Here is a 72,089-nt window from a genome sequence, read left to right as displayed (position 1 = left end):
TGTGCTTGTTAATTAGTCCTTGTGATTCGTTGTGTGAACTATTTGTCCTTGTCATGGTGACTTGTTGTTCTAACCATTTGTCCATGTTCATTAGTCCTTGTGACTCGTTGTGTAAACCATTTGTCCTTGTTCATTAGTCCATGAGACTTGTTGTTGAAACCATTTGCCCTTGTTCATTAGTTCTTGTGACTCGTTGTGTGAACCATTTGTCCTTGTTCATTAGTCCTTGTGACTCGTTGTGTAAAACATTTGTCCTTGTTCTTAGTCGTTGTGACTCGTTGTATGAACCATTTGTCCTTGTTCATTATTCCATGTGACTCGTTGTGTGAACTATTTGTCCTTGTCATTTTCACTTGTTGTGCTAACCATTTATCCTTGTTCATTAGTCATTGTGACTCGTTGTGTGAACCATTTATCTTTGTTCATTAATCCTTGTGAATCGTTGTGTGAACCATTTGTCCTTGTTCATAATCCCTTGTGACTCGTTGTGTGAACCAGTTGTCCTTGTTATTTAGTCCTTGTGACTCGTATTCTGAACCATTTGTGATCATTAATTAGTCCTTGTGACTCGTTGTGTGAACCATTTGTCCTTGTCATGGTGACATGTTGTTCTAACCATTTTTCCTTGTTCATTAGTCCTTGTGACTCGTTGCGTGAACCATTTGTCCTTGTTCATTAGTCCTTGTGACTCATTGTGTGAACCATTGTTCCATGTTCTTTAGTCCTTGTGACTCATTGTGTGAACCATTTGTGCTTGTTAATTAGTCCTTGTGATTCGTTATGTGATCTATTTGTCCTTGTCATGGTGACTTGTTGTTCTAACCATTTGTCCATGTTCATTAGTCCTTGTGACTCGTTGTTTAAACCATTTGTCCTTGTTCATTAGTCCATGAGGCTTGTTGTTGAAACCATTTGTCCTTGTTCATTAGTTCTTGTGAATCGTTGTGTGAACCATTTGTCCTTGTCAATGGAACTTCATGTGCTAACCATTTGTCCTTGTTCATTTGTCCTTAGGACTCTTTGTGTGAATCATTTGTCATTGTTCATTAGTCCTTATGAGTCATTGTGTGATCCATTTTTCCTTGTTTATTAGTCCTTGTGACTCGTTGTATGAACCATTTGTCCTTGTTCCGTAGTCCATGTGACTCGTTGTGTGAACCATTTGTCTTTGTCATTGTGACTTGTTCTGCTAACCATTTATCCTTGTTCATTAGTCATCGTGACTCGTTGTGTGTAACATTAGTCCTTGTTCATTAATCTTTGTGACTCGTTGTGTGAACCATTTGTCCTTGTTCATTATCCCTTGTGACTCGTTGTGTGAACCATTTGTCCTTGTTCTTTAGTCCTTGTGACTTGTAGTGTGAACCATTTGTGCTTGTTAATTAGTCCTTGTGACTCGTTGTGTGCACTACTACAGATACAGCCTATAACAACGGGTAAAAACCGTTGTAAAATAAAAAAGCGGACGTTGTTAAAGCGGCCGTTGTAGAAGGTATTTACAACGGTTTGCTTATTTAGTGAAACCGTTGTCTAAAGTATTCACCACGGTTAAAAGCCGTTGTTGTTGGGTGTTCTCCGTTGTGGAAAGTGTTTCAAAATTTTGGAGGGAATAATATAACAACGGTTGTCGTATGTATAACCGTTGTTGTAACTTTCCCTCCAAAATTATGAAGTCTTTTGACAACGGGTTTATGTTACATACCCGTTGTTGAAATTGTTAGTAACAACGGTTCTTTTTTTAATACCCGTTGTTGTAATTTTACCTCCAAAATTGTGAATACTTTTAACAACGGTTCTTTGATTAAAACCTGTTGTTGAATATTATGCGCGGGTATTTGTAAATGTCATTCACAACGGTGTTAGTTTTATTAACCGTTGTGAAAGGTATTCACAACGGTTTTTTTTTAGTAACCGTTTTTATTACGTACACCTAATGTTCTGAAAAATTAAATTTGTTTCATGCCATTCAAAAACCTCGCATATATCGCCAGAAGACCATATACAAAGACCAAAGATAAATCATAGCTGGGTTCATCGAACTCAATAGATTCAATTCAACCACATACAACAAAGACATCATATATATATATATATAATTACAAGGAGTTGAATTTACATGAACTAATTAATCATTCCCTAACTTCAACAAAAAAATTACTAATAAGCTGATCTAAACTGTGAGTATAGTATCATGCATTTCTATCTATATATATTCTAAGACGTAGTTGCCCCACATGTCTCTTACCTCGTCTATATCTATACTTGAGTATTGCTCAATCTGTTGTCCTTTGGTTGATTACATACTGCGGAAAAAACAAAGAGAATACATTATGGTATATATAGCGGCAAGCAAGACAACATTAGCAACATCATGGTATATATAAAAGACAATTGCAAGACAACATTAGCTCTAATTTAAAAAAAGTAATAAACACATGTTTAAATTATTACTAACCCTTTCTGGAATAACGAGATATCTTCGCCTAATAATCTCCAACATGAACCGACAAGCGTAGTATCCACATTGTATGCTATCCGGCTGGCGAGGGACCTATTATTACATAAAAAAAACAGACGAGAGAAGGCTCACATCAGAATCTTGAACTTTAGGTATTGTATTAGTATTAAACACAGATTTTGCACTTAATGTTAGTGTATTTGAGCACGTACCCCCTCGTTATCGTAAAAAAATCGGGGCCAACATCAGAATCGTTCGTGGGTGATCCTCCTCGTTTGCTCTTTTCTTCTTAAAGGCCCTTTTTTTAAAAAATAAAAAAGGAGGCAGAAACTAATTTTTTTAGGGGCAAAAATATGAACGAGCTTTTTTCTATAAATAAAAATTGAAAATGTTATTATAAATAAATCAGTATTATAAACTTACATTTTAATCAAGTGCTTAAAAGTCTCGCTTGGTTGATGATGTAAAGAGTCCAACCAGAAAACTTTTTTCTTTGTCGGCATGATGGCTGCTAGCACCCAATGAGTCCTACATCAAGAGACATCATCATTATTAACAAGTACATATATTAGTTATGAAAATGCAATTGTAGGGGGAAACGTAATATTAATTTGTTTATTACCCTTTTTCATTATAAACGCCAAAAATCAGCTTCTTGGTTGTCGCCAATTCTTTGAGCAATATAATCTACCCGTTGTTCGAACGAGAAATCCGCAATAAATAAAGATAAAACATAGGGGCACATGAATCCGTATTGATCAGATGGAATATTCTTCTCGGGGATCACTCTGGTTTGCAATATCCTACATTATTACGGTATTAATTCCGGTATTTAAAACACTATCTACCTAGTAGTCAGAATATTAGACTATGAAATTATTTATTAAGAAACTTACTTCATCCAAACAAATATGTGTGCTATATCAACTGGTCTAGTCCGGCCCATACGGCTAGCAGATCCCATGATATGCATGCTTGGCGCTCAGCCCCTAGAATATCCTCCTCGAGCGGAATAATTATCAGTTGCTCGGAGGCTATGCGATGGCCAGCCTCCTCATACAGTCTCATCATCGTCCCCGTTCTTACTTTTTGCATGTAATCCTTCCCTTTATATTTTGTGGAGTTTATACTCCTAACTTTCACGGCCGGGAAAGAATGAGTCTTTGATGTGGTGCTACTACCACCAGCCTACACATGTAGTATAGATAATTAAAATAATAAAAAATCCAAATGTAACATATCCTAGTTGGAGTAATAAAAATAAAAGCGTACTTAATTAAATACCTCGTCAACCTGCTCTTTCAATGATGAGGTAGTAGTAGCAGGTAAGACTGGGGACTTAGGCTTATCAGTCTTTTTTGTCCCCTACACAAAATTACCATGCTTTTTATAAATACAGACAAAATATAAATAAAGGGGCGAGGTTAATTTTAAAAAAATGGAGAAGTTAATTAAATACATACCTCATCAAGTTGTTGTGAAGTCGAGGTTGTTGGCATGTCTGTGGACTTAGGCTTATCCGCCAAAGCCGCCTTTTTTGTTCCCTACAAAAAAAAAATAACATATAAATTTAACATATAAAAACATTCAACAATTAAAAATGTAACACATATATATATATAAAGGTATTTCTTCTAACCCCAATCGCTTTCCATTTGCTCGGGCGGAGGCGGCGGAGTTATCTTCGCCAAGTAGATGTGAGTATTAGGCCATTGGATGAAACTTCCAAGCGCATCTCCCGGAATGGTAATGTCGTCACGAACTGGGACAGGCAGTGGAAAGTTTTCATGGCCTGGCAAGACTGTAGTTATCTCTACTATTGTATGATTCGGCAAAAGTTTTTCGCCATGAATAACTACGAGTTTCGCTGCTGCAGATTTGTTTTCTACGAGACCCGCCAACACGCACATGTGGCTTTTCGATTCTATTAGGGTCGCAAGAATAACGGCCTATTGTTTACGGACTTTGAAGAATATACACATACATATACATTATTATATATATCTTTGCAAAAACGCTTCAAAGATTCAAAAGATTTTGCAAAAACGCTTTCTGTCTCGGCCGATTTTTGCACAAACTTCAAAGCATTCATATAAATTTAACTAATTAAACACTTCATGCATACCTTATCGAAAACAGGGAGTGACTTGAAGGGGATGTATCTTTGTTTTCCATCAGCCGTCTTCTCATCAAGTTGCATCTCCTTTTCAGACCCATTATTAACCTAATAAAATTAACCAATTCAATGGCACCATGTCGAAGTTGGCGGTGAACACACCCCCGATCTTACCCAAAAAAAAAAAAAAACAAAAGAAAAATAAGGAAGTATATTAGGTACCTGATCGGCTTTAGTTGTTACAACAGGAAGCATTATTAGGTACCCGATCTTTCGAATCTCGTTGACCGATACTTCCTTCTCATGTATTGCCAAGGTAGTAGCGGCCTCTTCACCAATCTGTTGTACCTTATTATTAGCCCCTTTAGAAATGACATCCTCCATCATCTTCACTTCTTCTTCGGAAAGCTTACCTCCTGCATTCAGCTTTAGTAGTACGGATGCCATTAATCAAGTCGCTTGCCAAGAATGTAATGTGTCAACAATTTTTATCCCAACAATAACATGTGAATTGAACTTAAATGAAAATAATAGAATAAATGTTACCATGTCGGCGTTCTCGGACTTAGTCTTCCTTTTCTTCTTTATCTGGCAGTTTTCCCATAATATTTCGTTACTCCAACCTGTAACGGAACGCCCCTCAAACGACCTGGATGTTCGGGTCGGCCGATCGCTCTAGCAAGAACGTCATTACGACCACCGGGAGTGAATTTCCCTTCTTCTACCTCTTTCAATACGTTATCCTATAATATATTAAATAAACTTCAAATTATATTTGTGACTAAAATAATAAAGTTAGTAATGAACTCGTCTTAATAAAATAATGCTTACTATGTTGGCCAAAACTTCCACATCGTATTTGTCATGCGACGATAGGGATCCTTTAGGCGTGTGCCCATGTTTATAAGTTACATGCCGATCCACCTCTTTCACTCCCTTTGCCACCTACACATTAACATGGTAACATTTATACACGTAAATGTGTATCAATGCAAGTCCAAGTGTGATTAAAAAAATAAAGTCTCACAGGGCAATAATGCATGCTACTTACGAGGCCCTCTTCTATCTTTTTCAGAATCGCCTCGAGAACCATAGAATTTCCCCTTCTTGCATGAAATGTTAGCACGATTTTTTTTGCTAACGGCCTTCAAATAATTATATAAAAGCGCAAGTAGATGAGATAATAAAAAGATTATATAAAGGACTCATTAATTAAAAAAATGATAGGTAAATCGTTAAAAGGCGAGGATATTTAACCTGAAACTTCTCGGTAGTTCTCATCTTTTGAAAAGATCCCATTCTTCCGCTTGATGGTGGGACACTTGTTTTCCGGTGGGCTCTTACGCATCTCCCCGTTGCCTTGTCCACATACAACCAATCCCTAGCAACGCCACACACTTCCCGCCTGTGGACATCAGTTTGCCTTATGCATTAAATACTCATCATGACTTTCATCGGGTATAATAAAGCCTTCCTTTATACGAGCCAAGTATAACTCCGCCAATTTTGGATTCAAACTTTTAACATCCTCTAAATGGATAGGCACAAACTGTCTTGTGCAAGCACCAATCCAATTGGAGAAAAGACCCGCATTTGGACCAAGAGGGAAACCCTTCTCACTCCATGTTATTTCGAACAATTTTTGTTTAGCGGCTATATAATGCAAGGACTTTCTTGCACTTCGTAGCACCCCTCTCACCAGGCTTATTATCACCAGGCTCATTATTCTTTTGACTTCTTTTACGTTTTTCACCCATGATAATCCTAAAAACCAAATATGAATGATATAGCTGGATATGAACAACTTAACAACGTACATGCAGAGTATTATCTAAAACCCTAAACCCTAATAGGAATGAAAACTTAAAACAACAGATTGAGCTTCTAAAATCCTAAACCCCGATAAGAGGAGTAAAGTAGATGATGCGGGATGATAAAGATAACAAAGAAGACGAAAAACAAACAAATGCATGAAAAAAGAAACAAGATGATCGTCTTAAAACCCTAATGACGAAACACAAAATTAAAGTGAACATACTTGTTGATGATGATGATAAAGAGAACGAGCAGGATGATAAGGGAAGGCAACGGAATCGGGTTTCGGAAAGCTGGGCGACGAGAATGTAAAAAGCGAGGAAGAGAGAAGGATTAACACAGGATACCAACGGTTGGAGTAATAATGTTGTGTGTGTTAGTTTGTGTATGGCATCTTTGGATGGGTTTCTATATTAGTTTTTTATTAAGACAAACTATTAACAACGGGTGCTCAAAGAAGAACCGTTGTTATATGTTAATAACAACGGGTCAATAAAAGTCAACCGTTGTCAAATGTTTATTACAACGGGTAACATATACCCGTTGTAATATATTTTCACCAAATTTGCGCCAAAATGAAATACGTCAAAAAAATAATTGACAACGGGTAGAGGTATTACACCCGTTGTTGAAAGTATTAACAACGGGTAATTTAAATATAACCGTTGTTATTGTTGAACCTCTTTTTTTTTTAAAAAAATTATCGTAATTCCATTACGGTCCAAACTGTAACAATACATTATTCAAAGCAATTTCAACACCAAAGATCCACATCTAATAATAAGATCAAGAAAATAAGACAACTTACACCAAAGATGCATGCATATATCGTATGTGTCCCGATGAACTATCTCAGGATCGGGGGACGTTTCTTGGATGTCATAGTTTCTTCGTTAACCCAAATACCTTCACCATGGTCATCACGCATATAGATGCTTTCAGTGTCCTCATGATCAGTGTCAACATCGTCGAAATAAGATACAGTGGTAGACTGATCCATTCCCTCAAAAACGACATCCTGATCATCATCATCATTATCGGATGGACTACTCCTTCTTTTCCTTATAGACAGTACAACAGACCACTTCTTATCCATAGGATCGGTGACATAGAATACTTGTTTAGCTTGGGATGCCATTATGAAAGGATCATCCTTATTATTGCCAACCTTACCCAGATTGACCAACGTAAATCCCATCTTATCCTTTCGGACACAATGGATGTTGTTATCAACCCGGTTACATCGAAACAAAGGCAGTGTGAAATCAATGTAATCTAGTACCAATATTTCTTGAATAACACCATAATAAAGGCATTTTCCCCAAATAGGCTTTTTATCTTTTGAAGTAGCAAAGTGCATTGCCTCAAATTCAGAACTCACACCACTATTTTGCATTGTGCTCACCTCATCTTGCTCGCGGGTGTAAAAAGTATATCCATTAATGGCAAAACTGTTGTAAAAGGTGACCCTGGCATTTGGACCTAAACCAAGACGTAGTAACCTAGGTGAGATGTCATCACCAGTTTGATCGATACATCGTAAGACAATATTCCTAAACCACTGGGAAACGTCTTCGTATGCTCGTTCGCAATCCACTTCTCGGTCTTGTTTTGGTGATCGTATTTGAGCTCATCTTTGTGTTGTTGAATATAAGGTTGCACCTCATCTTCGTTGTTTAGCACATACATGTGTGCTAAATGCAACATTTCACGTGTCACAATTTTTTCAACCCGGCCCCTAATACCTTTTCCGGTCATCCAGTCACTATGACGATTCTTAGGAACGCCAATCAACTCCTCAGGGGAGAGATGAGCGTAACAATATGAAAGAGCTTCGTCTAAAATAGCGCGTTCAGCAATACAACCTTCCTGACGATACCGATTAGATGTATAGTCCTTGTAGACTTTCATCAATCTTTCGAAAGGATATTGGTATCTCAAGTACACGGGCCCAAGGTACAAAATCTCCCTAACCAAGTGAATGGTCGGATGAATCATGATAGTGAAGAAAGAGGGTGGAAAATACATTTCCAACTGACAAAGAGAGGTTACAACGAGGTCCCGCAATGAATCCGCGTCATCGGGATCGATGACTTTCTCGCATATGGACTGGAAGAAGAGAGAATCTAGTTATAGCATATCTTACCTTTTCAGGTAAAATGGAACGAATAGCCACGGGTAGTAATTGTTGCATCAAAGTGTGACAATCATGTGACTTTAACCCGGTGAGTTTTAGGTCTTGCATCGACACTAGGCTTTTGATGTTCGACGAATAACCATGTGGCACTTTAATTCCATTCAAGCATGCACAGAACTCTTTTCTCTCATTCCGTGAAAGGGTAAAAGCTGGTGGCGGTAAAAATGTACGATTACCTCTCTTCCGTGGTGCCAACTCTAGCCTAATACCCATCATTTTCATATCTTCCCTAGCTGCGGCGTTATCCTTTGTTTTACCAGGAACATTCAGAAGGGTATTGATAATATTATCACGGCCATTTTTCTCAATGTGCATGAAATCGAGGCAATGCTCGACCTCCAGTCGGCCAATATGGAAGTTTATCAAAAAATATGGATCTTTTCTTATACCCACGAGTAGACAATTTAGAGCCGCTCTTCTTCCCATAATCTATCTCAATATGCTTTACTTTCGATAAACTTCATGCCTACTCAAAATTCTAGGAGGTTGACGAAGATCTTGTCTTCCATTGAATGCTTTCTGCATCTTGCGATAACAATGGTCATGAGACAAGAACCTCCTATTTCCCATATACACATACTTACGAGAAGACTTCAAGTATTCGGACTCGATATCCTCCCCACACAATGGACAAGCCTCTTTCCCATGAACTTGTGCCGGAAAGGTCGCCATAAGCCGGATAGTCGGTTATTGTACACAATAACATCGCTCTCAAATTGAAAGTTTCGTTCTTATATGCATCAAATACTTCTATCCCACTATCCCACAACAATCGCAAATCATCTAGAAGAGGTTCCAAATATACATCTATATCATTTCCAGGTTGTTTAGGGCCGGAAATTAACAACGACAACATCAAATACTTTCTTTTCATGCACACATATGGAGGTAAGTTATAAATAGCCAACACTACGGCCAAGTACTATGTTGGCTACTCATGTTTCCGTGTGGGTTCATTCCATCATGGACAGCGCTAGACGTAAGTTTCTAGGTTCATTGCCGAACTCGGGATACTTAGCGTCGAACGATTTCCATTGCATACCATCTGTCGGGTGTCTTAGCTTTCCATCATTTATTCTTCTAGTTTCATGCCAAGTTAACATTTTTGCATCATCGGGATTCGCATAAATCCTTATGACTCTTGGTATCAATGGAAAATACCACAACACCTTAGCCGGGATCCCTTCCTTATCCTTATAACGCCACTCCAAACATTTAGGGCAATTGGTTAAGTTTTGATATAATTTCCGATACAATATGCAATCATTTGGACATGCATGTATTTTCTCATATTTCATACCCACTCCTCTTATTAGTTTTTTCGCCTCATATGTCTTAACGGGTAGAACATTACCATCAGGAAGAAACTCCTTTATTAAGGCTAAAAAACTAGTGAAACACGTGTCACTCACCCCATTTGCCCCCTTGATATTATACAACTTCACCACACCCGACATTTTTGTGAACTTACAACCAGGATAAAGAGGTGCTTGGACTCACACAACTTCTCATACATGTTGTTAAGGTCATCCCAATTACTAGTGTCATCACCTACATCTTCAAAAGCAATGGACTCATCATCATTCTCTTCATTATCTATAGACCCAACATTCAACTTCTCTACTTCCAACTCTTCCAACTCAAAAACTCGGCAAAACTCGGGATCATCGTTAGCCTTTCGTGTACATCAACATCATCTTCTTGAGTTATTCTCTTCCTCTAATGATTCCCCATGAAAAATCCAAAGTGTATAGGATCGACTAAATCTCCACTTTTCTAGGTGTATTTTAACGTCAGGAAAAGCCATATAGCTAATATTACCACATCTTTCACAAGGACATGCAATACTAGAAGAACCATTCAAATTGTTCGAAACGAATTCATAAAATTCAGCTAAACCATCCTTGTAGGTGCGGTCACTCATATTTGCATCAATCATCCAAGTTCGAGTCATTATTCTACATTCGTAATAATAGGCAACTAATTCAGAAAATACAATAATAGGCAAACAAATAAACGAAATTCAGGAAAGCAATTAAGCTAAATTATCAACAAATTAGATAATAACCCAAAAAATCCTATATCTAGTTATAATAAGCGTTGCTAAGAAACATATATATACCTGATTGATAAACACGCGCGATGAGGGAGAGAAGACGTGACAACAGTGACGGAGATGAAGACAGAGAGACGATCAGGGAGGAATGGAGGATGATATAGTAGCAGTATTAGCTTGTGTTTGTGTTTGTAGCGTATAGCAGAATAAAGCAATATGTTGTTCTTAAGATTTTCATAATATTAATAACAACGGTTATTGAGATTACAACCGTTGTTAAAAAGTATTAAAAACGGGTTCTAATATAACCGTTGTGATTACTTTTCACTAATTTGGCGCCAAACCATTAACAACGGTTAAAATTTAACCGTTGTTATTAGTTTTTTCATTAACAACGGTTGTTTAAGTATGACCCGTTGTTAAAACAAATAACAACGGCTAACAACACATAACCGTTGTAATTAAGTTTGGTAAAATTCGCGGAATAAATTCTACAACGTGTTTTGATGATTTTCGTGAATAAGCGTTGTTAAAGGGCCGTTGTGGTTGCCTGTATTTGTAGTAGTGGTGATCCATTTATCGTTGTCATGGTGACTTGTTGTTCTAACCATTTGTCCTTGTTCATTAGTCCTTGTGACTTGTTGTGCTAACCATTTATCCTTGTTCATTAGTCATTGTGACTCGTTGTGTGAACCATTTATCCTTGTTCATTAATCCTTGTGACTCGTTGTGTGAACCATTTGTCCTTGTTCATTATCCCTTGTGACTTGTTGTGCTAACCATTTATCCTTGTTCATTAGTCATTGTGACTCGTTGTGTGAACCATTTATCCTTGTTCATTAATCCTTGTGACTCGTTGTGTGAACCATTTGTCCTTGTTCATTATCCCTTGTGACTCGTTGTGTGAACCATTTGTCCTTGCTCTTTAGTCCTAATGACTCGTTGTGTGAACCATTTGTGCTTATTAATTAGTTCTTGTGACTCGTTGTGTGAACCATTTGTCCTTGTCATGGTGACTTGTTGTTCTAACCATTTGTCCTTGTTCATTAGTCCTTGTGACTCGTTGTGTGAACCATTTGTCCTTATTCATTAGTCCTTATGACGTGTTGTGTAAACCATTTGTCCTTGTTCATTAGTCCTGGTGACTCATTGTGTGAACCATTATTCCATGTTCTTTAGTCCTTGTGACTCATTGTGTGAACCATTTGTGCTTGTTAATTAGTCCTTGTGATTCGTTGTGTGAACTATTTGTCCTTGTCATGGTGACTTGTTGTTCTAACCATTTGTCCATGTTCATTAGTCCTTGTGACTCGTTGTGTAAACCATTTGTCCTTGTTCATTAGTCCATGACACTTGTTGTTGAAACCATTTATCCTTGTTCATTAGTTCTTGTGACTCGTTGTGTGAACCATTTTTCCTTGTTCATTAGTCCTTGTGACTCGTTGTGTAAAACATTTGTCCTTGTTCTTAGTCGTTGTGACTCGTTGTATGAACCATTTGTCCTTGTTCATTATTCCATGTGACTCGTTGTGTGAACTATTTGTCCTTGTCATTTTCACTTGTTGTGCTAACCATTTATCCTTGTTCATTAGTCATTGTGACTCGTTCTGTGAACCATTTATCTTTGTTCATTAATCCTTGTGAATCGTTGTGTGAACCATTTGTCCTTGTTCATAATCCCTTGTGACTCGTTGTGTGAACCAGTTGTCCTTGTTATTTAGTCCTTGTGACTCGTATTGTGAACCATTTGTGATCATTAATTAGTCCTTGTGACTCGTTGTGTGAACCATTTGTCCTTGTCATGGTGACATGTTGTTCTAACCATTTTTCCTTGTTCATTAGTCCTTGTGACTCGTTGCGTGAACCATTTGTCCTTGTTCATTAGTCCTTGTGACTCATTGTGTGAACCATTGTTCCATATTCTTTAGTCCTTGTGACTCATTGTGTGAACCATTTGTGCTTGTTAATTAGTCCTTGTGATTCGTTATGTGATCTATTTGTCCTTGTCATGGTGACTTGTTGTTCTAACCATTTGTCCATGTTCATTAGTCCTTGTGACTCGTTGTGTAAACCATTTGTCCTTGTTCATTAGTCCATGAGGCTTGTTGTTGAAACCATTTGTCCTTGTTCATTAGTTCTTGTGAATCGTTGTGTGAACCATTTGTCCTTGTCAATGGAACTTCATGTGCTAACCATTTGTCCTTGTTCATTTGTCCTTAGGACTCTTTGTGTGAATCATTTGTCATTGTTCATTAGTCCTTATGATTCGTTATGTGATCCATTTTTTATTGTTCATTAGTCCTTGTGACTCGTTGTATGAAGCATTTGTCCTTGTTCATTAGTCCATGTGACTCATTGTGTGAACCATTTGTCCTTGTCATTGTGACTTGTTCTGCTAACCATTTATCCTTGTTCATTAGTCATTGTGACTCGTTGTGTGAACCATTTGTCCTTGTTCATTAATCCTTGTGACTCGTTGTGTGAACCATTTGTCCTTGTTCGTTATCCCTTGTGACTTGTTGAGTGAACCATTTGTCCTTGTTCTTTAGTCCTTGTGACTCGTTGTGTTAACCATTTGTGCTTGTTAATTAGTCCTTGTGACTCGTTGTGTGATCCATTTATCCTTGTCATTGGGACTTGTTGTTCTAACCATTTGTCCTTGTTCATTAGTCCTTGTGACCCGTTGTGTGAACCATTTGTCCTTGTTCATTAGTCCTTGTGACTCGTTGTGTAAACCATTTGTCCTTGTTCATTAGTCCTTGTGACTCGTTGTGTGAACCATTTGTCCATGTTCTTTAGTCCTTATGACTCGTTGAATGAACCATTTGTGCTTGTTAATTAGTCCTTGTTATTCGTTGTGTGAACTATTTGTCCTTGTCATGGTGACTTGTTGTTCTAACCATTTGTTCATTTTCAATTGTCCTTGTGACTCGTTGTGTAAAACATTTGTCCTTGTTCTTAGTCCTTGTGACTCGTTGTATGAACCGTTTGTCCTTGTTCATTATTCCATGTGACTCGTTGCGTGAACCATTTGTCCTTGTCATTGTCACTTGTTGTGCTAACCATTTATCCTTGTTCATTAGTCATTGTGACTCATTGTGTGAACCATTTATCCTTGTTCATTAATCCTTGTGAATCGCTGTGTGAACCATTTGTCCTTGTTCATTATCCCTTGTGACTTGTTGTGTGAACCATTTGTCCTTGTTCTTTTGTCCTTGTGACTCGTATTGTGAACCATTTGTGCTAATTAATTAGTCCTTGTGACTCGTTGTGTGAACCATTTGTCCTTGTCATGGTGACTTGTTGTTGTAACCATTTGTCCTTGTTCATTAGTCCTTGTGACTCGTTGTGTGAACCATTTGTCCTTGTTCATTAGTCCTTATGACTTGTTGTGTAAACCATTTGTCCTTGTTCATTAGTCCTTGTGACTCATTGTGTGAACCATTGGTCCATGTTCTTTAGTCCTTGTGACTCGTTGTGTGAACTATTTGTGCTTGTTAATTAGTCCTTGTGATTCGTTGTGTGAACTATTTGTCCTTGTCATGGTGACTTGTTGTTCTAACCAATTGTCCATGTTCATTAGTCCTTCTGAGTCGTTGTGTAATCCATTGTCCTTGTTCATTAGTCCATGAGACTTGTTGTTGAAACCATTTGTCCTTGTTCATTAGTCCTTGTGACTCGTTGTGTGAACCATTTGTCCTTGTCAATGGAACTTCATGTGCTAACCATTTGTTCTTGTTCATTTGTCCTTGAGACTCTTTGTGTGAATCATTTGTCATTGTTCATTAGTCCTTATGATTCGTTGTGTGATCCATTTTTCGTTGTTTATTAATCCTTGTGACTCGTTGTATGAACGATTTGTCCTTGTTCATAAGTCCATGTGACTTGTTGTGTGAACCATTTGTCCTTGTCATTGTGACTTGTTCTGCTAACCATTTATCCTTGTTCATTAGTCATTGTGACTCGTTGTGTGAACCATTTGTCCTTGTTCATTAATCCTTGTGACTCGTTGTGTGAAGCATTTGTCCTTGTTCATTATCCCTTGTGACTCGTTGTGTGAACCATTTGTCCTTGTTCATTAGTCCTTCTGAGTCGTTGTGTAATCCATTGTCCTTGTTCATTAGTCCATGAGACTTGTTGTTGAAACCATTTGTCCTTGTTCATTAGTCCTTGTGACTCGTTGTGTGAACCATTTGTCCTTGTCAATGGAACTTCATGTGCTAACCATTTGTTCTTGTTCATTTGTCCTTGAGACTCTTTGTGTGAATCATTTGTCATTGTTCATTAGTCCTTATGATTCGTTGTGTGATCCATTTTTCGTTGTTTATTAATCCTTGTGACTCGTTGTATGAACGATTTGTCCTTGTTCATAAGTCCATGTGACTTGTTGTGTGAACCATTTGTCCTTGTCATTGTGACTTGTTCTGCTAACCATTTATCCTTGTTCATTAGTCATTGTGACTCGTTGTGTGAACCATTTGTCCTTGTCATGGTGACTTATTGTTCTAACCATTTGTCCTTGTTCATTAGTCCTTGTGACTGGTTGTGTAAACCATTTGTCCTTGTTCATTAGTTCTTATTGAAGAGAATTCAACCGAGGAGGCTTATTATAGAACCCGGTTTTGGACCTTGCACAAGATTGAGGTCTAACATGAATTACGTCTAAGAAGTCATGCCTTTTTCCATCTTGGGACGATTCCTTGGTGAGTTTAGGACATTTTATTGTGGATCTTGTATCCCAAAGATTTCCCTATCAAGAGTTGAAGAGCTAAACAAAACCGGGTGCAATAAGGACCACGGCTGGGGCATGCTTAGACTTTTGTGCATTATGTCGCTATCAACATTCCTCTTTTGATCAAACATAGTTCAAGGGCCCTTAGAAGAGTTTTTGCAGCCTTGCCAAAGTCTTCCAAGTGAGTCCAAGTGTGCATAAACAAGACTTGAGCAAGTAAACAAGGGATTGTTGTACTATTAGTCTACTTTCTATCTTTTATGCTTTATGTCCTTTTCTTTTCTGCTTTCTTGTAAGGCCTTGGCTGCCGTGTTTGGTCCTATTAGCAGCTCTATTTGTGGCCATAGGATGCAATCTTAGATGAAGGGAGGGGATTGTCTTGCTTGTCCTATAAAAGCAAGCACAACCCTTAGCAAAAATCAGATTATTTTTGAATGACAAAAACCCTAAGAAGCAGCCTGCTTTCTTTCTTATTTATCTTTGCTTTGTGCTTGATAAACTCCCTTGCTTAGTGCTAGGAGGTTGGATAAGTCCTTTGCTAAGTGCTTGGACGAGTCCTAGGCTTAATTCATTGCTTTGTGTTCGAATTAAGTCATATCTTGAGTCCTAAACAAGCTGAGTTTTCTTTGTTTGTCACTTGAATGTTTTTGTGTCAAATCTTGCTCCAAATCTGATAGTTTTACTTCAAATTGGTTATCAGAACTTTGGTTAACAAAACAAAGCCTTTATTTGTGAGTTCATTATACCCTAACCACATTAAAAACACAAAAAACAACCATGGGTGAAGAAAGGCTTGTTGGAATTGAAACACATGTTACTCAACTTTCTGAAAAATGTGATTTGTTGCTAGATTCTTTCAATGTTATCATGGCTAATATTCCAACACCACCACCAAGAGGAAGAGGACAACCACCTAGAGGCAGGAGTAGAGGCCGTGGCCTCATGGGAGGAGGAGGACGAGCTCATGGTGGCCGTGAGGAAGAGGAGTTTTCAGATTCAGAGGACTCCATGGCCGAGGCATTTCAAGGAGAGCACAACAAAGACTTAAAGGTAGAGATTCCTGATTTTCATGGTAGTTTAAACCCCGAGGATTTGTTAGATTGGTTTAGGAACATTGAAAGAGTCTTTGAGTTTAAAGGTTATTCCGATAGAAAAGCTTTTAATGTGGCGATCTTGAAACTTAAAGGCTATGCTTCCCTTTGGTATGAGAACTTAAAAAATCAGAGAAGAAGGGATGGTAAGGAACCTATTTAGTCTTGGTTAATACAGAAAAAGAAGCTTAATGAGAAGTTTATACCTAAAGAGTACACTCAAGACATTTTCATTAAGCTCACACTGTAACGCCCCGTAAAATTCGGACCGTTAATATATTCCGAAAATAATTAATTAATCAAGTAAAATTTGACAATAATGTATTTAAAGTAAAAATAATTCAAAGAAATATAATTTTATTATATTTTGAAGAAAAGTATTTATTTTGATAGTTTTGAAATGTTTAAAAATAGTTTAAACCGTGTAAAATCTTTTATTTCGAAATAAGGGCGTATCGGGGGGAAAATGACAATTCGTTTGAACGTTGGGTAAACGAATTTGGAAATGGGTCATGTGAATACTCAATTTTATTGTAATCTCGTGTTTAAAGACTTTGGACTTGACGGAATTTGCGTTTGACTTACGGATTTAATTATTATTGAAACAAGTCAAAACCGACTCGTTAAAAATTCCGACTAAAAATCCCGCACGTACTTTGTCCTCCTTTCTTCTTTCACGCGTGACAGCCCCTCCCCTTTCCTTTTATTTTTCTGAAATTTTTGGTGTTCATCCTCTTAAAACACCAAAACCCCATTTTCATACACATTCAAGCTCAAAATCGTCATAAAATCTTCGTTTCTTGTCCGTTTTTCGCATAATTTACCTTTCCGGAATCCCCTCGCCACGATCTACAACTTAGTATGTTCTAATTTCAATTTTCATTAAGTTCTTTTAAGACCAAATTTCGGTGATTTCGGTTTTGTGCTTAATTTTTGTGTTTTTTATTGTTAAATTAGGTGAAGGATTGGAAGACGAGTTCGGGGACTCGTATATTGTAGAGGATAGCGGTTAGTTGTGGTTAGGGTTTCGGTTTTGAGGATTAATTGCTCATTTTCTAGCTTAAGGTAACATATTTCGAGCTACTCGACGAATTATCGTCACATGTTTTTGATTTTTGTATGTTTGGTGAATTTTTGTTTGGGTAGTAATTTTTCACATGTTAAACTTAGTTGCATGCAAGCTTAATTTGTGCCTTTTGGTAGTTTAAATTATCAAAATTGAATTGGGGACGATTAATTAATTTTCAGACGGTCTTATAATGTATAAAAATGAAAAAAAAAGAGGAGAAATGGTCCGGCAGCGGGCCCGGCAGCAGCCGGCAGGCCGTGGCAGGCCCGTGGTAGGCCCACGGCTAGCCATGGTTGGCCCGGGTCGGTCCGTGCTTGTTTCGCGGGTTTTCGTGAAATCTTGGTCTTTCCGGGTTAATGAATATTAGAATAGTATAAGTAACAAAAGGATAGTAATTTGAATTGAAGCATACTAGTAACAAATATTATGTTAACGGAAAAATTGTGCTTATATTAATAGTTATCACATGTTAGGATAGTTTACAAAATGAAATTGTAATTAATAGGCTCAAAATGAATTTTATAGCTATAATTGTAATGCTTTGTTGATTGTGCCGAAAACTGAGCCTTAGTCCCTTTGACTGATGCGATGTCAGTTAATTGAGTGATTGGTCACCGCAATTTGACCCGTGCACACTGCCGCAGGCTGGGGTTGCGGGTAAAAATTCGGTTGAATGAATTAGATAATCGGCCTTTTTCTTGTTTTAGGCCATTTATTATATCTCTATTTCACATGTGTAATTAATTGAATTTAAATAGCTTCTTATTTAGTTAGTTGAATTTTAATAGCTTCTTATTTTGTAGAAATGGCCCTAGTTTCCCCTAAAGCCTTTTATATTGTTATAATTGCTAGGATTGGAAATTAGTATTGAATACTTATTGAGGAACTGTTGGGATTGTATGCTGTAAATAGACATTTATATAGCTTTTACATGATAGAATGTTAGAATTTATGTGGGTAAGTAGGACTTTTTGCCCTCTTAAGGTTAAGTGGGTGTCTTACTTGACTTATGTGGTGAGTTTTGGGTGGTGTGGGCTAAAATATTCAAGTGGGACTAGTTTGTGACTAGGTCCTAGGTGAGTATTTCGGCCTTCATCATAGATAGGTCTTTATAGTCTCTGACGAGTATATGTTCACCGCTTGATAGCCTTTGTGTTCCTGACTAGTGGATGTTTATCCAAGTTGGGGCATGACCTCAGGTACTAATTTTGATAGTATGGGGTCAGCTTAAGTACTAGCCGACCCTTCGGTGGTGTCCTTAGGGTACTCACTTCACGTTGTTTAAAAAAAGTTGTGAGTCTTGGGTGCGGTGGTGTGTATCCGCATGTCTAGGTCCTTGATTTTAGGCTAGGGTTGTGTTGTCTCTTGGCCATGTTTTCTTAATAGTAACCGCCGAGCCAAGATACCGGTTCGATTACCTTCCCTACCTCGTGGTATAGACTTGAGTTACAAAGTGACTATTGACCGTACTAAGAACTTATGCCTGTCTTTGATATATTGCCCTTTCTTGTATGGTGATTTTATGAAGTGTAATAGGTGAGATGTAAGCGGTTCTGATTGATAAAGTTTGGATTACTATTTGTTATCCGATTCACATGATAGTTTAGTTTGGTCAGTTTAGGGGTCATTTGTTAGAATACATGATAAGTAAATGGTTTATCAAATTGTTTACATGTTACATTACATGTTACATTAATTTTGACGATTCGTGGCTGGGAGGACTCGAAGTTACTCCCCACTGAATTGTGGCTTTCGTGTTTGTATAAAATGCGATTGACAGGTTGTTGATGCTTAGTTGGGGGTCACAGACGGCTAGTGAGCAAGGAACCTTGGACCTAGTTTTGGCTATTCTATTAGTAAACCTTTTATACTTTTGGTTTGTATATAATTTGAAGGGACATATGTCTCCCTTTCTATTTTTGGTTTGTATCTTTATATTTCCGCGTCTTAAGCTATGTATGTAAATTAGTTTATCAGTTGTTGCAGGTTTTTTGACACTCTTCTTGAGTTGGAATTTTTTGTGAATGGTTTAGTTAGAAAATTTTTGAAATTGCAGGTTTTTGGACTAGTTGAACCATTTACAAACATATCCTACCAGTTTTTCTGTAGAAATTACGCATTTAAGTAATTAGATAACGCTAAATATCAAGGGTGTCACAGTTGGTATCAGAGCTTGTTGCTCCCGACGCACGTTTGTGCACCCCACTTAAAATCACTTGACCTTTAAATAATAAACTTGAGAGATGGGTAGGATGGGTAGATTTAGGATTTTATGTGGTAGTCTCTTTGTGATTGCTCTTTGTTAGGTACTAACTTGTTTGTTGATTGTCATTTTATAATTGTTGTGTCCTTGGATCAATGACCGTGAGCTTAACAAAGTGGTGATCAAGACTGGGAGCCTATAGCTGAAGATTGAAGATTTGTTCAACTTTGAAGAATGCTTCTACTTCCTTGAAGATTTTTGTTATTCTTTGTGTACCTTGCCCCGTTCTTTACTTCTTAATGCCTATTCCTTCTTCTAAATCCTCTTTTCTTATTCCTTGTAAGTCACTCTTGTATTCTCTAACTTGTCCTTTATTCCTTGCTTATCCTCCCTTAACGCCTTTTGAAGGTACTCTTTCTTTTGAGGAATGTCGACCTTGGATGGAAATTTGACCTTTGAGGAGATTGATGGTGTTTAACCCTTTCCTGGATTTGAGGATATAGGATTGATTAAGTAGTCGAGTTTGTGATTGGCTTCCATAATTACTTTGGAGATGAGGGTTTGATAATGTATATGTTACCGTGTGAGAAATGTTAAATGTGGGATTATTAGTTGGTTTTAGTGAGTGATATTGATTACTACTTGAGGTATGGTATGAGAGTGAGAGTAAGCTACATTATTGGGAGGTCTTAGCACTTGTTTTGGTAACTAGAAAGGGTAATGGTATGGTTGACACCAATTGTTAGGCTAAGGAACATAATTTCAATTTATGGTTTTAGGAACTCTGAGGTGATAAAGTGTTGTTACAATTATGACCTTGTTCCTTGAGAATTTGATGGTAAGTAAGTTTAGGATATCAAATTTGAAAGAATACTCCTTGGGGATGTTGATGACCAGAATGGATTGGTGATGTGATTTGGTATTAGTTGGCTCTTAAGAGTTCTTGAGTTGAGAGAGATTTAGTATTGAGAAGAATTTGTTAATCCTATAGTTTTATAAACCTTGAGGTCGCATTGAGTACTTGAGATGATGGGACGGTGTTGTAGCTGAGTGTAGCTCCGCTTTTGGGAATCCTTAATAAGTAAAAGGATAGAGAAACTTGAGATCCTATTGATTTTTCATAATTTGAGGTTGGTATGTTACTACCTTGTTTTGAAATGAGAACCTTGTGGAATATTTGAGGAACCTTCTCTTGGAGTTTAGAGCATGGTATTGGGACTCTTGATTGAAGGTTTACTTTTTGAGGAACCCATAGTTGACACTAGTGGGATACAAATACAGCTTTGTTGGAAGTCTTGACCTTAGGCTTGTGGAAGTTGTTTCTGGATGTTTGAGGATTTGGAACGATGAGATCACACTTATAGTGAAATATCTTGTTCCAGGGAATATGATAGGAAGAGGTAACATAAGCGATTGAGGAAACCCTTGGGAGTGATGTGGTTATGAGTTTGGTAGTTAGGAAGTTTTCGGAGCCGTTTTGAGTGATGTTGTTATTTGAGATAAGAGTGTCTGGTGTTTCCTTGGTGTCTAATCTCCATTCTTCCTTGATCAAGAGCGTTACCGCTCATATCTCTCTTCCTTACATTATCATACTCCTCTCGTAAGTTTGATGTTGGTAATCTATGAAACTCTATCTTTGACATCCTTGTAATTTTGACTTCAATTCTTACCCCATGAAATTCATTATAGCTCTTTTTGATTAGTTAAATTTGAATCATCTTAATATACTTTGTTTTATATGCTATCTAAGTTATTTTCGTGTTGTACAACTTCTAAATTTTCAAGCCACCAGTTTCAATTCATTCATAAAAGTTTAAGTCACTTCTGCAAACCTAACCTATTTTTAAAGATTTGAAAATGAAATTTTGATTTATTTCCATAAGGTATTCTTTTTCTTACTTTTTCCGAGTTACTAAGCCATATTTAATCATAATTAGTAAAGATATTATTCTTATTATAGAATTTTAAACTAAAAGTTTGAAAATGCTTTCATGATTTTCAATGGTTTTAACATTAGTGAATGTTAAATCTCGTTGTTGGAGACGTCCCAATAATGGGTTTTCTCATTTATTGGTGTAGAAATATTTTTATATCTTGATATGAATATGGGTGTTCTTGTCTGATCAACAAGAGTATCACCGTTTCATTGAAAAGATACCTATATTTTCTTATAACTATAATTTCTCCTTCTAAGTTTCGAGGACGAAACTTTTTAAAAGGAGGGGTGATTGTAACGCCCGTAAATTTCGGACCGTTAATATATTTCGAAAATAATTAATTAATCAAGTAAAATTTGACAATAATGTATTTAAAGTAAAAATAATTCAAAGAAATATAATTTTATTATATTTTGAAGAAAAGTATTTATTTTGATAGTTTTGAAATGTTTAAAAATAGTTTAAACCGTGTAAAATCTTTTATTTCGAAATAAGGGCGTATCGGGGGGAAAATGACAATTCGTTTGAACGTTGGGTAAACGAATTTGGAAATGGGTCATGTGAATACTCAATTTTATTGTAATCTCGTGTTTAAAGACTTTGGACTTGACGGAATTTGCGTTTGACTTACGGATTTAATTATTATTGAAACAAGTCAAAACCGACTCGTTAAAAATTCCGACTAAAAATCCCGCACGTACTTTGTCCTCCTTTCTTCTTTCACGCGTGACAGCCCCTCCCCTTTCCTTTTATTTTTCTGAAATTTTTGGTGTTCATCCTCTTAAAACACCAAAACCCCATTTTCATACACATTCAAGCTCAAAATCGTCATAAAATCTTCGTTTCTTGTCCGTTTTTCGCATAATTTACCTTTCCGGAATCCCCTCGCCACGATCTACAACTTAGTATGTTCTAATTTCAATTTTCATTAAGTTCTTTTAAGACCAAATTTCGGTGATTTCGGTTTTGTGCTTAATTTTTGTGTTTTTTATTGTTAAATTAGGTGAAGGATTGGAAGACGAGTTCGGGGACTCGTATATTGTAGAGGATAGCGGTTAGTTGTGGTTAGGGTTTCGGTTTTGAGGATTAATTGCTCATTTTCTAGCTTAAGGTAACATATTTCGAGCTACTCGACGAATTATCGTCACATGTTTTTGATTTTTGTATGTTTGGTGAATTTTTGTTTGGGTAGTAATTTTTCACATGTTAAACTTAGTTGCATGCAAGCTTAATTTGTGCCTTTTGGTAGTTTAAATTATCAAAATTGAATTGGGGACGATTAATTAATTTTCAGACGGTCTTATAATGTATAAAAATGAAAAAAAAAAGAGGAGAAATGGTCCGGCAGCGGGCCAGCAGCAGCAGCCGGCAGGCCGTGGCAGGCCCGTGGTAGGCCCACGGCTAGCCATGGTTGGCCCGGGTCGGTCCGTGCTTGTTTCGCGGGTTTTCGTGAAATCTTGGTCTTTAGGGTTAATGAATATTAGAATAGTATAAGTAACAAAAGGATAGTAATTTGAATTGAAGCATACTAGTAACAAATATTATGTTAACGGAAAAATTGTGCTTATATTAATAGTTATCACATGTTAGGATAGTTTACAAAATGAAATTGTAATTAATAGGCTCAAAATGAATTTTATAGCTATAATTGTAATGCTTTGTTGATTGTCAAAAATCGAGCCTTAGTCCCTTTGATCGATGCGATGTCAGTTAATTGAGTGATTGGTCAGCCGCAATTTGACCCGTACCTGTCGCAGGGCTGGGGTTGCGGGTAAAAATTCGGTTGAATGAATTAGATAATCGGCCTTTTTCTTGTTTTAGGCCATTTATTATATCTCTATTTCACATGTGTAATTAATTGAATTTAAATAGCTTCTTATTTAGTTAGTTGAATTTTAATAGCTTCTTATTTTGTAGAAATGGCCCTAGTTTCCCCTAAAGCCTTTTATATTGTTATAATTGCTAGGATTGGAAATTAGTATTGAATACTTATTGAGGAACTGTTGGGATTGTATGCTGTAAATAGACATTTATATAGCTTTTACATGATAGAATGTTAGAATTTATGTGGGTAAGTAGGACTTTTTGCCCTCTTAAGGTTAAGTGGGTGTCTTACTTGACTTATGTGGTGAGTTTTGGGTGGTGTGGGCTAAAATATTCAAGCGGGACTATTTGTGACTAGGTCCTAGGTGAGTATTTCGGCCTTCATCATAGATAGGTCTTTATAGTCTCTGACGAGTATATGTTCACTGCTTGATAGCCTTTGTGTTCCTGACTAGTGGATGTTTATCCAAGTTGGGGCATGACCTCAGGTACTAATTTTGATAGTATGGGGTCAGCTTAAGTACTAGCCGACCCTTCGGTGGTGTCCTTAGGGTACTCACTTCACGTTGTTTTAAAAAAAGTTGTGAGTCTTGGGTGCGGTGGTGTGTATCCGCATGTCTAGGTCTGCCCAGATTTTAGGCTAGGGTTGTGTTGTCTCTTGGCCATGTTTTCTTAATAGTAACCGCTGAGCCAAGATACCGGTTCGATTACCTTCCCTACCTCGTGGTATAGACTTGAGTTACAAAGTGACTATTGACCGTACTAAGAACTTATGCCTGTCTTTGATATATTGCCCTTTCTTGTATGGTGATTTTATGAACTGTAATAGGTGAGATGTAAGCGGATTCTGATTGATAAAGTTTGGATTACTATTTGTTATCTGATTCACATGATAGTTTAGTTTGGTCAGTTTAGGGGTCATTTGTTAGAATACATGATAAGTAAATGGTTTATCAAATTGTTTACATGTTACATTACATGTTACATTAATTTTGACGATTCGTGGCTGGGAGGACTCGAAGTTACTCCCCACTGAATTGTGGCTTTCGTGTTTGTATAAAATGCGATTGACAGGTTGTTGATGCTTAGTTGGGGGTCACAGACGGCTAGTGAGCAAGGAACCTTGGACCTAGTTTTGGCTATTCTATTAGTAAACCTTTTATACTTTTGGTTTGTATATAATTTGAAGGGACATATGTCTCCCTTTCTATTTTTGGTTTGTATCTTTATATTTCCGCGTCTTAAGCTATGTATGTAAATTAGTTTATCAGTTGTTGCAGGTTTTTTGACACTCTTCTTGAGTTGGAATTTTTTGTGAATGGTTTAGTTAGAAAATTTTTGAAATTGCAGGTTTTTGGACTAGTTGAACCATTTACAAACATATCCTACCAGTTTTTCTGTAGAAATTACGCATTTAAGTAATTAGATAACGCTAAATATCAAGGGTGTCACACACACAACTTAAACAAGACCAACAACCACTTGAGTCATATCTAAGAGACTTTGAACAACTTACCTTGCAATGTGAACTCAATGAAAAGCCCGAACAAAAGATTGCTAGATTTGTTGAAGGTTTAGATACTAAGATTGCTCATAGGGTTAGAATGCAACACGTATGGTCCTTTGATGAAGCCGTTAATTTGGCTTTAAGGGTTGAGAAAATGGGTAAAGGGAAGGCTACAACCACCAAACCAACCACCAAAACAGCCACCTTTAAACCCCCAACCGGTTTCAAAATTAATGAACCACCCTCTCAAAACAAAACCCCCATACTTGACAAAGGAAAAGCAACCGAAACCTCACAAAAAAAGACCATGCCTCTCAAAAAATGGAGTCCATTTTTGAAATAATGGTCAAAAATCAAATATTTGTCGTTTTGGGTCGGTTTTGAAAATATTTGTCAAAATGGTGTCCACGTAGGCTCGGGATTTCTAGACCTGAAACACGCCACTACTAATGGCGTATTTTGTGAAGGAAACACGCCATTAGTAGTGGCGTGTCTTTACAATAATTTTTTTCCTCAACTGACTAAACTTAAAAAAAAAAAAAAAAAAAAAAATTACATAAGACACGCCATTAGTGGTGGCGTGTTTCCCCGTCGAAACCCGCCATTCCCAATGGCGTGTTTGTTTTAGTCCATTTTTTAATTAAGTTTCTTTCCGTACTCATTATAAACACGCCATTGGTAGTGGCGTGTTTTAGGTTCAGAAATCCCGAGCCTACGTGGACACCATTTTGACAAATATTTTCAAAACCGACCCAAAACGACAAATATTTTATTTTTGACCATTATTTCAAAAATGGATTCCAAAAAATGTTACCAATGCCAAGGTTATGGTCACTTTGCCAAAGAATGCCCAACCAAGAGAGCCCTTAGTAGCTTTGAAGTGGTTCATTGGGGTGATGATGAGATCCTTGTGTGTGATAGGGATAGGGAGGGGACGGACCATGAAGAGGATGATGTGGTTATGCCGGATGCGGGTCTTAGCTTGGTTACTTGGAGAGTGATGCATACCCAACCCCAACCCTTGGAAATGGACCAAAGACAACAAAGTTTTAGGTCTAGGTTCACCATTAAAGGAAGGGTTTGCAATCTTATCATTGATGGGAGGAGTTGTACCAATGTCGCCTCTAGTACTCTCATTGACAAGCTATCATTGCCTATACAAGACCATCCTAGTCCTTATAAGCTAAGGTGGCTCAACAAAGGGGCTGAAGTGAGGGTTGATAAGCAATGCTTGGTTCCATTTTCCATTGGTAAGAACTATGTAGATGAAGCTCTTTGTGATGTTCTTCCAATAGATGCTTGTCACTTGCTACTTGGGAGACCTTGGGAGTTTGATAGGGACTCAGTTCATCATGGTAAAGACAACACCTACACCTTCAAATTTGGCTCAAGAAAGGTCATCCTAGCACCTTTACCACCTGTTCTCAAGCATATTCCAACACCTTCCATGCTTGAACCATCAAAGGAGGTGTTACTAATCAATGGGGCAGAAATGTTGCAAGAGTTAAAGGAGGATAGGGATGTGTACGTGCTTATAGCCAAGAGAGTGGTGGGAGAACAAGAGAAGGGGCGGCCTAGTGAGGTCCAACGTCTACTCAAGACCTATGGTGATGTGTTTCCAAGTGAGCTTCCTAGTGGCTTGCCTCCTCGTAGAGGAATTAAACACCAAATTGATTTCATTCCGGGAGCTACTCTACCCAACAAGGCAACCTATAGAAGTGATCCTAAAGCTACTCAAGAATTGCAACAACAAATTGGAGAGCTTATGAACAAGGGCTTTGTGAGGGAGAACCTTAGCCCTTGTGCCGTTCCAGCCTTACTTGTGCCCAAGAAAAATGGGTCATGGAGGATGTGCACCGATAGTAGAGCCATCAACAACATAACAATCAAGTATAGGTTTCCTATACCAAGGCTTGATGACATCCTAGATGAGCTTAGTGGAGCCAAACTGTTTTCAAAGATTGATTTAAGGCAAGGTTATCATCAAGTAAGAATCAAAGAAGGAGATGAGTGGAAAACTGCATTCAAAACAAAGCATGGGTTGTATGAATGGCTTGTCATGCCATTTGGTCTTTCTAATGCACCAAGCACTTTCATGAGGCTTATGAATGAAGTGCTTAGGCCTCACTTGGGCAGCTTTGTTGTTGTATACTTTGATGACATCTTGGTGTATAGTCCTAACAAGGAAGAGCACCTCAATCATTTGCAAATATTGTTTGACACTCTTAGGGAACACAAGTTGTATGGGAAGCTTGAGAAGTGTTCTTTTATGCAAAGTGAAGTCCAATTCTTGGGTTTCATCATTTCTGACCGGGCATATTGGTTGATCAAGAGAAGATTAAAGCAATCAAGTCATGGCCTATTCCTAGGAATATCACGGATGTGAGGAGCTTTCATGGGTTAGCATCATTTTATAGGAGGTTTATCAAGGACTTTAGCACTCTCATGGCTCCTATAACTGAATGTATGAAGAAGGGGGAGTTCAAATGGGGAGATAAGGCTGAAACTTCCTTCAACACCATCAAGGAAAAGCTATGTGAGTCTCCTATTCTTGCTTTACCAAATTTTGATAAGTTGTTTGAAGTTGAGTGTGATGCTAGTGGCATTGGCATTGGGGCTGTCCTTGTTCAAGAGCATGAGCCAATTGCTTACTTTAGTGAGAAATTGAGTTGTGCCAAGCTTAATTACTCAACTTATGACAAAGAGTTCTATGCCATTATAAAAGCCTTAACTCATTAGAGCCATTATCTCAAGCCAAGGCCCTTTGTTCTCCATTCGGATCATGAGGCTCTTAAGTACATCAATGGGCAGCATAAACTCAATCATAGACATGCCAAATGGGTTGAGTTATTACAATCATTCAACTTTGCAAGCAAGTACATAGAAGGGAAGGATAACGTGGTTGCGGATGCTCTATCAAGAAGGTTCATTATGTTGAGTTACATGGAACAAAGAGTGCTTGGATTTGAGCACATGAAAGAGTTTTACAAGGAGGATCCAGATTTCAAAGAGGAGTGGGGGTCATTGCAAAATGGACGAGCAAAAGGGGGTCATTACTTGGTCCAAGAGGGGTTCTTGTTTCGTGGAAACCGGTTGTGCATGCCAAAGAGTCCCTATAGAAGCTTGTTAGTAAGAGAGGCACACTCCAATGGTCTTGACGGGCACTTTGGCATTCAAAATACCTATGACATACTCCAAGAGTATTTCTATTGGCCTAAGATGCTTGGGGGTGTCCAAGACGTCATCAAGAGGTGTGCTCCATGTCAACAATCCAAGTCCTACTTCAAAACAGGCCCCTATACTCCTTTACCCATCCCAAATCAGCCATGGGAGGACATTATCATGTATTTCATAGTTGCTTTGCCAAGAACTCAAAGAGGCAAGGACTCCATCATGGTTGTTGTGGATAGGTTTAGCAAGATGGCTCACTTCATTGCTTGTAAGAAAACGGAGGATGCATCTAGTGTGGCTGACTTATACTTAAAAGAGGTGGTTAAGCTCTATGGAGTCCCTAAGTCTATAGTCTCGGACAGGGATTCAAAGTTCATGAGCCACTTTTGGAGGTCATTATGGAAGCTACTCAAGACTAGGCTCTTATTTAGCACCTCCCATCAACCCCAAACTGATGGAAAAACGGAGGTGACTAACAAGACTCTAGGGAGGATCCTAAGGTGCACGGTTTCTAAGTCATTGAAGGATTGGGACCTCAAACTAGCTCAAGCCGAGTTTGCCTTCAATAGGGCTCCTTCTACAAGCACGGGCAAGTCTCCATTTGAAGTTGTTTATGGCGCCAACCCCCTCATGCCAACTGATTTGGCACCCATTCAAAGGAAAAAAATCGATTTCGGTGCAAAGAAGAGGGTTGAACAAATGCTACAAATCCATGCTCAAGTTAAGAAGCAAATTGAGAAAACAAATGAAGCATACAAAGCAAGGGCCAAGGGACCTAAGCAAGCCACGAACTTTGAAGTAGGGGGATCTTGTTTGGATAAACTTTAGAAAAGAAAGATTTCCAGCCAAAAGAAAGAACAAGCTCATGCCAAGAGCGGATGGTCCATTCGAAGTCCTTGAAAAGATTGGGTCCAATGCCTACAAAATTAACTTGCCCGGAGATTATGAGGTCCATGGCACATTCAATGTTGCGGATTTAAGTCCTTATTATGAAGAGATTGAAGATGATAATGGCCAGGATTTGAGGGCAAATCCTTTTCAAGAAGGGGAGATTGAAGAGAATTCAACCGAGGAAGCCATTTTAGAACCCGGTTTTGGACCTTTCACTAGATTGAGGTCTAACATGAATTCCGTCTAAGAAGTCATGTCTATTTCCAGCTTGGGACTATTCCTTGGTGAGTTTAGGACATTTTATTATAGGAACTTGTATCCCAAAGAGTTTCCTATCAAGAGTTGAAGAGCTAAACAAAACCGGGTGCAATAAGGACCACGGCTGGGGCATGCTTAGGCTTTTGTGCATTATGTCGCTATCAACATTCCTCTTTTGATCAAACATAGTTCAAGGGCCCTTAGAAGAGTTTTTGCAGCCTTGCCAAAGTCTTCCAAGTGAGTCCAAGTGTGCATAAACAAGACTTGAGCTAGTAAACAAGGGATTGTTGTACTATTAGTTTACTTTCTATCTTTTATGCTTTATGTCCTTTTCTTTTCTGTTTTCTTGTAAGGCCTCGGCTACCGTGTTTGGTCCTATTAACAGCTCTTTTTGTGGCTATAGAATGAAATCTTAGATGAAGGGAGGGGATTGTCTTGCTTGTCCTATAAAAGCAAGCACAACCCTTAGCAAAAATCAGATAATTTTTGAATGACAAAAACCCTAAGAAGCAGCCTGCTTTCTTTCTTATTTATCTTTGCTTCATTCTTGATAAACTCCCTTGCTTAGTTCTAGGAGGTTGGATAAGTCCTTTGCTAAGTGCTTGGACGAGTCCTAGGCTTAATTCATTGCTTTGTGTTCGAATTAAGTCATACCTTGAGTCCTAAACAAGCTGAGTTTTCTTTGTTTATCACTTGAATATTTTCGTGTCAAATCTTGCTCCAAATCTGATAGTTTTACTTCAAATGACTCGTTATGTAAACCATTTGTCCATGTTCATTAGTCCTTGTAACTCATTGTGTGAACCATTGGTCCATGTTCTTTAGTCCTTGTGACTCGTTGTGTAAACCATTTGGGCTTGTTAATTAGTCCTTGTGATTCGTTCTGTGAACTATTTGTCCTTGTCATGGTGACTTGTTGTTCTAACCATTTGTCCATGTTCATTAGTCCTTGAGACTCATTGTGTAAACCATTTGTCTTTGTTCATTAGTCCATGAGACTTGTTGTTGAAACCATTTGTCCTTGTTCATTAGTCCTTGTGACTCGTTGTGTGAACCATTTGTCCTTGTCAATGGAACTTCATGTGCTAACCATTTGTCTTTGTTCATTTGTCCTTGAGACACTTTGTGTGAATCATTTGTCATTGTTCATTAGTCCTTATGATTCGTTGTGTGATGCATTTTTCCTTGTTTATTACTCCTTGTGACTTGTTGTATGAACCATTTGTCCTTGTTCATTAGTCCATGTGACTCGCTGTGTGAACCATTTGTCCTTGTCATTGTGACTTGTTCTGCTAACCATTTATCCTTGTTCATTAGTCATTGTGACTCGTTGTGTGAACCATTTGTCCTTGTTCATTAATCCTTGTGACTCGTTGTGTGAAGCATTTGTCCTTGTTCATTATCCCTTGTGACTCGTTGTGTGAACCATTTGTCCTTGTTCTTTAGTCCTTCTGACTCGTTGTGTGAACCATTTGTGCTTGTTAATAAGTCCTTGTGACTCGTTGTGTGATCCATTTTTCCTTGTCATGGTGACTTGTTGTTCTAACCATTTGTCCTTATTCATTAGTCCTTGTGACTCGTTGTGTGAACCTTTTGTCCTTGTTCATTAGTCCTTGTGACTCGTTGTGTAAACCATTTGTCCTAGTTCATTAGTCCTTGTGAGTCGTTGTGTGAACCATTTTTGCTTGTTAATTAGTCCTTGTTATTCGTTGTGTGAACTATTTGTCCTTGTCATGGTGACTTGTTGTTCTAACCATTTGTCCATGTTCAATAGTCCTTGTGACTCGTTGTGTAAAACATTTGTCCTTGTTCTTAGTCCTTGTGACTTGTTGTGTAAACCATTTGTCCTTGTTCATTAGTCCTTCTGACACGTTGTGTGAATAATTTTGTCCTTGTCATTGTGACTTGTTATGCTAACCATTTATCCTTGTTCATTAGTCATTGTTACTCATTGTGTGAACCATTTGTCCTTGTTCATTTTTCCATGTGACTCGTTGTGTAAACCATTTGACCTTGTTCATTAGTCCTTGTGACTCGTTGTGTGAACCATTTGTCCTTGTCAATGGAACTTGATGTGGTACCCATTTGTCCTTGTTTATTAGTCTTTGAGACTCTTTGTGTGAACGATTTGTCATTGTTTATTAGTCCTTATGACTCGTTGTGTGATCCATTTTTTCTTGTTTATTAGTCCTTGTGACTCGTTGTATGAACCATTTGTCCTTGTTCATTATTCCATGTGACTCGTTGTGTGAACCATTTGTCCTTGTCATTGTGACTTATTGTGCTAACCATTTATCCTTGTTCATTAGTCATTGTGACTCGTTGTGTGAACCATTTATCCTTGTTCATTAATCTTTGTGACTCGTTGTGTGAACCATTTGTCCTTGTTCATTATCCCTTGTGACTCGTTGTGTGAACCATTTGTCCTTGTTCTTTAGTCCTTGTGACTCGTTTTGTGAACCATTTGTGCTTATTAATTATTCCTTGTGACTCGTTGTGTGAGCCATTTGTCCTTGTCATGTTGACTTGTTGCTCTAACCATTTGTCCTTGTTCATCAGTCCTTGTGACTCGTTGTGTGAACCATTTGTGCTTGTTCATTAGTCCTTATGACTGGTTGTGTAAACCATTTGTTCTTGTTCATTAGTCCTTGTGACTCGTTGTGTGAACCATTTGTCCTTGTCAATGGAACTTCATGTGCTAACCATTTGTCCTTGTTCATTTGTCCTTGAGACTCTTTCTGTGAATCATTTGTCATTGTTCATTAGTCCTTATAACTCGTTGTGTGATCCATTTTTCCTTGTTTATTAGTCCTTTTGACTCGTTGTATGAACCATTTGTCCTTGTTCATTCGTCCATGTGACTCGTTGTGTGAACCATTTGTCCTTGTCATTGTGACTTATTCTGCTAACCATTTATCCTTGTTCATTAGTCATCGTGACTCGTTGTGTGAACCATTTGTCCTTGTTCATTAATCCTTGTGACTCGTTGTGTGAACCATTTGTCCTTGTTCATTATCCCTTGTGACTCGTTGTGTGAACCATTTGTCCTTGTTCTTTAGTCCTTGTGACTTGTAGTGTGAACCATTTGTGCTTGTTAATTAGTCCTTGTGACTCGTTGTGTGATCCATTTATCCTTGTCATGGTGACTTGTTGTTATAACCATTTGTCCTTGTTCATTAGTCCTTGTGACTTGTTGTGCTAACCATTTATCCTTGTTCATTAGTCATTGTGACTCGTTGTGTGAACCATTTATCCTTATTCATTAATCCTTGTGACTCGTTGTGCGAACCATTTGTCCTTGTTCATTATCCGTTGTGACTCATTGTGTGAACCATTTGTCCTTGCTCTTTAGTCCTTGTGACTCGTTGTGTGAACCATTTGTGCTTATTAATTAGTCCTTGTGACTCGTTGTGTGAACCATTTTTCCTTGTCATGGTGACTTGTTGTTCTAACCATTTGTCCTTGTTCATTAGTCCTTGTAACTTATTGTGTGAACCATTTGTCCTTGTTCATTAGTCATTATGACTTGTTGTGTAAACCATTTGTCCTTGTTCATTAGTCCTTGTGACTCATTGTGTGAACCATTGTTCCATGTTCTTTAGTCCTTGTGATTCGTTGTGTGAACCATTTGTGCTTGTTAATTAGTCCTTGTGATTCGTTGTGTGACCTATTTATCCTTGTCATGGTGACTTGTTGTTCAAACCTTTGTCCATGTTCATTAGTCCTTGTGACTCGTTGTGTGAACCATTTGTCCTTGTCATTGTTAATTATTCTGCTAACCATTTATCCTTGTTCATTAGTCATCGTGACTCGTTGTGTGAACCATTTGTCCTTGTTCATTAATCCTTGTGACTCGTTGTGTGAACCATTTGTCCTTGTTCATTATCCCTTGTGACTCGTTGTGTGAACCATTTGTCCTTGTTCTTTAGTCCTTGTGACTTGTAGTGTGAACCATTTGTGCTTGTTAATTAGTCCTTGTGACTCGTTGTGTGATCCATTTATCCTTGTCATGGTGACTTGTTGTTATAACCATTTGTCCTTGTTCATTAGTCCTTGTGACTTGTTGTGCTAACCATTTATCCTTGTTCATTAGTCATTGTGACTCGTTGTGTGAACCATTTATCCTTATTCATTAATCCTTGTGACTCGTTGTGCGAACCATTTGTCCTTGTTCATTATCCGTTGTGACTCATTGTGTGAACCATTTGTCCTTGCTCTTTAGTCCTTGTGACTCGTTGTGTGAACCATTTGTGCTTATTAATTAGTCCTTGTGACTCGTTGTGTGAACCATTTTTCCTTGTCATGGTGACTTGTTGTTCTAACCATTTGTCCTTGTTCATTAGTCCTTGTAACTTATTGTGTGAACCATTTGTCCTTGTTCATTAGTCATTATGACTTGTTGTGTAAACCATTTGTCCTTGTTCATTAGTCCTTGTGACTCATTGTGTGAACCATTGTTCCATGTTCTTTAGTCCTTGTGATTCGTTGTGTGAACCATTTGTGCTTGTTAATTAGTCCTTGTGATTCGTTGTGTGACCCATTTGTGCTTGTTAATTAGTCCCTCCTTCCTGGTTTGACTATAGGAACCATCTTAAGCATAAGAAAAAGGACCTTTCACTCCAAGATCTAGTGGGTCACATGAGGACCGAGGAGGCAAATCGTCTCAAAGACAAAACCATTAGTGTGTCCGTGATTGCTCCTACTGCTTCTGTTAAAGCTAATCTGGTTGAGTCTGGTGGTCCGTCTTATGCTGAAAAATCCAAGGGTAAGGGTAAGGCCAAGGTTGGTCAGACTAAGGGACAGGTTCAAGCTAAGAAGAATGGTCCAGCGAAGCACACTAAACCGGTTGCTAAGATCCAGAAAGCTAAAGGGCCAATTCTTTGCTATGTCTGTGGAAAAGCTGGTCACAAAGCCTACCAATGCTCCGAAAAGAAATCTGCTGAAGCCAATACTGTGACTGATGATGTCATTGTTGTTGTGGTTGTGGAAGCTAATCTGGTGGGTAATGTTGCTAAATGGGTCTTGGACACTGGCGTTTCTAGACACCTATGTGCTGATAAGGGGTTATTTACTGAGTTGGAGGAGGTAGCTGATGGGGAATGTGTTTTCATGGGTAATTCTTCATCTGCAATGATCAAAGGTAAAGGCAAGATCTTTCTCAAACTCATCTCGGGGAAAACACTTGCTCTAAACAATGTTTTGTATGTACCCTCATTACGTCGAAACCTAGTGTTTGGTGCCTTATTAAACAAAGCTGGTTTGAAACTTGTTTTTGAGGCTGACAAGGTGATAATGTCGCGTAATGGGGAATTTGTGGGCAAGGGTTATCTGTCTGGGGGTCTTTTTGTATTGAACACTGATTCAGTTTCTAATAATATTGCATCTTCTTCTGCTTATATCGCTGAGTCTATTGATGTTTGGCATGGTAGATTAGGTCATGTGAATGTTGATTATATTAAAAAACTTAGAACTATGAGTTTAATTCCAAGTTTATCGAGTCAAGAATTCTCTAAATGTGCTAGCTATGTTGAGGCTAAATTCACAAAGAAACCTAGTAAAACTGTTACAACTAGGAATACAAGTCTTCTTGAGTTAATTCACACCGACCTAGCTGACTTCAAAAATGTTGCAAGCATAGGTGGAAAGAATTATTATGTCACCTTTATAGACGACTGTTCAAGGTACACCCGATTATATTTTCTTAAGACTAAAGATGAAGCAGAACAATCGTTTATAAACTTTAAAAATGAAGTCGAAAATCAACGCGACAAAAAAATCAAAAGGGTAAGGTCTGATAGAGGTGGCGAGTATAAGTCAAGTTATCTAGCCGATTTTTGTGCTGCTAACGGTTTAATACATGAGACTAGTCCACCTTACTTACCTCAGTCTAACGGTGTAGCTGAACGTAAAAATAAAACCTTAAAAGAGATGATGAATGCTATGCTTTTAAGTTCTGGCCTGTCTGACGATATGTGGGGGGGAAGCAATTCTTTCTGCTTGTCACATTCTTAATCGTGTACTTCATAAGAAAATTGACAAGACACCCTACGAGATTTAGAAAAGCTATCCTCCTAACCTGAGTTACCTTAGGGTATGAGGGTGTTTGGCTAAAGTGGATTTACCTTACTTTAGGAGACCTACCGTTGGACCAAAGACCTATGATTGTGTTTTTATAGGTTATGCTCAAAATAGTTCTGCTTATAGATTCATGTCTTTGAGTGATCGTTCTATATATGAGGCTATAGATGCTGTGTTTTTTTAGCATGTTTTTCCATTACAGAAGAATGTTGAATCACCTCCTAGTTTACCTGTTACATGTATTGATATCTCTTCACATGCTAGTAGTAGCACTTCTATTGATCATATTGTTGAACTTAGAAGGACTAAGAGACCTAGATGTCCAAAGAACTTTGGAGCTGATTTTGTTTCAACTTTGCTGTCTGAACATGGATACTCTATTTGTGCTAGTGATGAGTTTGTTTCAGCTTTTTTAATAGAAGATGATCCAAAAACGTATAGTGAGGCAATGAAATCCATTAATGCTAATTTTTGGAAAGATGCTATTAAAAGTAAACTTGATTCTATTGTGTCTAATCAGACTTGGGAGTTGACTGATTTACCTAAAGGTAGTAAACCCATTACGAGTAAATGGATCTTTAAAAAGAAAATGAGACCTGACGGTACAATAGAAGGGTTCAAAGCTAGACTTGTGGTTAGAGGTTTTACACAAAAGAAAGATATTGATTATTTTGATACTTATTCACCTGTGACCAAAATTTCGACTATTAGAACTCTTGTCGCCTTAGCTGCTATTCATAACCTTTTTATACATCAGATGGATGTCAAAACTGCCTTTTGAATGGTGAGCTAAGGGAAGTGATTTATATGTCGCAACCTGAAGGGTTTGTGGTAAAGGGTTAAGAGAATAAGGTGTGTAAATTGAATAAATCACTATATGGTCTAAAACAAGCACCTAAACAGTGGTATGAGAAATTTGACAACACTTTGGTTAATAATGGCTATATGGTAAACAATTCTGATTCATGTGTTTATTCAAAAGTAATAGAATCTGATTGTGTGCTTATATGCCTTTATGTTGATGACATGTTAATACTTGGTAATAATTTGGAGGTAATAATTAAAATCAAAGAATTTTTGTCATCACAATTTGAGATGAAGGACTTAGGAGAAGCTGATGTAATCCTAGGAGTTAAGGTCATTCGAAACTCTAAAGGAATTTCTTTAAGTCAAACTCATTATGTGGAAAAAGTGTTGAAAAAGTTTAACTGCTTTGATGATGTGCCTGCTAGGACACTCTACGATGCTAGTATACATTTATGTAAAAACTTGGGTAAGAGTGTATCCCAAGAAGATTATGCTAAAATCCTAGGTAGTGTGATGTTTCTTATGGACTGTACTCGGCCTGATATTGCATATGCAGTTAGTAGACTGAGTCATTATACACATAACCCTAGTAGTGAACATTGGAATGCTCTTCGTCGTTTACTAAATTACCTAAAAGGAACAATTGACCTTTGTTTGCATTATAGTAGATTTCCTGCTGTGTTAGAAGGATATTGTGATGCAAATTGGGTTTCAGGTAACGATGAGATCTGTTCTACTAGTGGTTATGTCTTCACCATGGGTGGAGGTTCTATATCGTGGAAGTCTACTAAACAGACTTGTATTGCACGCTCTACCATGGAGTCGGAGTTCATAACTCTTGAGTTAGCAGGACAAGAGGCTGATTGGTTAAAAAATCTATTGGCAGATGTACCAGTGTGGGGAGGTCGACAAAACCGGTCTCCTTACATTGTGACTCACAAGTAGCTTTTGATTCTGCTAAGAATAATGTCTATAATGCGAAGAAACGACACATTTGAATCAGGCACGCTGCAGTTAGACAACTCCTTGATAATGGAGTGATCGCTTTGGACTATGTGAAGTCCGAAAGCAATCTAGTTGATCCCTTTACTAAGGGATTGACTAGGAGACTAGTCGTTGAAACGTCGAGGGGAATGGGGCTTAAGTCCATAAGTCAAGAGTGACTAGGCCTAAAGTTTTTATTCCTATGGCGTTATATGATTCATAGCCTTAAAAGGTGGTGCTTTTGAGACGCACTTGATGAATCATACACAAGGTTGGACATATGTCCTTAATGGCTCATGCAAGAAGTGCTATTGAGAAGCACTTGAGCCACCTACGTAGGTGTGATGATCTTAAGACTATGAGAAGTCTTGTGAACACATTTGTTAGTACCAAGGTAAATGCATAGCTCTAAAGAGCGCGTTGCACTTTAAAATCGCGAGACGATCTTAATTTTGAAGGTATGATATGTGTTGTGGGGGGAGGGGGTGTATCGACCGAAACTCAGCTAGGAATTCAAATTGCAAGATATTCTCTCCCTGTAAGTAAGTTGTTTCCTCATTTCACTAAAGTGTCAATTCAAATCGAAAGATATTGATACCTAAGTATCCAATCCTTCCTTTACCCAGAAATTTGTTCTCTTTGCTTTTCTTCGCCATCTGTGGGGGATTGTTGGAAATGATGGTTGTAAAGCCAACTTGGTTTATCCAAGTTTCACAACTTTGCCCCACATCGGTGGGTTTTGGCTTCCTTGGTCAGTCTATATTGACTAGTGTCTTCCACTAGTTAATTGTGTGGACCAAGGAGGCTTTTGTTGGGAGTATTGGGCCAGTGGGTTTGGGTCCAAACACACACACGCGCGCGCGCCGGCCTGGCCCGGCTCGAGCTCGGGTTTGGCTAGAGCACCTGCAGTGCGGGCCAAAGGCCCCCTTTTACCTTTTTGCTCTTGTGTGTATATGGGCGTGTTTTTGTGTTAACAGTCAGTCAATATGACTGTTAGTGGGAGAGAGTCTTGCTCCCACTTTCTCGGTTTGTTGCCTGTGTTTTAGGAACACGTTTTTGCTCCTCTACCTGCTCATATTTCCTATAAATAGAGCATCAGGCACACATTGCAGAACACACAACAATACTCTCCTCTCTTCTTTCTCTACTTCTCATCTTATATTATTTCTGGGTAAAGATATTACATCGTTCCAATGCTCTCAGTCTCGAGTGGGCGTGCCTGAGTGCAGTAGTGTAAATCCTTGGGGAACTACCGGTCAATTGCTGATCGCCACCACGATCGTACCGGAATATAGTTTTCAAGGCAGTGGCTCTCATACCACGTCACTACAAATCGGGTTATATTCTTCTGATCTCCTTTGCTTTACATTGTTGCTGCTTTCTTTTACTCCAACAATTAGTTTGGCTTGCTTTTATCTTCGTTCTACTCCTGCCCATTAACACTTTATGCCATTCATTTATTTTGGCGGTTCTTCATCTTTAACCTTTATATGAAGGGGACTTTTTGACTAAAATCTGGGCAATTTTTTTACTATTTATAGTAAGTCGCTGTCTGTCAGGGACAGCGATTAGTATTACTACTTTTGGTAAGTCGCTGTCTTGGACAGCGAGAAGTCGTAGATTTAAAAAAATGGAAAAATTGAGAAATGATGACGTGAACCTATTTTTGATAAATAGTTTGAAACTCATATTATTTTGTTAAATAGTTTAAATCCCATTTAAGCAAAAACTTCTTATCTCCTAGTAAACCATTAAAAGAAAAATTGAGCTTGTTCACTTTACGAGCTCCTTGGTTTACAATATAATCTCTGAACATTATACCAAACCCATGCTTGTTCGTAACACAGCCCTCAGTGGCAAGCTACAAATTCACACTCATGTGAACCAGGAATAAATTACACTGCTAGAATACCCAATCTCACCAAAACTAAATTTATGATACGAATTGAGCAGCGGACTTAAGGACGATTTGGATAAAGTCGATGGACTGTTCGTACTAGGTACGTATGCAGACTGAAATCGAGTAATTTAAAGAACAAAAGAGTAAAATTTGACGGATTGTTTTAGGCGGGCTGAACCGAACGTACTAAGTACGACCAGTTCTGGATTTTGTTTATAAGGGATAGTATTTTGAACAAGCAAGACCTATTACTTGATCAAAGTGAGTGAGACCAAGACCTATTGATCAACAACTCGAGAATTTTAATTAGAATCGCGTTCTAACTAAAACCAGTTTTGTTTCTAAGCAAGAAACGATTTTGTAAACACAAGTTTTTAGCAAATTTCTAAATGATTTTATTCAAGCAAAAGAGGCATTATATAGCCCTCAAACCAGCCGTGCAAAGCCAAGCAAAGTGAAGAGTTTATCATTTACTCTTCACTTAATTACAATCATAAACTCTACTAGTTCATTGAACTTAGACAAACAACAATTAAGCTAACATTTTATTTTAAAACATAATCTGAAATGTTAAGCTAAAAACGTCTTGTGGACCGTCCTCCTTGGGTTGCGTGCCATCCCCATCAGCTCCCATGCTCCACACTTAGTAAATTAACAAAAGAAGGAAAATTGTAGCTTAAAGGCTGAAACTTACGGACCAACATCAGACCCTCCTCTTGAGTGTTCATAACCAACTCGTCCAGCCCATCAACTAATTCCGAGACATTAGCTTGGTCCTTAGCTTGGTTCGCATCATCTCCTCCCCCTTGAAAAGGAATTGACCTCAATTCAGCTAGGCCATCATCATCCAAATAAGGAGAGAGATCACTAACATTAAAAGTGGCGTGAACACCATAATCACCGGGAAGTTCAACCTTGTAAGCATTGTTGTTTACTCGACCCACAATCTTGTAAGGGCCTTCCGCTCTAGGCATGAGTTTATTCTTTCGTTTGCTAGGAAAACGCTCCTTTCTCAAGTGCACCCAAACCAAGTCTCCAACCTCAAACACCCTTGGCTTCTTATTCTTGCTTGACTTGCGTTTATAGGCTGCATTCACGGCTTCAATTCTCGCACGGACTTGCTCATGAAGCTTCAACATTGCTTTCAACTTGGACTCGGCATCTTTATGCACCAACTCATCTTTAGGCAACGGAATCAAATCCAAAGGAAGATAAGGATTAATACCGTAGACAATTTCAAATGGCGAATGACCCGTAGCATGAGTAGGTGACCGGTTATAAGCAAATTCGGCATGAGAAAGCTTGAGATCCCAATCCTTTTGTGTCTTGCTCACAAGCCCTCGCAACAAGGTACCCAAAGTTCGGTTTGCCCATCCGTTTGAGGATGGTGAGAGGTACTAAACAGCAATTTTGTACCCACTTTCCTCCATAATGTATTCCAAAAGTAGCTCAAGAATTTAGAATCCCGATCCGACACAATAGTCTTTGGAATGCCATGTAACCTCACAATTTCCCGATAGTATAAATCAGCCACATTAGAAGCATCATCGGTTTTATGGCAAGCAACAAAATGAGCCATCTTGGAAAAACGATCAACCACCACCATGATAGCATCCTTACCACGTTGAGTGCGTGGCAAAGCAACAATGAAATCCATTGAAACATCATCCCACGGCCTGACCGGAATTGGCAAAGGAGTATACTCGCCCGGTTTGAACTTGCTCTTCGACACTTGACAAGTAACACACTTACCCACGACATTATGAACATCTTTTTGCAATCGTGGCCATAAGAAATGTTCTTGCAAAATCTCCACGGTTTTTGCCACTCCGAAATGGCCAGCCAATCCTCCACCGTGAGCCTCCCTTACAAGTAGTTCCCGAATAGGATGCTTAGGAACACAAAGTCGATTTCCTTTAAAAAGAAAACCGTCTTGGATCAAATACTCTCCCTTAGCTCCTGATTTGCACTCAAGATATATTGCACCAAAATCTCCATCTTCAACATAGTAATCTTTCAAAGTTTCAAATCCCAAGAGGCGAACGTCAAGCGTGGACAGAGAAGTATATCGACGAGATAAAGCATCGGCTACAACATTACTCTTCCCATCTTTGTATTTGGATGAAAAGTGAAATGATTGTAAGAATTCAACCCATTTCGCATGCCTATGATTCAACTTCTGCGGCCCATTGATATACTTCAAAGATTCATGATCGGAATGCAATATAAAATGGTTAGGACGGAGGTAGTGACTCCAATGATCAAGAGCCCGGACAATAGCATAAAATTCTTTATCATAAGTGCAATAATTCAATCGAGCTCCACCCAACTTCTCTGAAAAATAGGCTATAGGTCTTTTCCCTTGAATAAAAACAGCACCTATACCTACGCCACTAGCATCGCATTCAACTTCGAACGGTTGAGAAAAATCAGGTAACGCCAAGATAGGAGCAGTACACAACCGTTCCTTAATCAATTCAAAAGCTTGTTTAGCAGCCACACCCCATTCAAACCCGCCCTTCTTCAAACACTCCGTAATAGGGCTGGTTATGGTGCTAAAATTACGAATGAATCGTCGATAAAAAGAAGCAAGCCCATGAAAAGATCGTACCTCACTAACTGTTTTAGGCTCCGGCCATGATCGGATTGCTTCGATTTTTGATTGATCAACCGAGACACCATCCTTGGACACTACGTATCCCAAGAACACCACGCTCTCCACAAGAAAAGAGCACTTCTCTTGCTTCCCATAAAGTTTCTGATTTCGCAAGGTTTCAAACACTTGCCTCAAATGTTCAAAATGCTCATCAACACTCCTGCTATACACCAAAATATCGTCAAGATAAACTACAACAAATCTGCCCAAAAAGGATTTAAGTACCTCATTCATCAATCTCATGAAGGTACTTGGAGCATTGGTAAGACCGAATGGCATGACGGTCCATTCATATAATCCATGCTTCGTTTTAAAGGCCGTCTTCCATTCATCACCCTCACGCATCCTAATCTGATGGTAACCACTTCTAAGGTCGATTTTTGAGAAAATAACCGAACCATGAAGCTCGTCAAGCATATCATCAAGTCTCGGTATTGGGAAGCGATATTTGATGGTTATGTTGTTTACAGCCCGGCTATCAACACACATACGACATGAACCATCCTTCTTTGGTACGAGCAACAGGAACAAAGACAAGGACTCATACTCTCACGCACATAGCCCCTCTCCATTAATTCATCAATTTGCTTTTGGAGTTCTTTTGTTTCTTAGGATTACATCGATAAGCGACCTTATTTGGAAGAGTTGAGCCGGAATAAGATCAATTTGATGTTCAATGCCTCGAAGAGGAGGCAAACCAGCGGGTAATTCATCGGGAAACACATCCCCAAACTCTTCAAGCAACTCGTCAATTGGGTTATGTTCCTGCAAAACAACATTAGCACTCGAAGTTTCTTTAGCAACAAGCAAATAAACTTATTCTCCATCATCAATGGCACGCTCCACATCCCGTTCTCCAATCAACATAGCAGCATGGGCTTTTGCTTTTGGTTTTGAACCCAAAGCACGGACAGCTTGTGGTGACATTGGTTTAAGCACAATCCGTTTCCCTTTGTCCTTCAACTCATACTCATTACTCCTCCCTCTATGCAATACATCCCGGTCATATTGCCATGGTCGACCCAACAAAATATGACAAGCATCCATGGGAATAACGTCACACAACACCTCATCGACATAGGAACCCATAACCAAACCAACCCGGGCCTGTTTTGTCACCTTAACGCTATTACCATCATCTAACCAATGTAATGCATATGGGTGCGGATGTTTAGTAGTCACAAGACCCAATTTTGACACCATTTCAGTGGAGGCCGCATTGGTACAACTACCCCCATCGATAATTAGACTACACCACTTATCATTTACCCGACACTTGGTATGAAACAATTGATTTCTTTGTTCCGAATCAGTAGGTAAAGTCTTTACTTGCAAGGTCCGCAAAACCAGATTGGTGTCGTAAATTGGTGCCTCATAGTCCTCTACTAACTCGTCCTCTTCCTCACCTTCATTGAAATTAAACAGTTCACCCAACTGTTCTTCCTCGGCCAACAACTCGTCCCTACACTCTACCGCTTCTCTCAAGGTCACGACTCTTTTGTTTGGACACGTACTTTGGTAATGACCGAAACCTTGACATTTGAAACAACGGACTTTGGACAGGTTAGTTTCTTTGGCCGTGGTCCTAGGGGTAGTGTTTGAAGAGGCCGTGGCTTTGTTAGGACTCGCAAACGAACTACTAGGTGTTTCGGTTTTGGGATTTGTTTCAGTTTTGGTCCATGATTTAGCCTTTCCGAATCGAACTCGACCCTCCCCCATATTTAGACTTCCCTTGTGACTCCACTTTCAAACAAAGACCACAAAGAGTATCAAAATCAGAATATGGGTATAACTCAACGGAACTAGCAATATTATAATTCAATCCACGCAAAAATCTCGACATTTTCTGTTCCTCTACTTCTTCTAACTCACCCATCAAACATAAGTTTTCAAATTCATCAATATATTCACTAACACTTAATTTTTCTTGTCTCAAATCAGCAATCTTACGATATGTAGCTAACCTATGGGTCGTTGGCACATACCTTTTATGAAGTTTACGTTTCAGAGACTCCCAAGAATCAATCTTTTCTTTCCCCGCGCGCACCCTCTTGGCCTTCAACCCTTCAAACAAAAGAGATGCTCCCTTGCTTAATTTCAGAATTGCATACTTGCATCTTTTCTCATCATCCAATTCCTTGAAATCAAACATACGATCTATCTTCCGTTCCCACTCCAAATAGGCCTCGGGATCAGCCCCTCCAACGAACTCAGGTAGTTCGTTCACCTTGAATGGTTTGACCACCCTTTCAAAACGCCTTGGTTGCCACCTATCATCCCTTTCTTGCACGTTTTTCAAGGCCTCACGAAGTTTTTGCAAAAAGTTAGGATTATTAAAATCCATCGATAAATAAGGATCAAGAGCCAAGCTCGATACCACAAATGATACGAATTGAGCGGCGGACTTAAGGACGATTTGGATAAAGTGCAGTGGATGTTCGTATTACTAGGTACGCGCAGACTGAAACCGAGTAATTTAAAGAACAAAAGAGTAAAATTTGATGGATGTTTTTGGCGAACCGAACGTACTAGGTACGACCGAGTTCTGGATTTTGTTTTATAAGGGATAGTGTTTTGAACAAGCAAGACCTATTACTTGATCAAAGTGAGTGAGACCAAGACCTATTGATCAACAACTCGAGAATTTTAATTAGAATCGCGTTCTAACTAAAACCAGTTTTGTTTCTAAGCAAGAAACGATTTTGTAAACACAAGTTTTTAGCAAATTTCTGAATGATTTTATTCAAGCAAAAGAGGCATTATATAGCCCTCAAACCAGCCGTGCAAAGCCAAGCAAAGTGAAGAGTTTATCATTTACTCTTCACTTAATTACAATCATAAACTCTACTAGTTCATTGAACTTAGACAAACAACAATTAAGCTAACATTTTATTTTAAAACATAATCTGAAATGTTAATCTAAAAACGTCTTGTGGACCGTCCTCCTTGGGTTGCGTGCCATCCCCATCAGCTCCCATGCTCCACACTTAGTAAATTAACAAAAGAAGGAAAATTGTAGCTTAAAGGCTGAAACTTACGGACCAACATCAGACCCTCCTCTTGAGTGTTCATAACCAACTCGTCCAGCCCATCAACTAATTCCGAGACATTAGCTTGGTCCTTAGCTTGGTTCGCATCAATTTATTAGAAACAAAATATCATAGCTGCCAATAAAATAAATAATCATCGAAGTTATTGCAAATAATATCACAAATACTCACCTTGATCATCAAAGTCGAATAGCATATAATCAAGCAATCCCGAAAAATAGTATAATAATAAGATCGGTGGAATTGTATTACCTTAAATGACAAGATAGTCTCAAAATCGATTGAAAATAACTTTAAAATAAAGTCACACCCCACTAAATAAACACGAAGGAGAAACAACAAGAAAGAGCTTATTGGGATTAACAGTAAACATGGTGTTGGTCTTGCTATCAGAAGATCATACATGACAAAGTATAATCATGATGATTAAAATTAATTAATATAGGTGATGGAATGAACCCAGATGAATGTGGTGAAAAAAGATTAGTAAAGCACATGTGAGAAATTGCAGGTAGTGGCGTGCCCGACAATCGGCTTTGTCCCATTATAGCAATTCCGAATCAATTTGTCAAAGTAAATTTTCACAATGATTTAAGTACCAGTTATAATATTTTTATGGAAAATGATAAATAGGTGCCAAAAAAGGAATGAAAACCTTAAATCAATCATTAATGACATCAATTTACGCGTAATTGTGTCATAGATTCCTAATTTAATTTCATTTTTGGAAGTAATTTAGTTCCTAAATACAGCCCTTAGGGCTAAGGGCTGTATTTATCATTACCGTATTTTTATTTAAAGTAAATAAAATTCGATTATAAGATAAAATCGTATATTTGGGGTTTTACATTAATATATCACCATTCACACTCTGGGTAACGTTTTTCAATAGTAAACCATATATCACATTAATATCAACTTTTAAAAATGGCGTAATTTTAAACACAAAAGAGCAGCTCATTAATCCTTAGGTAACATATTGTCCTTCATTAAAATAGGCATTAAAGTGATCATATGAATCCAAATTCCAAACCAATGGTATTGATCAAACAATCATCATATCATCATATAAACACAATGTCTTTATTTTGATGCTAATATATCTGTTTACCGTTAATCATAAGTTACCTCCTGTTTTTCTGAATTCTACATAGTACCTTTTTTTTTTGAACACATTATTACCCTTAAATGCTCGTAAAAAAAACCAAGAATACCACGTAGAATTCAAAAATAGAGATTACCGTGTCAAAAACCCTAAAATTTTTAAGGAGGAAAAAAACATGAAAAAAGAAAGAAATCATACAAGCTTCCTCTGCTTTTCTGGAAGCAAAATCAATGTCACTGAGTCGATTGCCATGTTGTCGAAGAACATCTTCAACCACAGACATCACCAAAAACGGCAACATTCCCTCTGGCGCCAATGATACCATCATCTCAACAAAATATTTGACCGCTGTGATTTATTTTTTCTATAAATTTTAAAATTCTCCGGACACTTAATGGGCTAAAATTAAGACAAACCCAGATTAATTCGTCGAAAGATGGAGAAACCCTTTTAACAGAAAAGGGAAAGAAATGAGATTTTTCTCAATAATGTTTTTAGTATTTTTGTGTTTTGATGAAACAAGACGAGAAATAAGAGGAAAGAGAGTATGATTTAAGAAGAAATATAGGAGGATTAATGGATTAATTTTAACTTTATAACATTATTTACATAAAAAGGTTGTTAGTATTAAAAATGCATAACAACTTTTAATATTTTCATTAGTTTGAATTATATAATCGCCATTGTTGAACTCTTCTAAATTCTGTCATTTCTTTTATCTAACCGAAAGTGTCGTTGTCAGAAGGGTAATACTCCCTGGAACTATGCTTCCGAACCTACCGCTTCGATCACATCTTACCCGTTTTATTTGTTTTTTTTTTTTTTTAACTTTTTGTTTTTTTTATTGTTCTGACAAATATATCAACAACGACAAAAACAATAGCTTGGTCAACAGTTTCCACAATTTACGGGGAAAGGAAATGATATACGGTATGCTTGTTTGGTAAAATTAACTGAAAATTGAAAAGTTAATTTAAATTTTTATGAGCTAAATTTTAACTGAAATTTAGGAGCTGATAAGATAACTGATTATAAACAAACTATTTGGCAAACTAACTAAAAAGACAGTTGATTTTTGATAAAATGACGTAAAATAATATGATAATATTTAATATTATAAATTAGATGGGTAAAAATGATAAATAATTTATTTCAGGTACCTCATTTCTCAAATGTTAACTTAGATAGCATTTCATTCATATAGCTTATTTGGTGAAATTGGCTAATGTCAAATACTTGCAAAAAAAAAAATCAGGTAGCTGAAATTTTGGTCAAATAAGCTACCTGAGTCCTGAAATGTCTTGTCAAACAGAGTCGTAGTCTTATACCTACGTTAGAAGCACAAAGATGTTCCAAATGACTCAAGATGATATTTGGCTGGGAATAGATCGAAAGGCTACTATTTCGTATTTCACAATCACTTGATTACGTTATTTTAATTTTTGTCACTATAAAACCAAATAGTAATGAATCATTTTGATTTATTTCATGATTTCATCATAATAATTTGAAAAGGCAATTATATACTCCCTCCAATTTCTTGTGATGTTCACCTTTCCCTTTTCATTCAATTTCATTGTTGTTCCCCCTTTCCCCTTTTAATAAATTTTTTTTGCTGTGAAATTACAACCTTGCCCTTGTTTCTTTTTTCTGATTTACATGACTTGCCATCTAATCGGCCCACATTTTCTACAACTAACTAGCCCAATTACCCACTCCCCATACTAATCTATACAAGCTAATTAACCCAGCCCAATACTAAACCCCCTTAGACTTAATCCCTCCCGCCCTTTTCATAGTCTAGAAACTTCTCATCTAACCCTAAATCTATCCTGCAGCCATATCTCATTCTTCCTCTCTGTTCCGCCGTTTACATCTTTATCTTCATCCGGCAGCATACTCATCTTCATCTTTCTTTCATTTATCCTCAAGATCTTTAAGTTCTTTATTATTCTGAGACTCACTTCAACCCTAATCTTCAGCCATAATCAATTTCTCTCTCTTACACACTTATATCTCTTTGTCTGCCTGTTTTCCATGGCTTGTTTTATGCTGTACGATTATGAGGATTCTCTAAAATCTTCATATCTGGTTTTTGAAGATGAACCATGTTTATTTACCATGTTGAATGTTGAAGATAATCCAGAGGTTGAGTTTGATTTTGAAGATGTGGAAGTTGAGGAGGTTGAAGCCAGGGTTGAGGATGACTCGATGATGAAAGATGAAATGTTTGATCAATCTCAGGTTGTTGTTCCTGATTCTTTAGGGGATGTTGACACTTTTGTGCCTGAAACATGTCCTAAGTTCTTGGAATTTGATGCGAGGATGGAGGAACTTGATCGTGAGGCCAATAGAAGAATATTAGCTGCTGAGGAGAGAAGAAAAAAGGTAATGGCCATGCGAGAAACTCTTGAACATAGGAGGTGGTTCATTGAGGAAATCTCCAAATACTTTCCTGCCTTTAAGATACTTCTGGAAGATTTAGAGAGGTTTATTTCAAACCCTAATTCATTTTTTTTCAGTTTATGGTCATTTTAACTAGTGATGAAATGCATGCAGTAGATGGGGTTAAAATTCTTCAAAAATAGCCCGATGATAATGTTATTGAGGGCATATGTCTGATTGCATGCATAAGGCCACCATATTCGAAGAATATGATAAGGCTATGCATGGATTTAGATCTTTAGTTGTTCTTCAGAAAATACTGTGATCATAATCAGGTTGTACGACAAGTTTATAAATTAACTGCACCAACATTAATCAGTTAATGTGCAAAGTTCATACATATACTTAATTAAAATGCAAAACATTACTAGCTGAATTTGGTCTTGAGTGTTTTCTGCTATTTTGTTCATCTTCAACATGCTACTTGATTGATCTGCAATGTTGTTTCTTGACCTTCAAAATATTTTTGTTGCTGTTTGGTTGGTTGTTGTACTACATAACTTCACTTGTCAACAAAATGAGTACATCAATCAACCAAAACAAATGATGGTTGGTGTCTTTAACTTAACAAAAAAATAGTCTGCTGCTTGCATAGATTGTTGGCTTCATTCATGTGAACCTACTGATACTGAATCTATCAGTTTAGTAAGTTCAGCAATCTCAGTTGCTTCTGCTACATTCTGAACATACCTAATGCAATCCTTTACCAGATTTAAGTCTGCCTGTAAATATTGTGGGAGTCTTCCTACTTTTGCCAACTTTGACTTGTGCATATGTGGTATCTTGTACTTATTATGACCTCTGAGTTGTAACACCTCTAGCATATAACCCTGCATTGTAATGAACACATAATTTAGTTTGATAACTTCAAGATTGTTAAATGCAGTAGTGACTGCTCCCACCAGCTCATCTAATTTATAAGAATTAGTGAGTGTCTTTAGTGATTGAATGGCCCTAAAGAATCCCAAATCCAAGACATTCATGTCAGGTGAATTTGAGGGCTACTGTACTAACTGTATATTCCACCCGTCACTTGTTGCTGCTTATCTAAAATCTGCATCAGAGTTCTTGATGTGGGGACGTGCATTGTCTTATTGAATGTAAATGGTTTTAATTGCATTTTCTGGCCACTTCCTCTTGATTTCTGGCAGCACCTTCCCTATTATCATATCCTTCACTACTAGTTTAGTGATTGATTCTATTGGTTTTGTCTCCATTGTTCCTGCAACCCCCTTTTTTTTAATTCCTTTTGGCTGGTTCCATATATACAAATGGTCATATTCCAATCTTTCCATCAAAGATAACATCATTGTTTGCATCAAATTGTGGTCTCCCAACAGCACACATAAACATAATTTTCCCTATCAATGTTTTTGACTGAACACTTCTATAAGGATCGCGAGAAGAGTTGATTATTGATTTTTACATGTTAATTAGTGAGGACAAATTTTGAGGTTCAAAACAGTTTGGATAATTAGTTTGGACTTAAATGCGATTTAAGAGTTGATTATTGATTTTTACATGTTAAAAATCGATTAAATCCACAAAACCCAAGATGGATACCAACAATTGATGGATAGGGCGATTTTGGCATCATTTTACAGCATTTTAAGCATATTTATTTAAGTTGACTGAATGATTGTCATTTATTTAAAGTATTTATCTTGTTGTACGTAGTATGGCTTAGTTTAATTTTAATCGTTATTACCCGAAATGAATGGGAATAGCGATTTGATTGTAATTAAATACGATCTCGTATCGTCGCTTTGTAATTAATTAATAGTTTTTTTTTATTAATTAATGTATAATAGGAATAGCTATATAATTCAATTGTAATAGTTGTTCTTACCGGCGTTTCCAAAAGACGGATTACATCGAGACGGAGTCTATTTTTGGAAGGTGTTCCAAATCCCACAAGAAGGAACGACTTTTGGAATGAAGAGGCAAGGGACCAAGGAGTTGGTTTCCGAAATGTAATAGACTAGTTTTTATTAACTAGGTGGCCATACTAGGATTTTTCATATGCTTACTTGTTTGCTTGTTTTTTATTTTCGCGCATGCCAAAATCGCCATTGACATGCATTTTATTTTTGCGGTTGTCAATTCACGTCATTTACATTCACCGACTTAGTTCACTTATAGGGAATTTATGACTAAATTGACAAGATCTCTCACATAACTAAAATTGAGATTAACCTTACCAATTAGTAACACCTATGAATCTCTTGTTCATTAGAGCCACGCTCGCCCAAGCGGGGTGTTCTCTTTTTACCTTGTGTAAGTAGGGTGGTAAGCGGTTATCACACGCCAAAATTGGTTGGACTCAACATGATATAAGACGGTCTTGTGTTCCGGGGCTAGTAGATGGATTTAAGGAAATTCGTCTGTTAGTTATTTAGACCATATTAATACTCATCTTATGATATTAAAATAACAAATTAATTAAAAATGGTCTAAATCTACATGCATGCAAAAGAAATGTATAAAAGATGGTATTAAACCATCTTAAGACAAAAGTTCCTTACATTGCTATAAGGCAAATATGGGCACAACTCAAGGACTCCTTCCTTGATGTTGTTCTTGAGCTAATTCAACAAGGATGATCCTCCAAGAACACTAATTACCAAAATTGGTAATCTCCTAAGGTAGCACCCAAGAATCAACCCAAAATACTACTAAAATTAATAACTAGTTAATAGTAGTAGTAACCTTGTAGTTGTATATATGATGTACTAATTAATATTATTACTTTGATAATATAATTAGTTAGTTTTTATATGTGTTTTAAGATGAAAATGATGATCAAAATAAGAAGAAAATTTGGTCTCTAGACCATGTAGAGAAACCGGCCAAAGAGAGCAAAGAGACCAAAATTTTCTTCTAATTTTTTCAACTCATGAAATGAGGTGAATAGTGGGGTATATATAGCAAAATATGGGAGGCAATTTTAAGTGGAAAATCCACTAAAATAGACACTTGTATACCCTTTAAAAAACCGGAACATATGGACTACTTTGGGTCCATTTCGGTATTCGACATTTGCCCCACAAATGCTTATAAGTCTTATATTTAATTATCTAACATAATTAAATATTAATTTAATTATTTAACACTTAAATAATACAAATTAACTACCAATAACTACTTAACCATTAAGTAATCATAAGACTATTTTATCAACATACAATGTGTCAATATTAACCCATTTAGCTAATTTTACAACCTCTTCTAAAATATAATAGCTAATTGATTCTTCCTCAAAACATATACACATATCGTATAAAATTAATTAATTAACAATTAATTAATAAATTCTAATCATTTATTATTTAAATATCTCATAATTAAATAATAAATCTCTTTGTCCCGAGTTCGTAACCCGTCATCAAATAATACATTTATGTGACTAACTAAGAGTCAAATAATACAAGGAATTAATTATCTCGTATCTCATACAAACAATTAATTTATTCTATTTGGGCGTCATCCTATAGGTGTGACCTAAAGGGATCAGCTGATCACCGCCGTCACACGACAGTAATGTCAAACTCTAGTCAGCCAATCATTACCGATTAACGATGACCGGTGACAAATAAATAAATAAATCACGATATTCCTTTTACGAGATTTATTATGTAAACGTACTCATTGTGGAGGACACTACTCCAACAATCTCCCACTTGTCTGACACAAGTGTGCGTTACCAATTCTCTTGTCCAATAATATCTCCCACTCAATGCAAGATGTCTTCCAGGTCATTCTTGCACATGATCATATCATAAAGTGGTTTCCTCGATCGGGAGAATGATGTCGACCGGATAATCTACTATAGATCTCATCCGAGCGTGGCCACGCATTCACAGTCATCTCTCCTCGAGTGGCCTTGAGATAAAATATGACTTATAAGGACAATCCCGTTGACCTATTGTCTTCATTCGATACAGATCACAATGACCCAGTAAATGCTCATCGGCCTCCTTTTACGGTGCGACCTAGAACAAAAACCAAAGCCACCGGAAAACCGTACCAACTCAGACAAATAGTCACCAGTCTAAAGAATTGACTCGAAGGAATAAATAGAAGTCCTCGCCACGACCTAGCAACAAAAGGACTCTATAAATGGTCACTGTCCGACATATTGTCTCACAATATGCCTATGTAGTCGACCAGTCATCACTATGACCTTATGACAGTCGAACCTGTCATCTATCGCCTTACAATCTAGTCACTCTGAGACGTCACCTCATTAAGTAACTAGGGACAAAATACAATGTTAATCCAGTTCACTTAATAGGGTTCGACATTGTCTTTACAACCTATTTGGAGAAAACAAAGTATATAAATTCAGACATAAAACTGAATATAACGATAAATGCAACTTATCGTATATGAAATAATAAATACAATATTTTGATTATTACATATCATATAATTTACAACAGTTCTGGCATTCGTCTCAACAGTTCTAGCGATGTTGTCAGCTGTCCCAACCTTATAAACTGTAATTTCTTTCCTTTCGATTAAATCTCTAATTACATGAAATTTCCTAAGTAGATGCCTAGACTTGTTACTAGACTTGGGCTCTTTTGCTTGAAAAATAGCCCCACTGTTATCACAATACAAAGTGATAGGATCCTCGGCGGTCGGAACTACTTTCAGTCCCTCTAAAAATTGCCTAATCCAAACAGCTTCCTTTGCGGCTTCGGAGGTCGCAATGTACTCGGCCTTCCGTTGTAGAATCAGAGTCATAGACTCTTTGAAACTTCTCCAGCAAACCGCCCCTCCGTTCAACAAAAAGACAAAACCAGCCTGGGATTTCAAATCATCCCTATCGGTTTGGAAACTTGCATCCGTATAACCTCTTATACATAATTCAGATTCTCCTCCAAACACTAAGAATAAATCTTTAGTCCTTCTCAAGTACTTCAGAATATTCTTGACGGCTATCCAGTGACTCTCACCGGAGTTTTAAAACGACTCGTCATACTCAAAGCATACGAGACGTCGGGACGAGAACACATCATAGCATACATGATCGATCCAACAGCGGAAGCATAGGGAATCGATTTCATGCGTTCAATATCCTTAGGCTCGGAGAGGACACCGTGACTTACTCAAAGTGATCCCATTTGCCCATAGGTAGAAAACCTCTCTTGGAGTTTTTCATATTGAATCGGTCAAGAATCTTATCGATATAGGCTTCTTGACTCAATGCTAATATCCTTTTGGATCTATCCCTATAGATCCGGATACCCAAGATGCGCTGAGCTTCTCCCAAATCTTTCATTTGGAAGTGATTTCCCAACCACTTCTTAACAGAAGCAAGCATATCAACATCATTCCTAATGAGTAATATGTCGTCCACATAAAGAAGTAAGAAAACAACTTTACTCCCACTAAACTTCATGTATAAACATGGTTCCTCAACACTTCGAGAAAAACCATTCTATTTAATAACATGATCAAAACTATGATTCCAACTCCTTGACGCTTGCTTAAGACCATAAATAGATCTCTTAAGTTTGCATACTTTGTTAGGATTTTTAGGATCCACAAAACCCTCAGGTTGTGTCATGAACACTTCCTCTTCCGTAAAACCCGTTCGTCAGAAAGCGGTTTTGACATCCATTTGCCATATCTCATAATCATGAAATGCAGCAATCGCTAACATTATCCGAACAGATCTAAGCATGGCAACTGGTGCAAATGTTTCATCATAGTGTAAACCATGAACCTGAGTGAAACCTTTTGCAACCAATCTAGCTTTGTAGGCATCTTTATGTCCATCCATGCCGATTTTAATCTTGAATATCCACTTACACTGAAGATGTAATACCCCGTATTTTTATATAATTAATTAAACGGATATTATTATATATTAATTATTATACATTTCATATTACTAATTATGTCGGGATAATAGTTGAGTTGATAATTACATTAAGCTATCGTAAGTTATTTAAGACGGTTTTATATAGAATTCGAAAGGTGAACTAACCCAGTTGAGCTGGCCCAATAACTATCCAGCCCATTTAATCCTAACCCTAACCCTAACCCTAACCCTAACCCTAATAGTACTACCCAGCCGCCTCCCTCATTTCTCACTCCCTCAACCCGCCTCCCTCCTTCATCAACACCAATCATCACGAATCCGCATAGAGAGAGAGAGTGAGTGGCCGTGGGTGGTTGACGGCACAGCAAGGAAGAGCTAGGGGTGATTGGCGACGACCATAGACGACCGTGGTGGCTGTTATGGCGGCGGGAAAAAAGGTAAGAGCAACCCTTCTCTGTTTTCATTGTTTATGTCGGGGTTTTGGGTGGTTGTTCGTGTCTGATAGGGGCGTTTATGGTGGTTGTTGACGGGGTAAGGGAAATGGGTGGTATGTGACGAATGTAATGGTGGTGGTTATGGTGGCTTTAGGTGGTGGTGGTGGCTGAAATAGGTGGCAGCGACAGGGGTGGCAAACGGGTTAAAATGTGCGTTTTCAGGCGAGTTTGAGTGATTAGATTTGGGGTGGCGCCACCGTGGACTAGGGGGAGGTCGAAACGGTGGCGCCATGTTGTCTGGGTTCATGGGCTTGCGGCGAGTAGGTAGGTGGTGGTTTGGCAGGGGATGGGTGAGAGCCGCGGTGGTTGCAGGTAGAGAACAAAGGGTGTTTGGTGAGGCTTGGTGGTGAACCAGGCCAAATGGCGGCCATGGTTTGACGCGCCGGCGAGGGTCGACCCCAGTGGGGGTGGTTGCTGGTGGCTGGGTTAGAGTGGGTGTTGGGGCTGGTGGTTGACACGGCCTCACGGTGGCATGTGGTGGCGGGTGAGTGCGTGTGAAGGGGGTGGTGTAGGTGACGAGTTGTTTTTAGTTTTGAAGCGGGTTTCGTGATAGTTAATCGTTATATTTCGATAATGGGTCACATGCTTAATTAATTAATTAATTTAATTCCGAGTTATTTAATTAAAATGATTAAAGACGGGTTTTAAGTCGGGTTGTTGAATTGTTTTATGTTTGATTCGGGTTTTCTTAAAACGTTTAATTCGTTTAATATTTTATTATCATATTAGTTATTTAATTTAATCCCCGAGTCGTTTAAATAATTAGAGATGGATTTTGAGTCGGGACTGGTTAAAGTGGAAAGTTACTATATCGGGAAAGTTTCCATTTTGGGATATTTCTATATTTTGTAGTTAGTAATTATAAATATTATAATTGTTTTAGGTGACAGATTCGTGAAGGATCGATAATCAAATTCATTGCTTTACTTTCTGGACTGCTTAACTGCTTAATTGGAATTGCTGGCACTTTGAGGTAGGGAAATACACTTGTCCTATTATCGTTATTGATCGAATTGTGTTGACTTGATTTCTGGTTGTTGAATTACGTTACGATTTATATATACGGGAAAGTGATTGACTGAATTGATTGCATTGAGTATGATATCACAACATCGGGTAACTGGCACGACTTTATGATTTATCAGTTCAGTGATTTATATACATATTGCATTGCATTAATTACCGTTGAGCATTTCATATGCATTGGAGTTGGAGGAGGATGTGGTGGTGACGATGTTGAGATACGATGTGATGTTGTGATAAGGCCCAGGCGGGTTCTGCAGGACTTGCCCTGGTGTCCTCAGCTGCGAGCTGGCAGATCGGCTTCGGCCGATATATAGTCTACCGGGGATCGGTATGGCTGGGCGTTCCGGGGTATGAGATGTGTGTGATGAGTTGAGATGGAGATGGAGGTGACGGAGTATCATGCATATCATATTTTATTGTTTTATTGTTTTCCCTACTCAACCTCGTGGTTGACCCTGTGTATTCGTGAACACCTGTGATGAACCGTTTTATGGGGAGCAGACTTGACAGGTTTAAGAGATAGAACGGGAGCTGGATGGGCGTGAGACATTGGATCAGACGACTTAGTAGCTAGATCATCATCTAGAAGACTTTCACTTTTATTTATGTCAGTTCTTGTAATTTGAGTTGAAAAGAGGATTAGTAATAATTAAAGTTAAAATATTATATAAATTGCCTTGGAGTTTAATTTGTTATTCACTACCTCGGGAAACCGAGATGGTAACAGTCCGTTTTATTAGGGAATGTCTTGACGAAGACTTCTTTTATAAACCGGGGTGTTACAAAGTGGTATCAGAGAGAACGATCCTCAGGCCTAAACCAATGAGCCCAATGAACATAGGATGTGTCTAAATAAAATGAACCCCGGAATAGAACTGTTAGGAGCACACTAAGGTAAGGTATGAGTTATGGGCCCCCTCACACCGAACCAGTGGCCCTCTCAGTTGAACCGGAAACCATGAGTGTATACGAGAGAAAGGGTAGAAAAGTTGCTTGAGGTTGAACAGGAAATTCATCTATCGTTGCCTAAGTGTTAATTGATTGATACATTGATTATTGCAGGACAACGCTACGGTAAGTAATTTGTATGAATGATATGTTGATAGCACTACTATGACTAAGTAATATGCGGTTATGTGATCCCAAAGCCATGCTAGTATAGTATTGTGATAGTATTTAGAAACACTATTGAATTGCCTGTTTTTAGTCATAGCAATCATGATTAGACGTAAGGATTAGATCGAGATGAGAACGGATTCTATGGGGTAGATGTTACGAAGTAAACAGTGCGAGATTTCAGTTAGAATGGGTAGTATTGATATTCTAGTTGTAAGAATTGGGACATAGGAAATGAATGACTTAGTGATGGAACTCGTTTTGGTTGATGTTACCCTTTAGTTGACCTTACTACCATTTCTTTTCTGTTTATTGCCTATCGATGAAAATTTTATGAGAGATAGCCTCGTGAGTTAGTGTTCATTTGACGTTGGTTTCATGCTTATATGATATACGGATTAGGAGTAATAAATATTTTAGTGAGCTGTGGTAAGGAAGTTTCTATGCAGTGATGTTTTGACCAACGATTTTGTAAAAATCCTCATTTAAATGGTATTAATAATTTTATCATAATTCCAACTCCATCGATCGGAAGATTCGCATATGTTTTCAAATTAATAAGCCACGAAAAATCTTGATGTTTCAATATTAAATAATAAATTTTGCAAACTGACCCAAGTTTTGGACCAATTGTTGTCACATGTTTGTTTGGACCAACTGAGTTGTAGAATTCTTTAAAAATGGAATTCTTGTGCTTTAAACCTAATTCTTTTTCCCTGTGTTTTGAACTCACCGTGTTTTATAAAGGTAATATGAATCAAGTTTTAATCGAACAGTTATTTATTCGTGATTTTTGGAAGGTACAACGTAAATCAAAACATTTAAAAAGTGCATTCTATGTTAAGTTTTCAGACAGTTGTTTGATTAATTCATGAGTCTTAGTAATGTGAAATTATAATGTCCTCATACGACGATAGTAGCACGCATGTTCAGTAGTGATGTATCTTAACAAGTGATAAAATTAAAACTTAGTTGATAACCTTGTTGGCATGATAGTATGAGTAAAATTGAATAGCTTTAATTGATTTTTAATCAAGGGTGAAACGTTTATACGAGTCCAGTTGTTTGTATACGTTAAATACATTTGGCATGTTGTAATATTTCTAGTGTGTCCATCATATTTGCATAGTGGTCGGATATATATAAATATAAAACTATATTGTCATATCTTGGTAAAGTTGATGGCGTTAAATGTTAATTTAGTTGTGCTAATATACTCGCATGAATAATTATAATAATTATGTTTAAATGTTTACACATGGATGGTAGTAATGATTGTGTCTAAATGTTCACATGTGTAGGATGTCATCTGAGTTCTAATGTCTTTCATATGAGTTGTGTGCCCATAGTTATAATTATTACCTTCATCGTATTAAATTATTTCAGTTGAACCTAAAACCTATAACATGATAATAAACAGTGTCGTTATTTCTTATTGGATATATTCGCTATTACATTGTCATAAAATGCTAAAATGATTTTTGCAATTGTAGCACGACATTTGACATATCTATATTCTCGAGTCGTTACTATCAATTATATTTTAATAAGGATTGTTTATGATAATTATATTGGCAATTATAATAGGATAACCCTTTTTACGATATATGAGTCGACACCTAAACTTGTCTTGTTGAAGGAACTGACTTAAGATTACCTGATTTTGAGTTTTGTAGTAAGCTGTAAATGGATTCTATGGACGGCTCTGTTATAAGAATTATATTAAGAAATTTATTTACCGTCCAGTATGAAAGTAAAAGTTTGAAAACGAAGTTAAAATTTTGTCAGGCAAGTATACATTCGGAATGAGATTTCCAGCCAATGTCTGGTTGTATGGTTCATGATAATTGCAAGTCTGGAGTAATGAAATTAGAACGGAGTCACAAGTGGTGGGTTAAGTTAGTCATGTTGTTCGTTCATGTAGCGAATTGGTGGGTTGTGGTTGGTTACGAATGTCGAAACGGGAAATGTAATGTGGTGATTTAAGGGAGTTATGTGTTAACATGGTAAGTTGATATTAGCATAACATATAATGAATATTTGTAAAATTTGTGTAGTTAAATACATCTAATCTTTTCTGTCATTGTGTTGGGTACAGTCGAAATATAATTAACACCAAGAACGAAATTTTGTGTATAATAGTCTTGTACGATAACTTTCCAATATCGCTGTTTACTCGCTTGTTTGACTCGACCAATAAGTTGTAAAAAAAAAAAAAAAAAAAAAAAAAAAAAAAAAAATTGTTAATCAAGGTGCATTCGTCATTTGTGAATAAATCTCAAACCTTTGCTATGAGGATTAAAAATATTTCTAGGCTGATAAATACTGCGGACTGGTTGTCTTCATTTTATCGGTGATTCTGTGTCTTGACCTAAATCTGTACAATTAAGCAAAGGAAAGTCAGACTGGACCTATTAGGTTATAAATTTTCATAAATCGATTCAGTAAGTTTTGACCCTAATTCTTTTCTCATGTTGATTGATTCCCTATGTTTCTAAAGTATGAGATTACAATGATTGGTAAAATAAATAATTACTAATGATTTTACTGGTAACGGTAGCTTCCTTGAGAGAGTTTGTATATTGATTGTCTTTGGTAAGGATTAGTTAACTTAAGCGAGAGTTGAGAATCTCTTATCCTCCTTCAGTTATTAGCAGTAGTTTGAGAACTTTAGTTATAATAATGAAGGTTACGAGGACGTAACCATGTTTCTAGTTGGGTAGGATTGAAAAATCTTGATGCTTAATTTACACTTGTTTGAAGGTTATAGTGACCAAGTTGACGTTTAGTTGTGGGGTACCTATGCAAATGAGTCCTATATGTTTTGTTCCTACTTCGGTTAGTTGGTCGATGTGTAAAAGGAAAGTATAAGTTAAACTACTGGTACTGAGTTATGAGTTGTGGGGCCTTTATGCCGAGTTACATTTGCGGTCCAGTGAGACCATGGTGATTGAGTCATTTGAGTTTGAGATCGGAATTTAGATGAAAGATGACGGTGTTCTCAGATGAATATTTAGTTGTTATACATTTGGGTTCTCAAGTAGTTATTAGTTATAGTTAATTGGGGTAAGTAAAGACGAGTTAAACTTCGGGACGAAGTTTATTTTTAGGAGGGCAGAATGTAACATTTCGTATTTGTTATGTGTAATTGATGTGTCAAAAGTGTGTGTTAACCGAGTTAGAAATACGCGACGTCCGTAAGTACGATATGCCATACCCTTCTGAGGTTTGGGTAAGGGAGCGAACTTCGGGACGAAGTTCATTTTAAGGGGGGAAGACTGTAATACCCCGTATTTTTATATAATTAATTAAACGGATATTATTATATATTAATTATTATACATTTCATATTACTAATTATGTCGGGATAATAGTTGAGTTGATAATTACATTAAGCTATCGTAAGTTATTTAAGATGGTTTTATATAGAATTCGAAAGGTGAACTAACCCAGTTGAGCTGGCCCAATAACTGTCCAGCCCATTTAATCCTAACCCTAACCCTAACCCTAATAGTACTACCCAGCCGCCTCCCTCATTTCTCACTCCCTCAACCCGCCTCCCTCCTTCATCAACACCAATCATCACGAATCCGCATAGAGAGAGAGAGAGTGAGTGGCCGTGGGTGGTTGACGGCACAGCAAGGAAGAGCTAGGGGTGATTGGCGACGACCATAGACGACCGTGGTGGCTGTTATGGCGGCGGGAAAAAAGGTAAGAGCAACCCTTCTCTGTTTTCATTGTTTATGTCGGGGTTTTGGGTGGTTGTTCGTGTCTGATAGGGGCGTTTATGGTGGTTGTTGACGGGGTAAGGGAAATGGGTGGTATGTGACGAATGTAATGGTGGTGGTTATGGTGGCTTTAGGTGGTGGTGGTGGCTGAAATAGGTGGCAGTGATAGGGGTGGCAAACGGGTTAAAATGTGCGTTTTCAGGCGAGTTTGAGTGATTAGATTTGGGGTGGCGCCACCGTGGACTAGGGGGAGGTCGAAACGGTGGCGCCATGTCGTCTGGGTTCATGGGCTTGCGGCGAGTAGGTAGGTGGTGGTTTGGCTGGGGATGGGTGAGAGCCGCGGTGGTTGCAGGTAGAGAACAAAGGGTGTTTGGTGAGGCGTGGTGGTGAACCAGGCCAAATGGCAGCCATGGTTTGACGCGCCGGCGAGGGTCGACCCCAGTGGGGGTGGTTGCTGGTGGCTGGGTCAGAGTGGGTGTTGGGGCTGGTGGTTGACACGGCCTCACGGTGGCCTGTGGTGGCGGGTGAGTGCGTGTGAAGGGGGTGGTGTAGGTGACGAGTTGTTTTTAGTTTTGAAGCGGGTTTCGTGATAGTTAATCGTTATATTTCGATAATGGGGCACATGCTTAATTAATTAATTTAATTCCGAGTTATTTAATTAAAATGATTAAAGACGGGTTTTAAGTCGGGTTGTTGAATTGTTTTATGTTTGATTCGGGTTTTCTTAAAACGTTTAATTCGTTTAATATTTTATTATCATATTAGTTATTTAATTTAATCCCCGAGTCGTTTAAATAATTAGAGATGGATTTTGAGTCGGGACTGGTTAAAGTGGAAAGTTACTATATCGGGAAAGTTTCCATTTTGGGAGATTTCTATATTTTGTAGTTAGTAATTATAAATATTATAATTGTTTTAGGTGACAGATTCGTGAAGGATCGATAATCAAATTCATTGCTTTACTTTCTGGACTGCTTAACTGCTTCATTGGAATTGCTGGCACTTTGAGGTAGGGAAATACACTTGTCCTATTATCGTTATTGATAGAATTGTGTTGACTTGATTTCTGGTTGTTGAATTACGTTACGATTTATATATACGGGAAAGTGATTGACTGAATTGATTGCATTGAGTATGATATCACAACATCGGGTAACTGGCACGACTTTATGATTTATCAGTTCAGTGATTTATATACATATTGCATTGCATTAATTACCGTTGAGCATTTCATATGCATTGGAGTTGGAGGAGGATGTGGTGGTGACGATGTTGAGATACGATGTGATGTTGTGATAAGGCCCGGGCGGGTTCTCGCAGACTTGCCCTGGTGTCCTCGGCCATTTAGTCGCAGATCGGCTTCGGCCGATATATAGTCTGGGGATCGGTATGGTGGGCGTTCCGGGGTATGAGATGTGTGTGATGAGTTGAGATGGAGATGGAGGTGACGGAGTATCATGCATATCATATTTTATTGTTTTATTGTTTTCCCTACTCAACCTCGTGGTTGACCCTGTGTATTCGTGAACACATGTGATGAACCGTTTTATGGGGGAGAGACTTGACAGTTTAAGAGATAGAACGGGAGTGGATGGGCGTGAGACATTGGATCAGACGACTTAGTAGCTAGATCATCATCTAGAAGACTTTCACTTTTATTTATGTCAGTTCTTGTAATTTGAGTTGAAAAGAGGATTTGTAATAATTAAAGTTAAAATATTATATAAATTGCCTTGGAGTTTAATTTGTTATTCACTACCTCGGGAAACCGAGATGGTAACAGTCCGTTTTATTAGGGAATGTCTTGACGAAGACTTCTTTTATAAACCGGGGTGTTACAGAAGAGGTCGAACATCTTTAGGTAAGTCAACCAGGTCCCATACCTGATTATCGTACATGGAATCCATTTCGGATTGCATGGCCTCGAGCCATAGCTTAGAGTCAGAACTCATAATAGCTGCTTTATAGGTCTTGGGTTCATTACTTTCTAAAAGTAAAACGTCATAGTCACCATCTTCCTCGATAATACCAAGGTATCTATCAGGTTGGCGACTAACCCTTTCTGACCTCCTAGGTTCAGAAGGAACAATAACCGATTCAGACGTAGAAGGAACATCTTCCTGTATTGTCATATCAGTTTGTGGCTCTTGAACTTCGTCAAGTTCAAATTTTCTCCCACTCTGTCTTCTAGAAATAAATTCTTTTTCTAGAAAGACAGCTTCACGAGCCACAAACACTTTGTTCTCATTACTATTGTAGAAGTAATATCCACAAGTTTCCTTAGGGTAGCCTACAAAAATACACTTTTCAGAACGAGGTGCACGCTTATCGTCAGACTTGCTCTTGACATAAGCATCACAACCCCATACTTTCATGTATCGCAGATTCGGGACTTTCCCTTTCCATATCTCATATGGAGTTTTGTCAGTTGCTTTAGTGGAACTTTTATTAAGTGATTGTACAGCAGATAAAATGGCAAAACCCCAGAATGACTTAGGTAACTTTGTTTGACTCATCATTGATCGAACCATACCTAATAAAGTTCGATTTCTCCTTTCAGCCACACCATTTAATTGTGGTGTGCCAGGAGGAGTTAACTGAGATACAATACCGCAGTTTATCAGGTGATCTTTAAAGTCATTGCTTAAATATTCCCCACCACGATCTGATCGTAATGCTTTAATCTTCTTATTTAATTGGTTTTCTACTTCATTCTGAAACTCTTTGAACTTATCAAAAGCTTCACTTTTATACCTCATTAAGTAGATATACCCATATCTACTCATGTCATCGGTAAAAGTAATGAAATAGTCATAATTACCTCTAGCAGTGACTGTCATTGGACCACATACATCGGTGTGTATTAAACCCAATAACTCACTAGCTCGAGATCCTTTTCCTAGAAAAGGTGAACGAGTCATCTTGCCAAGAAGACAAGATTCGCATGTACCAAATGATTCGAAATCAAAAGGTTTAATTACACCAGTCGACACTAGTCTTTTAATGCGCTTCTCGTTAATGTGTCCTAAGCGACAATGCCATAAATAAGATAGATCGGGATCACCTGTTTTGAGTCTTTTATTATCTAAATGATAAACATCGTTGCAAGTATCTAGAATATAAATACCATTGATTGAAATAGCTTGACTATATACAATCCCATTAAGGGAAAAAGTACAACACTTGTCTTTAATTACAAAGGAAAACCCTTCTGTGTCTAACACAGATACGGATATTATATTTCAAGATAGCGTTGGTACAAAATAACAATTATTAAGATGCAAATCCAACCCCGAAGCTAAATTAAGTACATAAGTTCCTACTGAGACGGCAGCTACTTTAGACCCGTTTCCCATTCGGAGATCGACATCACCCTTGTTTAGCTTTCTTATGCTTTTTAGGCCCTGCAAATGATTGCACAAATGAGAACCACAACCAGTATCTAATACCCAAGTTGTATTTGAAGCATAATTTATGTCTATCATAAAAGATTCGGTTGAGAAATTACATGTCGGCTTCACAATGCCAGCTTTTATGTCATCCAAGTACTTTGTACAATTACGTCTCCAGTGTCCCTTTGTATTACAATAATTACAAGTATCTTTAAGAGGATTACCCTTTATAGATTTTGGCTTGGTAGAGCAATTCGCAATTGCTTTACCTTTGCCCTCCACCTGAACGGGCTTCTTACCTGCGTTCCTCTTAAACTGTTTCTTCCCCTTCACGTTAATCGCAAGCACATCTTTCCTCGTACTCCCACTCAATCCCATGTCCTTCTCTGCTTGCACAAGCAGAGAATGGAGCTCATGTAAACTATTTCTCATGTTTGTCATATTGTAATTTACCCTAAATTGGGTAAATCCCTTGATGTGCGAGAGAGAGTGGAGTACTCGGTCCACCACAAGTTCGTCGGTGATCTTGCATCCAAACCCCTCTAAAGTTTCCACGTACTCAATCATTTTAAGTACGTTTCAACTTACAGGTTGACCATCTTTGAGGCTAGCCTCAAAGAAACGAACTGCGGTGTCATATTGAATTATTCTCGGGGCTTGAGAAAACATAGTGGAAAGCCTCGAGAATACTTCATGTGCATCACGAAACTTGACACATTGCCTTTGTAAAGCAGGATCCATTGAAAAAATCAAAACATTTTTTATTGCAGAGGATTCCTTTTGATAATTTGAAAAAGCCTCCCTTACATCGGCAGTGGCCCTAGTACTAGACGAAGGGGGAGAGGGATCGACAAGGTAGCGTAATTTGCCATCACCTGCGGCAGCTAATCGAAGTTGTTCTTCCCAATCTTTAAAATTACTACCGTCGGCTTTTAATACATATTTGTCCATAAAAGAACGTAGCCATGAATCTCTAGCTATGGTGGCGGTTTCACTAGTAGAAGTCATCGTGATTACTACAAAGGAAATAAAGGAAAGATTAACATTTATCGTCTAAAAATTTAACTTGTGAAACTATTTAACAAGTTCCCATTTATATAATGATCTCCCAGTGAATTATATAAATGATTCCAAGATCCAATTTTATATAAACATGGGCACGGTGGACCGATTCAACCCGCATTTATATAAATTTGGTGAGTCAACATTTTGACTGATTCTACTACTAGAACTCTTGGTTGAAGGATTTTCTTAAAATCTATCTTTTAACGGTGGACCGATTCAACCCATATTTATCCCGTTGAGTCCAACCAATTTTCACGCGTAATAACTTTTATTACCCTACTTACCCAACGTAAAAAGAGTGTACCTCGGTGATCCGAACCTACCTCTAATGAAGAAGGGATTCATAAGTGCTATTATTTGGTAAGGCTTAATCACAATTTTAAACAAATGTGAGAGATCTTATCAATTTAATTGTCTATCACTTTTAAGTGAACAAAATTAGTGAATGCTAGACGATTAAATCGATAACAACAAAATTAAAAACATGTAGTGATGATTTGGCATGAATGCATAGAAGAATTAAAACAAACAAGTCCTAATATGGCCACCTAGTTAATCTAATTAACTAAAATTATTACACTTCGGAAACCAACTCCTTGGTCCCTTGAGTCTTCATAAATAGGCCTCCTTCTTTAGGATTTCAGAACGCCTTTCCGAAAACACCGTTTTCATGAAAACTCCGTCTTTAGAAGCTTCATCTAATTACTAATAATTAAATTACATAACAATACCCTATTATACAATTTGTAATAAAATTAAAATAAAACTATTAATTAATTACAAATTAGGCGATGCGAAATCGCAATTAATTACAAAACAAGTCGATATTCCCTTACATTTCGGGAAATACCAACTTCTACCTATGGCCATATTAGGTAAATTTACATAATTATAATTCTAAAAACCATTCATCTAAATGAATAATAAAATGCATTATGAAAAAATGACATGCCAAATCGTCTAACTTACCAACAACGATCATTTGAGCTTGCTTTGACGGAATTTTTACCAATAAAAATTCATAATCAATTCTTAAAACAATTTTAAGACTTACTCATCATACTAATCTGGTCTATTATCAAAATAATTATTCTCAACAATTATTTTGAATTTATATGGGAATTAAACACAATTGTGACAAAAAAATTATAATAATTCACAATTATCATACAAAAAATTCCATTTAATATAAAAATTTATGGAAAAATAAATTTTAAAACCATGAACATTCTGGTCTTACACCAAAAATGACATGCAAGTGAAATTTTTTGTTTTTTTAAAATTTATTTAAGACGATTTCACAATTTAATCGGTAAAGCGACAATTTTTACGATTTAATTCTAAATCAAACCATAAAAATTGAAATGACTTAAAATAAAATTTTATACATTTTAGAACATATTCCAGGAGCTAAAAATTCATAAATTTCGATCCCCAAAATTAAATCAATATTTATTTACAAAATAACCATTATTTACCCATTTTTATCAAATAAAAATCAATAAACTACCTTAATTAATCACATTAATCTAAAGTATCTACTTATCTCATAAATAGAACATGCATGTGGTTATTTCTAAGTAAATATGTATAAAATTAACATGCAACCCAATTTAATTAACTCTTAATTAATTTTAATGCATTTTTACTCAATTTTATGCCAAATTAAGTTATAAAAAGTGGAAAAATTTAACAAAAATCAAATTTTCGTCCCATATCATCCTAAGACCAGATTATTTACATGCAAGACTATATTATATGATAAAACGAATTTTAGTAACATAATATCAATTTTATTAATTTATCTCATAAATTACTAAAATCGTCTTAAGACAACATGCATGTATTTAACAATGCTCTGATACCACTTGTTAGTTATTTAGACCATATTAATACTCATCTTATGATATTAAATTAGCAAATTAATTAAAAATGGTCTAAATCTACATGCATGCAAAAGAAATGTATAAAAGATGGTATTAAACCATCTTAAGACAAAAGTTCCTTACATTGCTATAAGGCAAATATGGGCACAACTCAAGGACTCCTTCCTTGATGTTGTTCTTGAGCTAATTCAACAAGGATGATCCTCCAAGAACACTAATTACCAAAATTGGTAATCTCCTAAGGTAGCACCCAAGAATCAACCCAAAATACTACTAAAATTAATAACTAGTTAATAGTAGTAGTAACCTTGTAGTTGTATATATGATGTACTAATTAAAATTATTACTTTGATAATATTATTAGTTAGTTTTTATATGTGTTTTAAGATGAAAATGATGATCAAAATAAGAAGAAAATTTGGTCTCTAGACCATGTAGAGAAACCGGCCAAAGAGAGCAAAGAGACCAAAATTTTCTTCTAATTTTTTCAACTCATGAAATGAGGTGAATAGTGGGGTATATATAGCAAAATATGGGAGACAATTTTAAGTGGAAAATCCACTAAAATAGACACTTGTATGCCCTTTAAAAAACCGGAACATTGGACTACTTTGGGTCCATTTCGGTTTTCGACATTTGCCCCACAAATGCTTATAAGTCTTATATTTAATTATCTTACATAATTAAATAATAATTTAATTATTTAACACTTAAATAATACAAATTAACTACCAATAACTACTTAACCATTAAGTAATCATAAGACTATTTTATCAACATACAATGTGTCAATATTAACCCATTTAGCTAATTTTACAACCTCTTCTAAAATATAATAGCTAATTGATTCTTCCTCAAAACATATACACATATCGTATAAAATTAATTAATTAACAATTAATTAATAAATTCTAATCATTTATTATTTAAATATCTCATAATTAAATAATAAATCTCTTTGTCCCGAGTTCGTAACCCGTCATCAAATAATACATTTATGTGACTAACTAAGAGTCAAATAATACAAGGAATTAATTATCTCGTATCTCATACAAACAATTAATTTATTCTATTTGGGCGTCATCCTATAGGTGTGACCTAAAGGGATCAGCTGATCACCGCCGTCACACGACAGTAATGTCAAACTCTAGTCAGCCAATCATTACCGATTAACGATGACCAGCTGACGAATAAATAAATAAATCCCTGATATTCCTTTTACGAGATTTATTATGTAAACGCACTCATTGTGGAGGACACTACTCCAACATCGTCGACCAAGAGTTCTAGAGATAGAATTAGTCAATGTGACTTACCGAATTTACACAATTATGGGATGTTTCGCCAAAGCGATGCTCATTTTTGTTTAATATTTGGGTCTTGGAATCATTTATATAATTTAGTGGGAGATCATTATATAAATATTAAAACTTGTTAAGATGTTTCACAAGTAAAATTAAAACATTGAATGTTAATTTTTGCTTTTTTTCGTTCATTCTCATAAATGTATGACATCGCGCACTTCATTCTCCTTTCTCTATTTATTGTTATACTTGTTTCATTCTTTCATAGAAAGCGGTTTCTTTGAAGAAATAAATGATTGGTAACATGATTTACTAATTCACATAAGCTTACAACGATTTTTTGCGGATATTATACAATTTAATTTACGTCCATACATATTAAAAAGGGGTTTCATGTTGCAAACTCATATTACGAGTTTAAAAGGAAGTCACATTTTATCAAGAGAGTCTTGATTTCGGAAGTGACACCTCCGTCATGATGATGACATATTAGTTTTAATTACTCAAGTGTAATTCAAAAGTTTGCGAAAAGAGTTTTCAAAAACACTTATAAGACTCCAATATGATACCGTCAAATGGCTCACTTTGAGAAAGGCCAAATCGATTGTTTATGCGCTAAAGAGTTTAGGCATATGATAACAATTGAACGGTTAGGTAGTCCAATTTCGCAAGAAGTTGAGATTTTGCCACATGTTGCACTCACTTTATAGTAATTCACTCTTACTAAGTGTATAAAATATCACGAATGACATGAAGAGAGGTCTTCATGAGATTCATTTTTGCTTGATTGAAGCAAAGAGGAATGTGAAAGTGAGTGGGACTTAAGAAGAATCAACCCTAGATGTATGCGATAGAACAAAGTTGAAAGAGACATCTACTCAATGGATAGGCTAGTTCCACTATCTTGGTATGAGATACCAAGTACGGGTCATTCCTTTGTAAAGAAGTTTACATGAATTGACAAAACGTAAGACGTCTAGCATAGGACATTTTTGTATCGAAATAGAGCTAGAGTAGCAATGATTTTGATAAGGACAAATGTACCTAAATTTGGTTTTAAAAGAATGTAATTATCTGTGTTTATACATAGAAGGCATCACTCATGTGATTTAAAACAAAATGTTGTACCAGTTAAGTTAGAGGAATTTTACATTCTTCACGAAAACTAAATGTTATACTATCTTGTAGATTTTAAAGTCTCTAATCTGGTGAACCCAATTGATCAAACCTCAAGTAAATTCGTTTCAAACGAGTAAACGAAAAGCACATTGAACAACCATTTGATTGCGAGTCTTATGGTATGTGTGCATGTATTATGTTTTTCTTTTGCAGAAAAGAAACACAATAGTGAGGTGATTGACCATATACATACGGATGCTTAAGGCCGATAGTTGGTTATATATATATATATATACTTCGTTACTTTTAACTTAATGTTAAGTAGATATGAAAACCTCTTATCTATTTAATAAGACATAAAAGTGATTTTTAAAACGTGGAATATTTTCAAAATGAAGTAGTAAACCAAAAGCACGTCAAGATCAAGATGTTGATCGGAAGTTTCAAAGTAATGTCTTTGAAAATCAAATGGGTAATATCAAGTAATGACCTTGATAATCACTAAGAAGATTGTGAATCAGTTCACATAATACCTTCTCCTTGGGACACCATAGAGTATGGTGTAGTCAAGCATATAAACCGAACATTATGAGATATAGTTTGAGGTTTTTCGCAATTTTTGTAAGCTATTTTCTCACTAAAAGTTTAAAACCCGACTATAATAACCTAAATGACTCGATATGAAATATGGATAGGGAGAGTACCTAACTTGTTTTTTTATACATTTGGGATCATAAATGTTTATGTTCAGAACCAATTTGTGTATTTCTGAGGGTTATCCAAAATTGAACCACTTGGTTTCTACTCCTCCCAAACAAGAACAAAGAGTTTGTGGCTCATAATAATGTCTTTCCAAAAAGATTTTCATTTTCTGGACGACAGAGTGGGAGAAATTTTGAACTTACGGAAGTCCAAGACCCACAAACTGAGTATAATGCAAGAAGACGTTCTTTATTGTGGCTCAGTGGTTATAAGGAGATAATTTTGCGATAATATTGCGTTACTTTTCAAAAGTGACGAATCTTAAACCCTCGTCAAAGGCTTTTCTATAGTATGAACTCTATGTGATGGCGTGTCACCATGCAATTCGAATTAGTCTCCTTACACAAGATTTAAAAAGGAAGAAAACACAATATGTTTTCGAGACTTGATTTAAGGTGAATACTTTGGTAGGTTACCTTGATCTTGTCGTAAATGTTACATAAGATGTTTAAAATTTGGGTTGGTTATAGAGAGTTTTGTGACAACCCAAATGCCTTTATCAATTCGTATGTTCTTAGCAGCATAGCTTCTCATGAGGATGAGATTCGGCAAATGAATAATGAAACTTTCTTCTTGGGAGACGTTTTGTTGATCTTGTCAATGCTAAGAAGCCTGGCATGCTTGGAAGATCCTTTTTGTTATCTATATACGTCAAAGAGTTGGAACTTTGGGTGCAATCATGTAGTCTATCAAAATGGTATTACTCGAGTGTCGAGGTACCATGGTGATACATGGAGTTTAGTGGGAGCTAAAGTGAGTTTCTTAGTCTAAATATGTGCTTGACATATTAGTGACTATAAATGTAGCTAAGGTGATGTTTCTTAGTCTAAATATGTGTTTGACATATTAGTGACTAGAAATATTCTCGGGTGAATATTTGAGAGTAACATGGCGCATCTTAAACATCTGAATCTAATGAGATAGATCTCCATGGATATTAGCATTTTAGTCAAGAGACTTATGTGATAAGATTCTTGACTCGTTCAAGTTGTTGAACAATTAATATGATCTCTTGTGCTTCCGCTGCAGGATCTATTAAATATGGTAAAAGCTGCTCTCGTCGGGACCTATCATATAGAGAATATGAGAAGTCATTACCAATCATTTCCTAGTGAGTGTCACTAGATAATTATCAAGAGCAACTTTGTGTACTTGAGAAGCACTGAGAATTTACTCTTTTTGTTTGGAGGAATCATTCCTATGCTTATAAGATGTTATCGGTCTCGTTAAGGAATGGTTAGCATGTAAGAATGCTATGTGCATAAAGAATAATACGTATAAGAAGTTATACATATAAGTATAAGAAGTTATACATGCATAAAGCAAATATGTATGAAAAGTCATACATAAAAGATGTCATATGAAGGATGTGTATGTATAAGTGTTTTACGTATAAATCATGAACGAAAGCTAAGTACATTACAACATCCGATGTTGTATAAGAGACAGTTGATATCCGGAATTTAATTGAACTAGAGTAGTTCTGTTAGCCGAATATCGTCACCCGAGAGACTGTGAAAATAGTGGGAGTGTTTGATTCGCTTTAGAACCAGAGTCTAAAAAATTGTTTAGACGTGTACTTAGAAATGCTCTATGTGATGAAAAGATTGCATAGAACAAAGGAAAATAGAAATGGAAATTATAGTGATGCAACTGTTGCTTATCCTCTAACCAAAGCCTAGACATGATGGTTATGTCATCTCAATGTGAATTGAGGAGTATACCTTAATTGCTAAATATCGTTATGTAAATATTGGATAGAGTATTGATATTTACATAAGTGATGATCACATTCATTGTTACAGTTTCTATAAGAACTCAATTATTCGGTTTGACTGAAAACATTGAATACCTTGTTTATCTGAATAAGTTGTGGAGACAATGTTGAACACTATTCAAGTGAACAAGATGAACATTGTATTTTGTCCCTAGTCACTTAATGAGGTGACGTCTCGAAGTGACTAGATTGTAAGTCAATTGATGGTTGTTCAACACCATAAGGTTATACGTGATG

The 72,089-nt window shown here is 37.1% G+C and overlaps 1 long non-coding RNA gene across 1 annotated transcript; it reads left to right on the top strand.

Moving 5' to 3' along the window:
- Positions 1-17,176: 17,176 nt before the first annotated feature.
- On the top strand, positions 17,177-24,773 carry LOC141629763 (uncharacterized). Its single transcript, XR_012537348.1, has 4 exons — positions 17,177-17,324; positions 17,423-17,530; positions 22,678-22,785; positions 24,573-24,773. It is a non-coding gene; the product is annotated as an uncharacterized LOC141629763 (long non-coding RNA).
- Positions 24,774-72,089: the final 47,316 nt, after the last annotated feature.

Source organism: Silene latifolia, chromosome 2 (genome assembly GCF_048544455.1).
Source record: "Silene latifolia isolate original U9 population chromosome 2, ASM4854445v1, whole genome shotgun sequence".
Classification (NCBI taxonomy): Eukaryota; Viridiplantae; Streptophyta; class Magnoliopsida; order Caryophyllales; family Caryophyllaceae; genus Silene; species Silene latifolia.
This window is presented reverse-complemented; position numbering and strand designations above follow the sequence as displayed.